Source organism: Vulpes vulpes, chromosome 8 (assembly GCF_048418805.1).
Source record: "Vulpes vulpes isolate BD-2025 chromosome 8, VulVul3, whole genome shotgun sequence".
Taxonomy (NCBI): domain Eukaryota; kingdom Metazoa; phylum Chordata; class Mammalia; order Carnivora; family Canidae; genus Vulpes; species Vulpes vulpes.
Window position 1 is genome coordinate 36,020,439 of NC_132787.1, and position 60,948 is coordinate 36,081,386.

General features: G+C 37.0%; 1 protein-coding gene and 1 non-coding gene across 2 annotated transcripts; both read left to right on the forward strand.

Annotated features, from left to right (window-relative positions):
• The first annotated feature begins 8,350 nt into the window (after window positions 1–8,350).
• Window positions 8,351–56,665, forward strand: LOC112917294 (pregnancy zone protein-like). The gene is made up of 36 exons (XM_025995234.2): window positions 8,351–8,535; window positions 10,943–11,123; window positions 11,838–11,991; window positions 12,148–12,200; window positions 12,748–12,768; window positions 13,221–13,389; window positions 14,620–14,704; window positions 17,038–17,161; window positions 18,513–18,627; window positions 20,673–20,782; window positions 22,941–23,102; window positions 23,705–23,932; window positions 25,736–25,799; window positions 29,755–29,897; window positions 32,337–32,486; window positions 34,872–35,036; window positions 37,179–37,284; window positions 42,746–42,881; window positions 43,269–43,497; window positions 43,998–44,124; window positions 44,342–44,463; window positions 44,683–44,734; window positions 46,893–46,976; window positions 47,911–48,087; window positions 48,380–48,467; window positions 49,341–49,497; window positions 49,882–49,956; window positions 50,227–50,404; window positions 51,013–51,233; window positions 52,119–52,337; window positions 52,509–52,639; window positions 53,015–53,105; window positions 53,854–53,922; window positions 54,277–54,379; window positions 55,426–55,467; window positions 56,129–56,665. Exons 1-36 carry the CDS (start codon window positions 8,453–8,455, stop codon window positions 56,149–56,151), a joined length of 4,437 nt encoding a protein of 1,478 aa, XP_025851019.2. The 5' UTR covers window positions 8,351–8,452; the 3' UTR covers window positions 56,152–56,665.
• A 2,321-nt stretch (window positions 56,666–58,986) lies between these two features.
• Window positions 58,987–59,177, forward strand: LOC112917624 (U2 spliceosomal RNA). Its single transcript, XR_003234490.2, has one exon. It is a non-coding gene; the product is annotated as a U2 spliceosomal RNA (small nuclear RNA).
• The last annotated feature ends 1,771 nt before the right edge of the window (window positions 59,178–60,948 follow it).

Genomic DNA, 60,948 nt, shown 5'->3' on the forward strand with positions numbered 1-60,948 from the left:
CCATAGAAACTAAACCATCTGTCTTTGAGGGACATAATGGAGATTCTTCATTTTCCACTCTCTCATTCAGATAAGGCCAGGAAAATTCCATTGCATGTCCCTTCTCTGTGGGACAAGACATATGAGGATGGTCCCCCTGGCTTCTTGGAAAAGATACCTGAGAACAACCCTTCTCAGCTCCATGCCAACATACAATAAAATCTATAAAGAGCTATGCCCTTGACAAAAATTAGCAACACCTGAAAGACAGAATTGGCCAGCATTGTTTTCTTTGAAAGATGTCGATCAAAGGGGGAAATGTGAAGAAAAGAGGGGCATGTGAAAGAATTTCTAACTAAAAAGGAAAATCTCTGGGGCACCTGGGTGGCTCAGTGGTTGAGCGTTGGCCTTCAGCTCAGGGCATTCTCTAAGAGTACTGGGATCGAGTGTCCCACATCAGGTTCCCCGAGGTGAGCCTGCTTCTCCATCTGTCTGTGTCTTTGTATCTCTCATGAGTAAATGGGTAGAAATTAAAAAGAAGAAAGAGAGAAAGAAGAAGAAAGAGAGAAAGAAGAAAGAAGAAAGAAAGAAAGGAAAGAAAGAAAGAAGAAAGAAAGAAAGAAGAAAGAAAGAAAGAAAGAAAGAAAGAAAGAAAGAAAGAAAGAAAGAAAGAAAGAAAGAAAAGAAAGAAAGAAGAAAGAAAATTGCAGAACAACATCTCTCAGACTCACATTTTTATTTGACAAAATCAAGGTTTAGAGATTGTGCTGTTACTCTTAATCATTGCTATACCCTATCATTTTATCACAGATTCAATCATGAAAGCATAAACCTGTTTACCACTGAAACTGAGCTTTGACTTTTGACTCTGCGGTCATTCACTGGCTATGGAATGAACTCCCTGGACTCAAAATGGAGTTTTATCATTTTGCAAAATCCTTGTTTGTAATACCACCTCAAAATATAATTATGTAGAAATATTCTATCATCAGAAACAATGGTAAGCAAGAAGACTGTGAAAGAGAATGGCATTTCTATCTTCCTTGCATTTACCTATTCTCTTCACTATTTAAAAACATGTTTCCATGTATGAGGTATGTATTTTTACCCATGTCATTAAGAAAAAGGGAAGAAAGTCCTTGTTCTGCTCATAAAAGTATGTAATTGAGTCTCATATATGACTTCTTGCAAAAAGACTAACTCAACAATACATTAGGTAAATCTTTTTATATATACATATATTTTTTTATTGGAGCTCGATTTGCCAACATATAACACCCAGTGCTCATCCAAGTGCCCCCCTCAGTGCCCATCACCCAGTCACCCCAACCCCCCGCCCGCCCACCTCCCCTTCCACTACCCCTTGTTTGTTTCCCAGAGTTAGGAGTCTCTCATGTCACATTAGGTAAATCTTAACCCATTCTTAACCCTTGAAATGTTGTTCTATGTTAAATATATACATGCAATTCAACGTATTCCCTTATAATTGTTATATACTTTATAAGAGAGAAGAAGCAAGTGTCATGTCTCCTGGGCACATGGTTCTTCATTCATTTACTCAGCAATGATTGAACGCTTGCTGGATATAAGTGCATTCACAAGGAACAGTGACCAACAAAACCAAATCAATTTATATTCCAGTGAGAGGTGCCAGGCAATAAACAATAAATATAATAAGTAAGGCATTATATAATATGTCAGAAAATGGTAAGCATTTAAAATTGTAGTCTACCTCCTTATCTTGTGCCACTACTGATCTCCCTTGCTCTGCTAGTAACTGCAAGCTTTAAATAATTATTTGTTGGGGCCCTGGGTGGCTCGGTAGTTGGGCGTCTGCTATCAGCTCAGGCCATGATCTTGGAGTACCAGGATCGAGTCCCACATCCGGCTCCTCTCGTGGTGTCTGCTTCTCCCTCTGCCTATGTCTCTGCCTCTGTGTGTGTGTGTCTCTCATGAACAAATATATAAAATCTTTTTTTAAAAAAAGAAATGTTTAATAATATATAAATAAATATTTGATGAATAAATGAATGAAAAATAATGTACCCATGAGACATGACACTTGCCTCACACTGAGAAGATGCTAGGTGAGCAAAGGTATAAGGTGAAGAAGTTAGCTATGTCTACATCTGAGAGATAGTAGTGGCAAGCAAAAAGCACAAAGTCTTTCAGATAGGAAGACTTCTAGATCCTGGAAGAAAGCAAGTTCAGTACAGCTAAAGCAGACAAAATAGAATCAGCAGGTTGGGGTTGTGGCAACTGAGGATCAGAGGAATGTGGGGGAAGGTTGTGCAGGTATGGAAAACATCATCCTTCTGAACAAAATTTCCACTGAATATTCAGAGGAAGAAAATTGAGCCACATAGAACATTATTTTTCCACTGGGGCAATTTTTAATGAAGAAAATACAATTGCAGTCTAAATAAAGAATCACAGTTCAGTTGACAAGCCCACTGACCCCAATCTCTGAATCAGCATGGTGATATTAAACATGAGTCTTTGTAATAAGACCCCCCAAAAAAGACATTTCTTGTATTCTTTTTATCATTTGTGTTGCTTCTCAAAATCTGTGCCTGAACTGTTATATGTGAGTGATGAATTACCAAATTCTACTCCTGAAACCAATATTACACTACATGTTAATTAACTTGAATTTAAAAAATAAAACCTGTGCCTGGAAATCCTTGATGCATAAAAATGTGTCCTTCAAGCTTCAGAATTTTCCAGCCTACTCTCTACTAGGCCAAGTATTCACAGGGAGAAAAACATATACAGAAAATCAGCAAGTTATCATAAAGGATAAATTACCACAGCCAGGATTCCTCTTTCTTTTATTCATTAAAAATATTTTTATGAATGTCCCATGTGTATTAATATGAGTTTCAATGTTATTCTGGCAATTCTCTTAACTCTACCCCCATTCCATGTACACTAATATGACAAGGACACTCATTCTCACCCACTCACAGTTGCTCAATGCTCTGTAAACACATCTTTCTTTGGAAATAACATTGGTTTAGAAATATGTCCAAAGGTAATGATGTCTTTTGTAGAGTTTCTTTTAAATATCTTTATTTTAATAATAAAAATCATAAAGGAATTATTATTATTAAGCCAATTTTACAGATGAGGAAGGAGAAGTCGTGTAATTTGCCCAACACAGCACAGTAAGTAAGGATTTCACCCCAGGCAGTTTGACAGGTGACTCTATCCTGTTAACCCTTGTGTTGTCCAATCCTAAATCCAGTTAAAATAATCCCACAGGTGCCTGAGTGGCTCAGTCAGTTAAGCATCAACTCTTGATTTCCACTCAGATTATGATCTCAGGGTTGTGAGATCAAACCCCATGTCGAGTTCTGTGCTCACCATAGAGCCTGTTTGACCCTCTTCCTCTGCTCCTTCTCATTGCTCTCTCTCTCTCAAATAAATAAAGTTTTTTAAAAAATATCCCACATTGTATTTAGGATTTCTTCTTTTCCAGATACTTTTCTTGCTTATATGAACTTTCTTGCTTACCTTTCTTTTAGCAGGAAATGATATCAAATGATTTTATTTATTACTTCATTTCACAAATATTTATTGAGTGCCTATTAAACTGATGACTGTAATCTTATCACTGTATTTTCATTTGTGTGACTATAGTGGCTACTTACCATTAAAAATTGGAATGCTGACATTGATCCCTGACTTTGACGTTTGGCTAAAATCTGCCATTCAGATTCAGCTTTGGCCTCAACCTATTTCAACATCATTTCTGGATCCTTGAAACAGTGTATAATCAATAAACCTATGATCTTTGTAGGTAATGATTATATAAAAATCACTATTATAATGCTAATAACATAATCAAGGTATAATTTGCAGATCTATTTTAATATACAAATATTCACTTTTATGTATTTAGATTTATCTTGGAGTGGAAAATTCTTGCTGGTCTCTTTCGAAAAGACAATTCAATTGATATTTGCAAAAATTCCCTTAAGACTCAAAGCCCATTATTGGCCTTATTTATCCATCTGTCCTAAATATACTCCCAGAATTAAAAAATATGACATTATAATCGGTAATTTAGGGCCATTTTTTAATATTCTGTATTCTTCGTAGGGGTGAGTGGCAGAAATGATGACAATTTTCATTTAAAACCCCGCCTCCTTTCCCCAATCCTTTTCAATTCCTATTGCCCAAGAGTTAGTTCCATAAGAATAAAGCAGAAAGCGTGGGAAGAAATACTGAAGCGGAAATGTCTTGCTGCATCTAGATAACAAATAACCAGCAAGATTCTAGCTTATCTTAGAATTTATAAGTCTAACAATTATCACAGAGATGTATATTTACGAGTTTATTGGAATTAAAAGTGAGGCATTATTCGTCCTATCAGAAATGTCTCATTTTTTAAAATAGATTTTATTTATTTATTCATGAGAGACACACACACACACAGAGAGAGGCAGAGACACAAGCAGAGGGAGAAGCAGGCTCCATGCAGGGAGCCGGATGTGGGACTCCATCCTGGGTCTCCAGGATCATACCCTGGGCTGAAGGCGGGGCCAAACCGCTGAGCCACCGGGATGCCCAAAAATGTCTCATTTGACCAGTTATTTTGACAATGAGAACTGGCTTTGCAAAATTAGGTCATTGGAGAACATTTTCTAAAAATTTAATCAGCTAAATGTATATTTTTAAAAAATAAGTTAAATAATTTTATGAGGTTTTATATTTACAAAAGTATAACTGAGTTAATAATATTTAAATTTTCTAAGACTTCTTAAGTGTATTAGGCATCTTTAAGTAAGAAAATAGCAATCAGTAGCCATTTATAAGTGCTGGTAAGTCTTTTTTGCATACTTTCTAGAAACTAAGAATGAGATTGATTCTAATGACTGAGTTCCAAATTCTTTTGCAACTGACCTAGTTTCCAGTGTTTTGCTTTCAACGAAATTAAGAAGGCTATTATTTTCAACTGATAGATAAATAAAATTATATTTAATGATAATTATAATGTGAACTTTGGCTTATAACTTAGATGTATAAATAAATATTGTTCTAATAGAATGTCTCTCATTTCTCTCTTTATGTAAATAAGATATCTTGGTGCTTACACCTATATGATAGGGAATAGAACAGGAATATTCTAGAAGAGAAATAAAATAGAATAGAAAAAAATAGGAGGTAAAGAGATAGTGGAAATTGTCTCAATTGACCAATAAGTAATATTCATCCAAGGATACAAAATCTGATTGGGAAAACCAGATGGATGAAATGTACAATTTATTTCATTAAGAAAGCATTTTCATGTTGGCAAATTGAACTCCAATAAAAAAAATTTTTTAAAGAAAGCATTTTTTAAAAAAAGATTTTATTTATTTATTCATGAGAATACACAGAGAGGAGAGAGAGAGAGAGAGAGAGAGAGAGGCAGAGACACAGGCAGAGGGGAGGGGGAAGCAGGCTCCATGCAGGGGCCCAACGCGGGACCTATCCCCGATCCCCAGGATCACACCCTGGGGGGTAGTCGGCACTAAACCGCTGAGCCACCCGGGCTGCCCAAAACAAAGCATTTTCAAACAAAGTTTTATCTTATGCATTTCATATGTATTAAGATTGTAGTATATGTATGGGGGGAGGTTTGTATATTTTTTTATTGGAGTTTGATTTGCTAACATATAGTATAACACCCAGTGGTCATCCCATCTTCATAAGTAATACATTGACAACACTAGTAATGATAATTCAATCCAGAAAAATTGCATTACTACTCAGAACCTTATAGGTACAAAAACTTTTTTATGATTTTGATTGTCTTTAGCTATAGAAATGAATGACAAAATGTTCATTAAAATATACTGAAGAACAAAACACCGGGATAAAATTATGTGGGAAATTAGAATGGAAATACAAGATCAAGAAGAAACAAGAATGACTTAAAATTTCCAACTGGTTATAAAAGAATTCATGTATGTTTAAAATGAATGATGGTAGGCATTAAATGACTAATGGTATTTAAGTCACATTGGATATGTTTAAAAAGTGATATTACAGTTTTATTTTTCAATATCAGTATTTATAATACACTTTTTATCATCTCGCATATGATGAAAAATTTTAAGTTAAGGAAGTGTGAGGAGTTACATGTTTAATCAAATTCTTGCAAATAAGAGAAAAAGGTTGAAAACCAAAGAGTCTAAAAGCCTTAGTTGAGAATGCTAAGAAAAGTATTATTTATGCCACATAATATATATTTTTAATGTGCCTAATAAAATTTGCAATAAAAAATCAAAATGATTAAATTTTGATGACATTCAATTTATTCTTCCATTCCTGAAGTTCAAGATATGATGATGATTTATGCTTCATCCAAATATGGATTCTTATTTTTAGTCATTAAGCATTTGGACAAAATATAAGTTTGTTGCACATCCAGTAAGTTTTAATTATCCCTGGAAGAGGTAACATAAGGGCCTCTTAAAATCATTTATTATTTATTATAAGTTAATTTATCCCACATTGAGCTGGTGCAGAGTAAGTGTATTATTTATGACAGTGCAGGAGTGGAGGGTGAGAATAGTAGGGAGCTCAGAGAAGAGAAAGGAGCATAAAGATTCTAGTGAGAGAAGGACCCAAAATGACACAGAAGAGTTTTATATTCATTCAGCAAACATCTGCCAACTCCTAAGAGCCAGGACAATATTTTATTAGAGTTTATGCTGTTTGATTTGGCATTATATCTCCCCTAGTTTATTATTCTCCTTGGAATTTAAATATCTTACATATCTGTAGTTTTACATACAGTTCACAAGGGTTGCCATGTACATTATCTTCACTTCTCACTCTCTCAGACCATTTACAAAAATGTACATCAAAGGAGTGCCTGGGTGACTCAGTTGGTTAATCGTGGGACTCTTGATTTTGGCTCAAAACATATCTCTGGGATCTTGAGATTGAGCCCTGCAGAGGGCTCAATGCCCAGCCATGACCAGAGTGGAGCCTACTTGGGATTTTATCTCTCCCTCTCCCTCTGCTTCTCCCCCTGCTCATGTGCTCTCCCTCTTTCTCTCACAAATAAGTAAATAAATCTTTAAAAAACAATGTATGTCAAAACAAAATAGACCTCATCCATAGAAGTGCCTGTTTCTCATCACATCATATTTTAGAGTTTAAACTGGTTCTCTATTCAAAATATGTACACTTCATCTTGTGAGTTCCTAGTTAAATTAACGTAACAGTGTGGATCTTTCTTATTTTTTAAGATTCCATAAAGATAGATTCCTCAATCTCCCTTGGAAAGTAAATAGGATGATGAATCACTATTGATAACATTTTTTTTAAAAGACTGTTTATTGGAGAGAGAGAGAAAAAAAGAGAGAGAGTACAGGCAAGAGGGAGAGGCAGAAGGAGAGGAAGAAGCAGACGCTCCACTGAGCAGGGAGCCCTACGCTTGTGGGGCTCCATCCCAGGACCCTGAGATCATGAGCTGAGCCAAAAGCAGATGCTTAACCAACTGAGCCACCCAGGCACCTTGATAAAATATTTTTATATTGCTCAAAGTAGAATTAAATAAGAATGTTCATCAAGAATCATGAATTAATTGACTTTCTAGGGATCCCTGGGTGGCGCAGCGGTTTGGCGCCTGCCTTTGGCCCGGGGCGCGATCCTGGAGACCCAGGATCGAATCCCACATCGGGCTCCCGGTGCATGGAGCCTGCTTCTTCCTCCGCCTGCGTCTCTGCCTCTCTCTCTCTCTCTCTGTGACTATCATAAATAAATAAAAGTTTAAAAAAAAATAAAAAATAATTGACTTTCTATTCTAAGTGTTCAATGAACTAAGAAATAATATGTATTACATGGGCTGTATCCAAATGAACTATCATTCTCTTTATAAACAAACATAAGGAGAGCTATAAAATGCAAACATTAAGTGGTTAAGCAAGGAAGAGATTGTCTTCAAATTTATCATGTCTAAAACCCTGTGATAAACTTCACTTCTTTGTTTCATTAAAGAACCATAGAGGATGAAGCTCAGAGGAATATGTGATGCTCCCTGGACTACCAAGAACCAATTTGGTATATGTATTTCATTAATAGCTCTTTAAAAAAAGAAAATGCAAGTCAAGAATATTAATTGAAAAAAAAAAGAATATTAATTGATTTCATCAAGTCCATATAATTTATTTTGTTTCTTCTTGAAAATATTTAAGATACTGATTAATAATCAGAGCTAATATAGGCTAACAGCAGTATTTTTAAAAGGCTTTGAAAATTTGAGAAAGTGGATAAAAGAATACTGATGGTCATAGAAATAATCTGGAATTGATTTTTTTATACTGGAAGTAGTTAATATGTTACAAAAATAAATGGTTAGCAGTTTACTTTCACTGCCCATCAGGTAAAATAAAAACAAGTGATTCTGGAACAAGAACAGAGTTCAAGGAATCAAGGACTGAGAATCCTATTATTTCCCCTTTCTCTCCACACCATGAGGAGAAATCCACTGCCCATCCCAGTCTTGATTCTGTTTTTCCTGCTCCTTCCCAGAGATGCTTCCACTACTTCAAAACCGTAAGCAACATTTCTATTAAATTCTACTGTCCTTTTCTTTCTCATTGTGTTATCTGCTTCTAGATATGTCTGTCTTACTTTTCTGATTCCCTGTGAAATTATCTGCTGTTGAAGGGGTTTGGAAAGGTCAGTAAGTTGTTATGGCTCATGTGGAAAAAAGCATACTCCAATTCTAGAAAACACGGAGACATAGGTCAGTTACATTTGTGAAATATTCACCTAATAAGAATACAGAATTATACATTCATTAAATAATAATACAGAATTTCTGCCCAAAAGGGGAAAAAAAGGTGCATTCTTTATTGTCTCATAAAAAAGGCTGCAGTGTCTCATCCACTGTAAAATGACTCAGTGTCTGTATTTTCCCCCAGTCAGGATCACCAAGATGGATTCATGACCTTCAGACAAGCCAACATTTGTGTGTCAGATCATGCAATTCTTCAGCGAACCTGTGTGGGCTGGCATTACACCTTGAGAATATACAGATTTAACAAAATGTGGATACTGCCCTCAATTTCTCACGGTACATAGAGGAACTAGTGTACAGAGAAAGGAATGCAGTGCAAAACCAGAAGCAAGCATTGCAGGATTCTGTGAGAATGCTCACAGAAAAATCTACCTCCTCCGGGAGCCTTTAAGGGATACAAGAGAAAGGGGCATCACCTAAGTCTGCAGAAAGTTGTTTTTGAGATAAATCTTATGATGCAAATAGACTGTATCCAGACAGAAAAAGGCCACTTCAGAAAGAGAGAGAGGCATAGGAAACCAGAGCATTGCAAAGTACAGGGCATTTGAGTGGTTGTAAATGATGGACAAAGAGCAACAAGAAAGTGATATTTTTTTCTGGGTGCCCATGATAATATATTTGGTGATTAGCCTTGCCTGGCTCTCTGATATCAGAGAAATATAAATAGAAAAGAGCCTAAATTACTTCTGAAATAGTACTGAAAAGCACTTCAGCTCCTCCTTTTCTATGATTATTTCTTTAGTGTCCTGGAATAAAGAAATTCATATCATCCACATGAAACTCAAGACCCCATGTAAATAGGTTATTAACACTTTCAATGATAATTAATTGGTTAATTACATTTTGTCATTGCTAAAAAAGTTTTGAGCTTTATAGACATAATTGACAAAAAATTACAAAAGAATGAAAGTATACCACATGATGGTTTCATATACATATATAATGGAAGGATTCCTCCCATTGGGTTAATTTAAATACCTATCTCCACCTTCTTCTCCTTCCTTCTTCTTCTCTTTTCTTCTTCTTCTTCTTCTTCTTCTTCTTCTTCTTCTTCTTCTTCTTCTTCTTCTTTTCTTCTTCTTCTTCTTCTTTTCTTCTTTCTTCTTTCTTCTTTCTTCTTTCTTCTTTCTTCTTTCTTCTTCTTCTCCTCATCCTCCCCCTCCTCCTCCCCCTTCCTCTTTTTTGGTGAGAACATTTAAATTCTATAGTCACCACATTATACATTATGTCCTCATACTTTGCTTACCTTACTTTAATTGAAAGTTTGAAAAAAAAAAAAAAAAGAAAGTTTGTACCCTTTTACCAACCTCTCCCTATTTCCTTCAACACCCTCACCCTGCCCCAGCCCCTGGCAGTCATTTTTCTACTCTCTGTTTCTATGAATTTGACTTTTTTTTTAAAAGATTCTACATATAAGTGATAGCATGCAATATTACCTGTCTCTGACATGTTTCACTTATAGTACCCTGAAATTCCATCCATGTTATTGCAAATGATAAGACTTCTTTATTTAAACTGAACCATATCCCATAATATATAATCTCAGCTTTCTTGATCCATTTCTAAATTTGACAATAATCCTTTTTTACTCCACTCAGCACTGGATGTTATACTATATGTTGGCAAATTGAAATTCGATAAAAAATAATCCTTTTTAAAATGATTTTATTTATTTATTTGAGAGGAAAGGAGAGAGGGAGAGAGAGAGAGCATGAGCAATGGAGCAGGGTAGAGGGAGTGAGAGAGTCAGGCTCCCCTCTGAGTAGGGAGTCCACTGTGGGACTTGATCCCAGGACCCCAAGATCATGACCTGAGCCAAAGCCAGACACTTAACCAGCTGAGCCATGCAGGCACCCTTGAAAACAATTTCTATCCAAAATACATAATGACTCAAGGATTGTTTATCTATAGCTTATGCAAATATTGTGAGGGTGAATATCTCCACAACACAAGAGAAGCATAGCGTTTAACTTGTTGGAGGTTTCTGAGTTTCTAAGATCTTTTGGATTGGGCTTTGAAGAATATACTCCTCTGCCCTCTTGCTGAAACCTGGCTCTGTTCTGTGATTGGTGATTACAGAAAAGATGATCTAGAAAACAGCCACAAAAATGACGTCTTTTTAACTTCTCCGTGGTTGATCCAGACTCCTATTCTCCACAGGCAGTACCTAGTGCTGGTCCCATCACAGCTGTACGCCAAGGTTCCTGAGAAGGCCTGTGTTATGCTTAATGACCTGAATGAGACGGTGACAGTAAACTTAATTCTGGAGTATGCAATGCAAACCAGAACCCTCCTCTCAGACGTGGTGACAAAGAATTCCTTCTACTGCAGGCCCTTCACGGTCAGTATAATTCATTGGGATATGGGTGCACATTAGAGGAAGAGCATATTCGCTGCTACTTTGTGTTCTGACCCCCCAACAATAAAAAAAGCATAAATACAAAGTGAACTTCAAATTCAGTCCTAAAAATGAACGTCCTACTGAATATGCTTTCATGATATCTACAAATTCTAGCACAATAAGCAAAAGGTAGTGGTAGCTATAGGAAAGATAAACTTCTGATGTAAGTAAAGTTCTTGCCATTACCCATAAAAACTCTGAAACTCATAATTTAAGTGACTTATTTAAGATCTCACAAGTGGTTGATGGTTAATATCTTGTCTTTGTGACCTTTTATTATGTAAGGAATTAAATAGGTAATCATACTGGCTTACTACCAGTGATAGTATATAATGTCGATGTTGATTATTGGAAAATAACATTTGGTAATTATTGTACTAGCATTATATTGCTATGGAAATAAGAGCATGTTATTTTCTTCACTGTCATGACTGGAAGAACTAGTTTGTTTTACTGCAATGACATTTTCCCCTTAAATCAACAAAGCATTACTGTCATGTTACATAAGCATAAGAATCTATAAGTCCAGGGACATAATTCTTGACTTATTCCTTACTCATTCTCTGGGACTAAGCAGAGAATAAGAAAGTCATAAAGGCTGAGACATTCAGAAGTAGATCTGGGCAGATTTTTCAACTCGTTTCTGTTTTACAGATTCCAGAGTTGCCATCGTCCCCAGTGCTCATTACCGTGGAGGTGAAGGGGCCAACCCAACTCTTCATAAAGAAGAAGAAAGTACGCATCACAAAAGTAGACAGCCTGATCTTTGTCCAAACAGACAAACCCATCTACAAGCCAGGACAAACAGGTCAGGAACCAAATGAGCAAGGCCAGCTTTAAGGGGTAGGTGGGTGGTTCTCTATAACTTATTCTGCAGTCATGAAAATCCAGCCATGTCATTATCTGTGTTACTGTGGTGGATTCCCATTGGAGGGTTTCATGGGAAAAAATCTTTATGTTTCAGTGAGATTCCGTGTTGTCTCTGTGGATGTCAGTTTTCATCCTTTGAATGAAAACGTAAGTCCCATAACAGTGGATGAGTTGGGAGGAAACAGGCAAAAATGTCAATCCCATCCTTTTGGAGAACCTAAGACCCGTATGATCTCATAAGAGTACCACTGCCGGAAGATGGGGAAATCAGTTCATCAGCTGCACTATTAAAATAAAATATTCAGTTGAAATTATGCATTTCAAGATCCCAGTAATTTTTATGAACACAAGAAAACAAGTGCTCTTGATTTCTCCCTTAGAGAAATGGAGACTTTCTCAGAGATAAATTTCATCTGTAAAATAAACTTATAATTTGGACTTTTTTACCTTAGTATACATTTCCTCAATTGTATAGTACTTCATAAAAGTAAAGTCATGATTTGTCAAGAGATATATGTCCCAAACTAAACATATAAGTTGCTGTGACCCAAAATGGGGCATATTTCCTTGTTTGGACAAGAAATATGCAGACTCACTTCCTCTGATTCAGATATTCTATGTTGATAGATCCTGATGTCATGCCTTTCTTTTTCTAACCTCTATCTCACACTCATACTATTTTTTTTCTTTACAGTTCCCGGTGGTTTATATTGAGGTAGGTAATATCTTATATCTGTTGGGATGAGGCCTTACGACAAGTTCTGTTCCATTGCCACCTCCTTGCTCCTCACCAGCACTTCACCAAGACTAAACAGTTTTTCCTGTCTATTTTAAGTCCTCTGGGCAGTGGGTAAGATGTAAATGAAGGAACAAAATCCCCTGAGCTGGTACAACTTAGTGGCTCTTACGGAAGAGCCAAATTCCTAACCAATTTGGGTATGCATAATCTCAAAAAGAGGTACTACAATCTGTAATATCTCATAGCTGGTAACCCTGCCGCCCTTTCCTCAGTGTAGAATTCCTAGACAACTTTGCTCAGTACCTTTGATGTCAATTTACAAAACATCTACTATCCAAGCCCCAATGTGCCCTCCCTGAAAAGCTGTCCCTCTACTCAAAATACATATTTTAATTTTTTCTATGAACTCATAATGTTCTAACCTATAGAATCCCAAAAGGAACCGAATTTTCCAATGGCAAAATCTCAGATTGCAAGGAGGACTCAGCCAGCTCTCCTTCCCACTCTCAGTGGAGCCCACCCTGGGTGCTTATAAGGTCAAGCTGGAGAAGGAGTCAGGGGAAAAAATAGAGCATCCCTTTGAAGTGAAGGAATACGGTAAGAATTCTACCTGTGTCCAAGACATTTATGACATTATTTAAGAGTGTAAGAGTTTTTACACATAGGTACTAGCAAAAATCTAGCATATGATAGTTGGAAATTGGCAATTTTTTAATTTACCTAAATATTCACTATGCCATTTTCATGCACTATCTCATTTAATCCTCTTATCAACCATCTGAGGCAGATACTATGTTATCTCCATTTTACAAACGAGTACATCAATAACTAGTACAGTTAGTAATTTACCAAAATTACAGAGCCAGCAAGAGGCAAGAGAGATTTTAATAGGTCCATTACTCTATTCAAACAGAAATTGTGAACCAAAACAATAAATATCTGCATGCATCTGTTGAACTATAACTTATAGCTGAAGGCACCTCCTGGTTGTCTATGACCTACACCTATACTACTCTAATCAAAGCAGCCAGGTACTGAAGCCATTTTATGAGTTATCAGTCATGTGGATTTTCTAATATAAATTAAGTATATCATGCCATGGATGAAGAGACTTACCACAAAACATGATTCCCCAAACTCACCTGGATTGTCATGAGGATTATAGGACCAGGATTTGTTATAGGAACAGCTAGTCTTGTACAACTGTGAGAGAGGCTAGAAAAGTAAGGGCCCAGCAGGAGGAGCAGGTGGATTGGAGGCACTCACTAACCAGTTCTCCTGAAGCATTAGTGGCGATGAATAAATTATCACCTGTAAGGGTGCCTTCAGATGCTAAAGTGACCATGAAGGGAAACTGATAGAACAATCGATGGAAAACTGTATGTATATGTACCACTTCAATACTTCCGTAATCAAGTTTCTGGTGATGAGTATGGGGCTTCCATTAGTCAGTAGGACCAGCAGTTGGAAAGAACTGGACACACAGAGGGAAAGAATAAGAACAAACTGGAATCCAGAGGCCTCTCTGCACCTCTCACCACATCTAACCATGACCATCTTCAGAGACTAATGGTGCTGCTTTTTCCTTCCATCTTTGAAAGGAGATCCTAGGAAATGTAGTGCCAGCTTAACCAAGTTAACGTGGTACAAAATACCCATGATCATAAACACATCTCCGTTGTCAGTACAGTTCTGCTGCTTCTTATTGTAATTGTAATCATTTCATGTGATCCTATGTTATAAGGTTCTGTAATAGAGTCATTACTAATACTTGCAAGATATCCTGCCCACCCACCTTCACCTCTTTCTTCCTTCTGCTGACAACAGTTTTGCCCAAATTTGAGGTCCAAGTGAAAATGCCCAAGACGATTAGTTTTCTGGATGAAGAATTTGTAGTATCCGCCTGTGGCCTGTGAGTTATATTTATTCCATCCCATTTCTATCTCCCTACTCTAAGTGCATTGCAAGTAATTGTTACTGGACTTCAAGTATTTGAATTAGAGAATGACTTTTTCTCCGACATGTCTGAGCTCCAGAGAGTGAGCAGGGGTGGTAGCACAGGACACTTACTTCTACCAATAACAGTATTTACTGAACACTTAAAATGTGCCAGATAATGTTTTAAGTGCCTTGTGAGATAGGGATAGTTACCTTTAGTTTGCAAATGAGGAAAATATAACACATAGTGTTCAAGTTGCTACATATAATAAACATCAGATTGGAATTTAAATCCAACAGTCTGACTCCAGACCCTGAACTCTTCACCACTATCCTATATTGGCTCTGCAATTGAAAAAAAAAAAAAAATCTAGCTTCATGAAGCATTCTACATGCCAGACACTGTCCCAAACTGAACACAGGACATTCAGCTCAAGCTCATGCTCATGCTCATAACATCTATGCTATTCTTTGTCCTATTGCCCCCATTTCTTATTGCTCCCAATTTCTTAAGCTATGGAAAATTAGGGGGAAAAAATAAGCAGATCGTCTTAAACTATGGAAAATTAGGGGAAAAAACTAAGCAGATCTTCTTAAATAAATATATAGATACATAATGTAGAATTCACAATACATGTCATAGTTATTTCTTCCCTGATTGCTTTTTAGTTCACTAGAACATACTCCACATGCACTGAGGAGAGACACTTTACCTCTTGCTTTTGAAAACAATATGAGGATCATATTTTCATCTTTGTCACTAGTTTTGGTGCTTTAGATTTTTCCCTCATGAGAGAGAGCCTTTTGAGTCAGATTTAAAGATAAGATTCAACAAAGTGAGATTTAATAAATAATTTATTACTTTATCAGTACTTCTAGAAATTAGGGAGAAAAAAAAAACTATAATGAGGGGATGATTAGAGCCATCAAAGCCAAAGCTCACCTACCTCACAGTTTTGGCCAAAGCAATAGGCTTCAAACTTAGTGAGCATCAGATTCTATGGCGGTGATTCATTAAAATGTAGACTCCTTTGGCCCCAGATCTAAATATTCCAATCATAGGGTGTCTGGGTGGCTCAGTGGCTGAGCATCTGCCTTTGGCTCAAGTCACAATCCCGGGGTTCTGGGATCTAGTCCGGCATCGGGCTCCCCACAAGGAGCCTGCTTCTCCCTCTGCCTATGTCTCTGCCTCTCTCTCTCTCTCTGTGTCTCTCATGAATAAATAAATTTTAAAAATATATATAAAAATTTCAATCAATCATAAACCTAAGGAAAGATTCAGGACTCTGAATCTCAATAAATATCTCAGGTAATTTCAGCATAGGTGTTCCATAAAGCACACTCTGAGAAACAAGACTAAGTTTGGCTTCCCATAATATCTTACTTCACTCAGCCTGCTATGACAAAATACCACAGAGTAGGTAGTTCATAAAAAACAGAAATTTATTGCTCATAGTTCTAGAGGCTAGAAATCCAAATTCAAGTTACCAGCATGGTCACATTCTGGTGAAGCTTCTCTCTCTAGTTCATAGCTGATGCCTTCTTGTCCTGTCCTCATGTGGTGGGAGGGGCAAAGGATCTTGCTGGAGCCTTTTTTATAAAGACTCCAACCACAATTATGAGGGCTCCACTCACATCATCAACATACCTCCCAAAGACCTTACCTCCTAAGACTATCATCTATGGGTTTTAGGATTTCCACATATAAATTTGGAGGGATGCAAACATTCAGACCATACCGTAGCATATCTTTCCATCAGATTTGGCATAATCAGACTAAGTTATTATGATACTGTTCATTTATAACATATCTGTTCTGTGTGGTCAGTGCTTTTGAATATTTAAATTCCCATTCAAGTTCTCGCTTATCCTCTTAAAATAAATATGAATTAGGGAGGACTTAGAAATACACTGTCTACATATCCTTAAATTTTGCCTTAAAACACCTTAGAAGGTGTTATCTAAACTGGAATTATTACCTAGATAATCTGAAGGCAGAGAAAAAGGAAATAAGATAGTCTTAGAGTAAAACCACAGCTAAAAGTAAGGAAAGATCTGAGAAAAACTACATTGTTAAATTTTCATTTAGAGGTATTTTAAAAAGATCCAGTAGGCATTTTCTTAGAGTTGTAGACATGGGTAATAATTGAAATAATTAGATAATTAAGATGTAGTTTCAGAATAATTGCTTCTAAAGTACAACTGCTATGTGAACAAGATGGCTATATGTGTGGATCAAATCATGTGAACAAATATCTGAGTTATTTATATTAAATATCCCATTGTATAACTGCTTTACCATTATAGATACACGTATGGAAAGCCTGTCTCTGGTGTGGTGACAATTAACATATGCAGAAAATACTCACAATATCATTTTGCCTGCCATGGAATGCATTCGCAAGGTGTCTGTGAAGAATTCAGTCAACAGGTATATGGAAACCATTCTTCCCAAGACACCAACACCAGAGCCTGTTTTCTCATGGATTATAATGCAATAAAGAATATCATACAATAGAATACAATACTGTATTGTGAAAACAGTGCAACAGAGAGCAGTGTGGGGTAGGGGAAACACTGTAAGATTGCCAGGCAATGTTAGGAGCCTACTTGAGAATTTGGTTCATTAATTTATAGTGGTATTTATTTGGCCAGTTTTGTAATTTCCTTCTGACAGCAATTAACATGCCAAATATAAAGGCATAAAATAATGTGAAAGTATCCAAAGTCAGCTTTTATCAAACAGATAAAAAGAAAAAGAATGTGGCAGGTGTTAAGAATTTGGTTAGTGGGAGGAGGTGCCTGGCTGGCTTAGGTGGTAAAGCCTGTGACTTTTGAATTCATGGTCATAAATTCTAGCCCCATGCTGGGTGAAGAGCTTACTTTAAAAAAAGCGGGGGGGGGGGGGGGGGGGGAGGAATTCGGTTAGCGGGAGAATTAAATTACTTGCTATGGGATCTAAAGCTCATATGGAAGAATATGAAACCCACATAGAAAGATAACATAAAAGCCCAGAGAATGGCAGTGAGTGTAAGGATATGAAAAAGAAAGTTATCAAAGCTGCAGCGAGGGGTGCCTGGGTGACTTAGTTGGTTGAGCATCCAACTCTTGGTTTCAGCTCAGGTCATGGTCTTGGGGTGGTGGAATTGAGCCTCACTTTGGGCTTTGTGCTGAGTCTGGAGCCTGCTTAAGATTAGTCTCTCTCTCCCTCTGCCCCACATATATGTGCATGAAAACAAATCTTTCTTAAGATGTGGGCCCCAATATTTAATTTGGAAATCTAATTACTATGATGATTCATCTATTCAATGAATATATATCTTTTTATTAATGTCCTAGACATGGAGAAATACAGTTAAAAAATATAATCCTTAGTCAATATGTAGATGAAAGCGGTCACAGAGGAGATGTTATATCTGAGCTGAGTTTAGAAGAGCAGTAACTCTTAACCAAGATAAGAATGGAAGAAAGAATGTTATCACTTGTGAAGCAATGTATGCAGAGAGAGTACACTGGTACATTTAGAAACTAGGAAGTTTAATTTGGCAGAAATGGGATAGGCTTTCAGAAGAGAAGGGGGAAGGCAGAGGTTGGCAATGAGTAACTCAATGATCAATGAAGAAACTGGATGTCATTTTTGGCTTGGGAAAGGGTAAGCACCTAAAGGATGGTCAGAATATTTGTAAAATTTCCTTTGGCCAACAAAAATCTTTCACAAATTGATAACTGACTTTTTTTATATCAAACTGGAGGACCCAGGAACTCTCTTTCTTTCTCTTCAGGCAGATAATAAAGGCTGTTTCACACAACTCGTGAAGACCAAAGTATTTCAGCTGAGACAAAGGGGGTATGACATGACAATACAAGTGGAAGCCAAAATCAAAGAGGAGGGAACAGGTTTGTTTGTATTACTTATAAATATTAATTCATTAAGTCACCAATATATTAAGCATCTATCAAACTTCCATTCCATGTAAAACACTTTGTAGTTTCTGGGGACTATGAAAATAACATGGTCCCTGCTGTTAAGGAACTAGAAATCTAAGAAGAAATTATATATAGGCTTGTATATATGTATATGTATACTTGTGTGTATGTATTTATAACCACAACAGAATTTTCATAAGAAATGTAAAAACTAACAGCCAAATGAGTATGAAAAGAGAGAATTAATTTTTATATAGAAACAAAGAAAGTTGATAAAGTAGCATGTGAGCTGATTTGGATAATATTTTGAAAGCTTGTGATGAACTGGGAAAGCATGATTCTTATAAAACAAATATGTTTAGTCTCAGAAGAAACTGAAAATGTAGGTTGGGGCTAAGGTGTGTAAAAAAAAGTAAATCATATGCTAAAAAGATTATATTTTGGGGATCCCTGGATGGCACAGCGGTTTAGTGCCTGCCTTTGGCCCAGGGCATAGTCCCGGTGTCTCGGGATCAAATCCCATGTTGGGCTCCCTGTATGGAGCCTGCTTCTCTCTCTGCCTGTGTCTCTCATAAGTAAATAAATAAAATCTTTTTTAAAAAGGTTAAATTTTATTATGGAAAGCCTTAGGTATCTACAGATATATTTGAGGAGAATGTTCTAAATATATTGATATTTTGAAAATATAGTTCTAGCAGACATGAAGAGGACAGGGTAGATGAAACAATTTTAAGGTGTTACAATTTGATACATCAGATTATTATTCAAAATTGCCCGAAAGATTACAAACCTGGGACCTGGGAAATGGAAATGCCATTAATCAAAGATAAGAAGTAGATAAAAAGAAATATAATGAAATGGGTCAAAGAAAATTCATTCAACAATGAATCATTACAACAATGAGTTATTGTAATCTGGAACATCAAGATAGAAGTTGATTCATTCAGCTTTAAAAATAATTTTAAAAAAATAAAAATAAAAATAATTTTTTAAAAAAATCAGAGCAAAATCAGGACCAAAATTGATTCCCATTGTATCTATAGCTCCTAAGAGTAAGGGCAATCATTCTAAAAGTGAACTCACTTAGCATTGCTAAATTGAAGCTAGAGACAGACAAGGAGAGCCCAAGGACAGAAACAACTACATTTAGGACATAGTATCAAATAAACCAGCATAATAAAATTAGAAGTCACAGGCATGGGGGAAAATAATAAAGTACAATTTCTTAGAAGACACTGGAAGAGTCTCGGTGGCACTGATTTATAAAGTACTTCTAGGAGTTCATTTTGATCAAGTCTGAGATGAGAATGCTATACTGGGAAGGGTGCCAGGGTGGCTCAGCTGGTTAAATGTCCAATCCTTAACCTCAGCTCAGGTCTTGATCTCAGGATCGTGAGTTCAAGCCCTGCACTGGGCTCCACACTGGGCATGGAACCTAATTTAAAAGAGAGAGAGAGAGAATATTATATTTGGAGCAAATAAGAGATCTTTTAGACTTTGATAGACCAATGCTTTAGATAATGAAGCCAAGGTACAGGTTGCATTTCACTAACTGGAAAGGCACCAGGTGTTGGCTATATTGTAGAAGGGGCATACAGCGAAAAGAAGGGTCTTGCTGGGGAAGTAGTTTGTGATAGACATGTAAACATGTTCTGAGACCGATGTGAAGAATCCTGTTGTATGCAGAAAGTCATGGGGAGAGGAGAGGGATCTGAGAGAGGCTGAAACAAAAATGGAGCAAGATCACAGATCTGAGAAGAGCTTAAGAACACAGATGGAACAAATAAATAAGATACCGGTGAAACCAGAAGAATTGGGAAATTAGGTATAATAATTTTTTATCTTGAAGGTGAAGCTAATGTCAAGTTGCTTGTATTTTCTAAGTGCGAAAAATTCTGGAAAGAGTAAGAAATAGAATAGGGATAGTACTTTGTCATGACAGAGCAAAGCTGGAGTGGAAGTAGGAAGTGAGTTGAATATATAGAACAGTTCGATTTCACTTCTTTCTTTTTCAGAGGTGGAACTAACTGGGCATGGATCATGTGAAATCACAAATATCCTGAGCAAGCTGAAATTTACAAAAGCGGATACATATTATAGACCTGGGCTTCCTTTTTATGGGCAGGTAAAATATCTTTTCAATAAAATTCATATTTCGGGAGAGGTGGCCATTAAGAAAATAAATTTTACTACCACAAGAGTACAATTTATTATAAAAATACAATTTATTATAAAAATAAATATTTATTTCAAATGGGGAAAGAAATGGTAGCCATGACAAACTTAAAAGGCAAATAACATCATATCCAGAAAAACAAAGCACACTTTTATTGACTAACTTCCTAACACATCTCTGAAAGACATTTTTCCTGTGTAGTTTGGCTGCATACTCAGGTTACCCCTTTATAAACAATGATTTTGTAATACAATTCTTTTTTAAAGATACTCTTTCATCTAGACGATTGAGTTTTTTTTTCATATTGATAGTTTTTAAAAGTTTTTTTTTCCAGTTTCAAAGCTCTGTATTGGTAATAATATTGGTAAGTTTTCAGACTGATATCTAACTTAGTAAACTATCAGTTTTCTGTCATATAAGAGATATAAGGTTTCTAGGCATTTTAAATTTCCTTTTTTAGTAACTAATATTTGAATTGACAGCTGATAGGCAATTGACAGTTGATAGGCAATTTCTTCATTAACTGTGAAATTCCTAAGTATTTCATAGTTATGACATTACGAATTTTGTATTTTCTTCATTTATTACAGTATTATGTTGCAAATTGGCAAGAAATTAATACATGTATAGATATGATTGGGCAAAGCCATCTTGGAACAAGTGAAGAATGTGAGAAAACTGAATATTAAAAGGATGAATATGACTTGGCCAGAAATTTAAGAAAGGGGAGAATGGTCAAGGTCCTAAGTGTGAAACAGCTTTTAAAGAGCAACTATGTGACAGGCTGAGGTAGGAGATATAGCTGGAGATGGCTGTAAGTAAGCCAGAACAGATCTTGAGGGCTTTATAGAATATGTTCAGAATTTTGATGGGGTTTTGTTTGTTTGTTTTTCTTTTTTTTTCTTAAGAATTTATTTATTTGAGAGAGACAGAGATGGTGACAGATATAGCGAGAGAGAGCACAAGCAGAGAGGAAAGGGAGAAAAGCATATTATCTGCTGAGCAGGGACCACCCTCCCAAACATAGGGCTCGATCCCAGGACTCCGAGATCATGACCTGAGCCAAAGGCAGATAGATGCTTAACCAATTGAGCCACTCAGGCACCCCTGCTCAGAATTTTGGATTGAGAAGTTATTGAAAGTTTTAAGGAGAATAACATGACCAGTTTAGCTCAGGCCATGGAGAGGGTGATTTGAAGCAAGCATGAAGCAGTAAGAGAATGAACCGTGGAAGATTAAATAAAAAGCTGTTGGAAATCAGATGGGGGAAAAATATTATGTTTTGTCTGTGGAGGAAAGAAATAGAGCTAAAATAAAAACAAGACATCTATTTGGAGCCTCAGATTGCAATTCAAAAAACATGGATTTGGGCAGCAATCCACATAGTGTATCTTCTCCCTGAGAACAGATATCAATGGTTTTAAAGACAAAGGAGGATTCTTGTACATGTTATTCACGAGGAATTTTGATTGGTGTTGGTGGCAGAAATCTAATCTTGACTGAATATAATTGGTTGCTAAGGCTTTCACTGAGCAAAATCTTCTGTAGCAGGTTACAGGCATTTGGGCTGAGTTTGGCCCAATTCAAAAGTTCATGGTTCCTCTCAGCTCCACTGTAAACCCTTTGATAAGTGATCTCATTTTATTTCACCTTAAACAGATTTTAACTGGAATGATAGCAATGGGTCTGAAGAGAAGTAAATAAAATGTGTTGAACAGAGTAAGAGATAGCACTTGGCCTTGGGTTAGATGTAGTCAGCAAAAGAGGGGAAATGATGGGAAAAGGCCTTTGATATTGTTGGATAATCTATGGGAATGGATAGAAGCACTGTATCCTGAGATAGAGCACACAGGGATGAAGAAAATTGAGAAAGGTGATATTTTGAACTCATTTTTGCATATTCTTAATTGTTATATGCTCACGGAACATCTAAATAGAAATGTCAGAAAGAAAAATAGTTTAGAGCCCAGAAAAACAAATCTTATTTTCAGATTCTAAGATCTTTAGTAAATGACAGTGGCCAATAGGTCAAGAGGTGAACACAAGAGAGAGTGGAAGGTGTCATTGCTATGTAACCCTTGACACCAGCTATTACTTCCACTTCTAGGTTCTTCTAGTTGACGAGAAGGATCAGCCAATGGCCCATAAAACTGTAGTCGTCAGTGTGGACGTAACCACATACCAATCCAGCCTTACCACGAATGAACATGGTTTGGTGAACATTTACATTGATACCACCAACTTTACATCTTCTCTCTTTACAGTTATGGTAAGTGGGAAGGGGCATCTGGGACTGAAAAGACATTGCTGAGGCCACATAACTTAAACATATCCGGGAAGCACATAAATTCTAGGAAGGAAAGAAATGGCAATAAAGAGTAAAATAGAAATTAAGCAAATCAGAGACCTAAGTTATAAGAAAAAAATTATCTGCCAGAAAACTTTTACTCTAGCATCGTCTAGTGTCAGGAGACACTTATTAGATCATCTTGATATCCCCATATAAAATTCAATATTTTTACAACATTATTATAGCTTAGATGTTATTTGGTTTCTTTGGTGTTACCACCATTTTTTATTTTTGTAAAAAATTTAAATATCTTTATGCAGTTTAGAGGCTTAAGAGTATTAAGAAAAAGTAATTGATCTCGACTATGAGGGAATATTATCTATTAAATCAGTATAGCACAACCTTAAATAAACTTAAGGAAAAGTCACAGATTATGCTTTATTTGGGACAGCAGACTATGATGGAATCAAACAGGCCTGGTTCACATAAAATCTTCAGTACATGACATTTCAGGGTGACCAAGATATACATAATGTACATTAACAAATAGCCTTTTTAAGACCTTTTATCCTTTACACTAGGTGACTTACAAACAGAATGTCCACTGTTTTGATAATTGGTGGCTTGAAGAACTTCATAACCAAGCACAGCACACTGTAAAGCATATTTTCTCCCCGAGCAAGAGTTATGTTCACCTTGAACTTGTTGCTGGTACCATAACCTGTGGACAAACCCAGGAGATCCGGGCGCACTACATCCTGAATGGACAGATTCTGAAGGATGAAAAAGAATTAACCTTCTATTATTTGGTAAGAATGGAAACCACTATAGCTCTTTCTAATCATGTGGAGATTGAGTTCCTATCTAAGTAATGTGCTGTGCTAGGTATCAGTGTGCACCTTTTTTTTTTTTTTTTTTGAAGAAAAGTTACTTCCTAATAAAATTCCTAATGCTTTAATTTCTTACTTATGCTCTGGTCCCTACTGAAACTTTTTAGTTTTATGAGTTCCAATGGAAAATTATTGAATGAGAGGAAAAAGACTAAGAAAAAAATGCCTTCTTAGTCAAAAGGAATGTTTTTCTTAGAACTTAACAGATAAATTAGCAAACTATAAGAAATCAAGAACTAAGGAAATCAAGAACTATAGGAAATAAAAATTATAAACATTTGGGGACTTATGTGGCTCAGTTGGTAGTTAGGCATCCAAGTCTTGATTGATCTCAGCTCAGGTCATGATCTCAAGGTTGTGAGTTCAAGCCCCATGTTGGGCTCTGGGTTGGGTATGGAGTGACTTAAAAATATATATATTATAAACAATCTTCTAAAAATGTTCAATTTTGACATTAATTGGAGAAGTGAAAATAAAACAGTAAAGCAGTAACTAACATTTTACACCTATAAAGCTTCTGAATAGTTTACAAAGTTCTTAATAGTGCATTTGAAGGAAAAAAGGACATTGACAGGCATATTATAAATTGGTATCATACTTTTGGGGTCAATAAACTTATTTGTGCCCTGAGATTAAAAATATGATCCAAAACTGGTAGTTACTCAAGTAAGTCATTTTAAGAAAAATCAATGTGTAGGAAATACTAGGTAGGATTAACTATAAATAATGTTTTTTAAAAATCTATGAAAAAGCAAAAAAAAATTGACAATAAGAGTCTTAGTTTTATTGCTTCCTAGTTATGTGACTTTGGGCAATTTATATAATCTCATTTGTAAGACAAATATCAGTCATCTTTCTTAAATACTAGGGATAGGATTTATACCTACTTCATGTGAATATTGTGCACATTAAATAAAATCTTAAAACCAAATTATTTAGTTCAACGTCTGGCACATACAGAGTGTCAATACATTTAGGTTTTTAACAATAGAGAAAACTTACATGTACTTTATATCCTCCTGTACTGCATATTGCTTTGTGTATGTTTAAAATATTTATTGAAAGAATATGTAAATTTGAAGTATTAATATTCAAGAAAAGTAGCAAATATTAAGTAAAACACTAAAACATTGCAAAATATATATTTCTTACTTAAAGTGTGTAACTATACATACAGGAAAATGCTGAAAAATATTCAAAACTTCTGGGTTGGGGGATCTCTGGGTGGCTCAGAGGTTTGGCGCCTGCCTTCTGCCCAGGGCGTGATCCTGGAGACCCGGAATCGAGTCCGGCATCGGCTCCCTGCATGGGGCCTGCTTCTCCCTCTGCCTGTGTCCCTGCCTCTCTCTCCTCTCTCTCTCTCTCTCTCTGTGTGTGTCTTTCATTAATAAATAAATAAAATATTTAAAAAAAACTTCTGGGTTGGAGTAGTGAGATTATTTATATATTTTAAATATGTTTATGTAAGTTTACTATGTGGGATCCCTGGGTGGCGCAGCGGTTTGGCGCCTGCCTTTGGCCCAGGGCGCGATCCTGGAGACCCGGGATCGAATCCCACGTCGGGCTCCCGGCGCATGGAGCCTGCTTCTCCCTCTGCCTGTGTCTCTGCCTCTCTCTCTCTCTCTCTCTCTGTGTGACTATCATAAATAAATAAAAATTAAAAAAAAAAAAAAGTTTACTATGTGCTCTTTAAGATGATAATGGATGTATTTCCCTCTTCAGATCAAAGCAAGAGGAATGATCTCCCGATCAGGAACCCATGTGCTGTCCATTGAACAAGGAGACTGTAAGTACTTCCAGGATTTCCTTGTTTTTCTCTCATATACTCAGATCCTAAACATTTTAGCAAGATGGAGTTACTTTTACATCTTACATTTTACATGTACATTTTACAGAGGCAATGGTCACCAATCTTCTTCCATCAACCAGAGATGAGGAAGCTAATATAAAAACATGGCATACTAGATTCATTTTTTAAAAGATTTTATTTATTTATTTATTTATTTATTTATTTATTTATTTGACAGAAAGGGAGTGAGAGAGCACAAGCAGGGGGAGGAGCAAAGGGAGTGGGAGAAGCAGGCTCCCCACTGAGCAGGGAGCCCAACTCGGGGCTTTATCCCAGGCCCCTAGGACCATGACATAAACCAAAGGCTGATGCTTAACTGACTAAGCCACCCAGGCACCCTCATTTTAGTCCATTTAGTATCTTTTCTTCATTTTATAGCATTTCTATATTTTAAATTTTATTCCTCAAGTGAAATATATTCATTTTATAATTAAATGTCTTAAGATGCATAAAATAATTTAAAAGCACAGAAAATCACTAAAGAAAAATCTTACTGTGTAGGTCTTTTTATTCGTTTCCTATTGCTGCTGTAATAGATTGCCACACTCTTTCTGGCTTAAAACCATGCAAATTTATCAGCCTACAGTTTTGTAGGTCAGATGTCACACTGGACTAAATATCAGGGTGTCCAAAGACTGCAGGCTTTCTGGAGCTCTCAGGAATTAATTATCCGTTTCCTTTCCTAAAGACCTCCTACATCCTTCAGTTTCTATCTTCAACACCGGAAATACATCATCTTCAAATCTCTCTCTTTCATTTCTGCCCCCTCTTTAAAGATTACTGTGATTACATTGGGCTCATTTGGATAATGCAGGATAATCTTCTCATCTCAAAGTCCTTGACTTAATCACATTTGCAAAGTCCCTTTTGCTATGTAACATAACAAAGTTTTTGAGATCTATCTTTGGGAGACATTATTCTGCATACCACAAACTGCCTCCTGGCCCCAGAGATTCACATCCATCCCATATGCAAAATGCATTCACCGCATCCCAACAACCCTAAAAGCCTCAATCCTTTATAGCATTAACTCAAGTCCAAAATCTCATGTAAGTCTCATCAGCTTGAAAGGCCCAAATATCATCATCTCAATTATCTAAATTAGATACTGATGGGGCCTTGGGTGTAATCCTTTCTAGGATGACAGAGTCATCAGTCAGAAGAAATTTTTAAAGCAGTTGGACAAACAGCATTAGGTTTCAAGATACTGCTTTGTCTACATCTTACAATTATTTGCATGTGATATTTTCATTTATGTTCAGTACAAAACATTTTCAAATTTCCCTTTTAATATCTTCTTTGGACTATGGGTGATTCATAAAATAAATGTTATTTAATTTCCAAATACCAAGATATTTTTCAGAGATTTTTCTTATTTATTTCTAATTTAATGCTGCTGTGATTATTTCTTTAAAATTTAGTAAGTCATGGGACACCTGGCTGGATGGCTCTGTCGGTTAGGTGTCCAATTCTTCGTTTCAGCTCAGATCATGATCTCAGGATGGTGAGATTAAGCCCCAAATCGGCTCTGCACCCAGCATGAAGTAGGCTTCAGATTCTCTCCCCACAAACCTCATCTCCCTGCTCCTGCATGCTCTATAAATTCATACATACATACATACATACATACAATCTTTTTAAAGAATTTTTTTAAAAATTTAGTGAGACATATTTTATGGCCCCACATATGATCTATCTTGGTAAATGTAAGAATTTCTATTCTTCTGCTCTTAAGCAGAGTGTTTTCTAAATGTCATTTAAGTCAAGTGATTCACAGCATTTCTATATCTTAGATAATACTTTCCTTCTGGATTTTCTTGAATCATTAACATCTCTTAATGAAAGAATAAATAACTTTTTTAAAAAATGATCTGTTACAAAAAGATGAATACATTTGGTCTATTTATTTATTGCATGTCCCCAGTCTAAATCTCATAATTAGCTTCCCTTTTTTCTATTCATTTGAATGATTATAGGCTATCATTTAGCTAAGGCAAAATAAAATTTTTTATTAATAGAGCATATTTAGGGAGATCAAAAAGCTCACCTACCCAAAGTAAGTCAGAATATCTAGGAAAAAATGAAGAATACCTATTACAAAAATTAAAATGTATTTGTCCTTTATCTTCGAAACCCCATTTTTTCTATTAGTCCTTGGCATGCTTGTGGGTACATAATAAATATTTTAAACTAATTCATCAGTGAAGGATATCTCTTTGTTTACAATTTGTGATAGCTAAACTTTATTTGAAGTTTATATATTTGAACTATACTTGAAGAGAACTGAATTTGAAGATAATATATCTTTCTTCATATATCTCTATAATAAGGCTTTGGATAAAAACATTAATAAAATATGGTCCATGCCTTCAAGATGCCCTCAGGATATTATGTTTTTTTATGTGCCCATTATATGGTTTAGTATTATCATTTCAAATTATTTTATGAAGTATAGTTAATATAATGGGATATTAATTTCAGGTGTACAATATATTGGTTTGACAATTCTATACGTTACTCAGTGTTCACCATGATAAGTATAGTCATCATCTGTCACCATACAATGTTATTACAATATTATTGACTACATTCCCTATGCTGTACTTCTCAGCCATAAAAAAATGAATGAGATCTTGCCATTTGCAACAACATGGATGGCCTCTAGAGGGTAATATGCTAAGTGACATAAGTGAGAAGTTTCAAGTTTATTTCAACCCTCCTATTTCTATGTATTTTCATCACAACCTTTCTTCAAATTTCCTATAGATATAGGATGGCTATAATTTTTAAATAATTTCATGCTACAAGGAACATAGAACATTTATGAGAAAATTAAGTGGGCATAACTATAAGCACTGCGTATGCACACAAAAAGGAACCACCAAATGCAGGAAATTCTCTGATAAAAATCAGAAACATGGCATGTTTTGTATATGATTATTTGTACCTATATCTCTGCAGTATTGAAAATGGCCTGAAGGTAGAGATTGTGTTGCGTTCTTTGAATTATCCTCATGCATATGACAGGAATTGTGTTGATTTGGATCATAGATAGAGATAATTAAAGACGTCTAGAGATTCTTCTCTCTTGACTTTTTTTCTTGAGAAATATTTTTTAAGGGCACCTGGCTGGCTCAGTGGGTTAAGCGTCCAACTCTTGAGTTCAACTCAGGTCACGACTCAGGTTTCTGGGATAGAGCCAAGTTGGGTTCTGCACTCAGCGAGGAGTCTGCTTTCCCCCTGCTTGTTCTTTCTCTCAAGTAAATCTTTAAAAACAAAAACAGAAACAAACAAACAAAAAAACCCTCCTTTTTAATTTTTTTTTGGGGGGGGGGAGGAGTACCAGGCGCCCTGCTCCCGCCCCTGAGGCCCGTCCCGCGGGCTCACCGGGGCCCCCCAACCTCCTTTTTTATTTTTTTTATTTTTTAAAGATTTATTTTTATTTATTTATGATAGACATAGAGAGAGAGAGAGAGGCAGAGACACAGGCAGAGGGAGAGGCAGGCTCCATGCAGAGAGCCCGATGTGGGACTCGATCCCTGATCTCCAGGATCATGCCCTGGGCCAAAGGCAGGCGCGAAACCACTGAGCCACCCAGGAATCTCCACCCCCCCACCTCCTTTTTTCAATTGTAAAACAGAAATGTGTATGAAATGTATTTTTTCTACTTAAGCAAAGGAAATAATTTATCCTACATCTTTGAGGAAAACTATTGATGGTTTGGCATGTAGGTGTTGGACACTACTACATGCGCAATGGTATAAATGCAAATCCTCTCTTTAGTGTGCTCCAGATTGTGAATAAGTGAAATAATTGGAGAGCCTCTTCCTTATAAAATTGAGAACTCTTCCTTCTTCCTAATCAGTTATCTTGAACTTTCTTTATTCTCCAGTGAAAGGGGTATTTTCCTTCTCCTTTCAAGTGGAATCAGACATTGCTCCTGCAGCCCAGCTGCTCATTTATGCTATTTTGCCCAATGGAGAAATTGTTGCCGATACTGAGAAACTCGAGATTGAAAACTGTTTTGCCAATAAGGTGGGTCTTTTGTATAAGCAGTTCTTTTATTCATCTCCCCTTTTGAAGTATGGAAAAGAAGGAAATTGTATACATTTTTTAAACTGCCATAGAGTGCTCCTAAAACTACCCTCTGTAAGACCTCCAAAGGCAGAGAATGATGCCATACCCTGCCTGAGAGGGTTAGTGAAGTCTGGAACAGGTGGCCATAAGTCCAATGTTTTCAAAGTTTCTTGTTTTATCTTAAAATTCATATGGAATTCAAAATATGCTCTGCTATAAAGCTTTCATAGTGTTAATTTTGAAATATTTGTTCCCCAATGTTTCATTAAAAATGATGCTTCACAAGGACGTGACAGTTTTATCCCATCATCCCCCCTGACATACCTCCATATACTATTTGATACCAGCAACTTACTGTGAGTTAAGTTCTGATAATACAGAACAGAGGTATATGTGTGTGTGCCCCATTTTGAGAAACATAACCTGAGTACTCTAATGACTATAGCAGAAAAACCAAACTTGCAAATGGAATCTTATATTTCCAAAGAATACATAGCTGTAATAAGAAGCCTACTGAAATATAAAGCTTTATCTCAAGAGAGTTTTGTGCTATAGTCATAACATTACAATCAGATAGCATTCACCAGCTTCACATATCTTTTTAAAAATATAGAGCATGAGTTTTATGGAGATTTAAACTATGCATTATAGCAAATGAGCATTTCTGCAATGAAAACTATATTAGATTATCCCTCTTTAAATATATAAGGTCTAAATAAATAAATAATGATCCAAGAAAAAAACACAATGGATGCTGATTTAATTTTAATTCCATCTTATTAAAGATTAAACCTGGACAGGTATCCAAGAGCATAGTTTCTGTTCTGCTTGAATGTACCGTGTGTTCCTTGTGAACCTAGAGGAGATTCCTGTCTCAAACTTCAATGCCCTTACTGCAAATCATGGGTAGTTACTTATTCGTTAAATTCTGGAATGGCCACGTTATGCTACAGCTTTTGTCACACTTTGTTCATTCCAGCAGTGGTTTCTCTCTGGTACAAAGCATGTGACACCTCCTGAGTAACATCAGAAAACTTTCACGCAGAAGCATAAGTCCCTGGACGTTATTCTCAATCTCTTCATGTTAAATATCTTGTAACTTAGTCATCAGAAGTAGAATTGCTGAGGCACCTGGGTGGCTCAGACTGTCAAGTGACTGATTTCTTGCTTTCGGCTTAGGTCGGGATCTCAGGGTTGTGGGTGCATGCTCTCTCTCTCTCTTTCTCTCTCTCTCAAAAAAAAAAAAAAGAAAAGGATAGTAGAGAAAGCTATTAAAAAAGAAAAGTATTTAGAAGAAAGTTGACTATTTTTATTTACCACTAAAAGTTAGAAAAGAGAGTTATTAAAGTTATAAACTGAGGATATTACTTGATGCTACTAAAGTATCTAAATTCTAAATGACTTATTTTATATTTTACTCAAAATATACTCAAATTTTTACTCAAAATTTACTCAAAATAAAATAAAACTCAGATTCTACTCAAGAAATGTTTACATAAACATAGGGAACTGATAGACTCACTTATCAGTGAGTTTCTACTGGCCAAAACAGAATCAAATCTGAAAAAATTATTGCACAATTTTCCATTATTTTGTAGTTCTTATTCTTTATTCACAGTTCTTTGAATTATCTCAGCCAGTTAACTCTCAGGATGCATGTTAGATGTTCAATTTTTTAAATGACCCAATAAATCCCGGATCCTGATAAATAATAAAGCACCCTTCTAGAATGTCAGATGACTAAGACTGCCCCCTGGAGGAGACTTCAGGTGGCTGGTCTCAGAGGCCGAGCATGATTTTTCAGGGCACCATGCAAACTACACACATTCACCACAAAAACCTGCACAGAGAGAAGTCAACTACAGCAAGGTATGTATCTTTGTTAGTGGATGTGTTCTCATTCCCACTCAGGATTCTATTTCAATGTGACCGAAACCAATTTACATTTCACCAGTTATTTTTTTAAAAAGATTGTATTTATTTATTCATTAGAGACCCAGAAAGAGAGAGAGAGAAAGAGAGAGAGAGAGAGAGAGAGAGATGAAGGCAGAGGGAGAAGCAGGCTCCATGCAGGGAACTCGATGTGGGACTCGATCCCGGGACTCCAGGATCACGCCCTTGGCCGGAGGCAGACGCTCAATCACTGAGCCATCCAGGCGTCCCAATTTCACCAGTTATTAAAGGAGCAGGAAACCTGAGTTAACTGGAACCACATTTCCAGTTCATTCCTGAGATCGTTAACTGGTAGTCCCGCAGTGTACACATCTCTTAAGCCTGGTCTAAAACGGATGAAAAAAAGCCAAGTGAAGAAAGAGCTAGCCCTAGCCTGGGGTAGAAGAGAGTGTTGAGGTTGTAACACTTAGAAAATTTGCTGCCATAATTGTATTCTCTTTACAGGTAAATTTGAGCTTCTCCTCAGACCAGAGCCTGCCGGCCTCACACACCAACCTAGAGGTCAGGGCCTTTCCTAACTCCCTCTGTGCCCTCCGAGCAGTAGACCAGAGTGTTCTGCTGATGAAGCCTGAAACTGAGCTCTCCCCTCAGTCGGTGAGTCTTGCATGTCAGAGCACGCACACAGGAGAAGACCAGTTCAGGAAGCTGGAGGTTATAGCTGAAAGGACATGTGTTCTTCCAAGTGTCAGGCATGGTGTAGTAGGTTATGTATGAAACGGAATATAATTCAGTTCCACAAAAGACGTTTTGCACAAATGCTTTCCATGTCTCACTTCACTTCATTCTCTGTTATAATATATTCTCATTGAGGGAGCAATATGGCTCCCCACCGCATTCCCTGCCTAGCCCAGTACCTTATGTAGGTACAAAGATGCCAGTACATTGTCAATGAATGAATACATGAGTAATAATTCTTTCAGATGGGTATTATTACCTTAATTTTATGAATGAAGAAAACATAGCTAGGATAGATAAAACCACTACAAAAGGAGCAGGCCAAAAATATATTTTAAATGTGGAATTTGGAATCAGATTTCTTATTCAATGCTACCTTTAATGTACCACGTTTCAAGGTAGTTTGTGAAATGCCTGATTTTTAAGCTTGCTCTAAAAATCTAGGCACTTACTCACTGGTTTGAAATATGGACAAAAGAGAGTTTCCATTCAAACTAGTAATGAAGCACTTTCAAAAAGGCCTTGTGGTTTACTTTCATTGTCCCCTAATAAAGGGACAATGTTCACTTTGTGACAAAGCGACAAATGTTAGCTATATCTTGACCAGGGGCTGGATCCTGCTCTAGGAACAGGCATTCTATTGGTGAACAACCAGATGTGGTTTTTGACCATCTTAGACTTACAGTCTTATGAGGTATTAAAATAAACAAACAAGCAACAGGGGACACCTGGGTGGCAGAATAACACCCAGTGCTCATCCCATCAAGTGCCCTCCTCAGTGCCCATCACCCATTCACCCCCACCCCCCTTCTCTCCTTCCACCACCCCTAGTTCATTTCCCAGAGTTAGGAGTCTTTATGTTCTGTCTCCCTTTCTGATATTTCCCACCCATTTCTTCTCCCTTCCCTTATATTCCCTTTCACTATTATTTATATTCCCCAAATGAATGAGGGCATACACTGTCCTTCTCTGATTGACTTACTTCACTCAGCATAATACCCTCCAGTTCCATCCACGTTGAAGCAAATGGTGGGTATTTGTCGTTTCTAATGGCTGAGTAATATTCCATTGTATACATAGACCACATCTTCTTTATCCATTCATCTTTCGATGGACACCGAGGCTCCTTCCACAGTTTGGCTATTGTGGACCTTGCTGCTAGAAACATCGGGGTGCAGGTGTCTCGGCGTTTCATTGCATCTGAATCTTTGGGGTAAATCCTCAACAGTGCAATTGCTGGGTGGTAGGGCAGGTCTATTTTTAACTCTTTGAGGAACCTGAACCTGATGAACCTGGAATCTGAAGAGTTTTAAACAGAAGAATGACAATTCAGATTTCTCTGTTAAGGAGATGCTGTTTGCTGCTGAGAGGATAAGAACTGAATTGAAAGAATGGAAAGGGTTAGTAGGTTGTTGTCATAGCATAGATAAGAGATGAACGCAGCCAGATTAAACTGTCTGCACAGAGGCCAGTATTTGTTTAATGACCTGGATACCATGTGACTAAGCAGGTGCCTGACACTAGGCTCTGGGCAAAGACTGAACTGCAAATGGTTTATTTCTAGGTTGCCTATGCACCTAGTTTTTTCTCAAACTAGACATCGTCCCAAAATAGTAGACTAAAACAAACAAAAAACTTCATTAGAGTTGGAAACAGTTATATAAAGTGGGGAAAGGAATTAATCAAGAATTTACAATGATTATTTCTGAGTGATAGGATTATGAGTGGCTTCTGTTCTTTCATCTCACTTCTCTGTACTGTTCACATTTTTGGCTTCCTTTTATTTTTTTTTTAAGATTTATTTATTTATTTATTTGAAAGACCGCACAGGCAAGTGGCGGAGGGGAACAGATGGAGAGGGAGAGGAAGAATAACAAGCAGATTCCCCATTGAGTGTGGAGCCCAAAAGGGGCTCAATCTCATGACCCTAAGATCATGACCTGAGATGAAATCAAGAATTGGACCCTTAACCAACTAAGCCACTCAGGCACCCCTCTGCTTCATTTTAAAGGAAGGCATTTGGGCTAGGACATAGGAAACTTGAGTTTTATTCTTAACCAAAATGGGCTGTGAGACTTTGATCAATTAATTTGATTTCTCTACGTATTAATTTCCTTTGCATAAGAGGATTAGGATCCATAACTCTTATTATTTCCCCATGATTATCTGTGTTGCTTTTTATAACATCAGCATGGGAGTATTAAACAAACACCATGATCTTCTAAATCCCAGGTTGAACATTATCACACTTAAAATAAAATTTAAAAAAAAAACGAGTTTTCCCTCTTTCTCTCCATTTTGCAGGTCTATAATTTGCTACCAGTAAAGGGTATCTTTAGTGTTGGTTATGGAGATTTCAGAAGAGAAGATGGTGAGCAATGTATCCACGCAGAAGACTTAATTCACAAGGGGATCATTTACACGCCAAAGCAGATCCTGGATAATGATGACATTTACAGTATTTTTGAGGTAATTCATCTTCCTGAAAATATAACCAAACTGAGTTTCAAGTCTTTACTAAAATGGAGAATAAGTGAGCTTCTGAGCTCTAGAATCTGGTCCTGTGCTCCCTAAAACAAAGGTAAGATTAACAGAAAAATACTGAAATATCAGAGGCATGGAGAACTTTGTACACATACTGATATTCTATCACGAATTTATCTGGCTCTTTAAAGAGCAAGGGGTGTACTTTTAGGGTTCACAACCTCAACCAAGTGGATCCCAAAGCTATTCACTACTGTCATATCCCCTCTCAGCCACTGTCAGAGATTCTAGTATGTGAGGATAACAAAACATTTCCCATATGTTGGAAAGGTGAATTCCTTATTGGCAGCCATCATATCGGTCTGATGCACCATAAATACATATTGAATGAATAAATGACTGAACATACAAGTATGATACTTTCATCATCTTCAGCAAGTGCAACAAAATTTCAGGAAAACTTGAAGGTAATCTTTCATGAAGAAAAGATTCACAAAACTTGGGTAGTAATGCTAGTATTACGGGTATGTTAGATAAAATATTTATCTTTGAGATTAACTAGGCAGTGTTGTGAAAGGAGAGTTTATCTAGTTTGTGAGATTAAACCTTATCACACCAGAAGGACTGACAACTCTCTTTACACTTTGAGGAAAATATGTCATTCTGCAGAGTAGCCGACAGCAATTTAAATCTGTCTCTTCTGGAGCCTCCAGAATCATAAATCAGTTGGTGGTAGGGAAAAGGAAGAGGACTTCTTAGGTTTCCTAGCTTATTGTTTAATCTTTAAACATGTATTTCTCACTTCTTTCTATCTCATGTCACTACCACCACTGACAGCTGTGCCTCAGTTCTCACAGTCTCTCACTACACTGAAATAAGACAGCAAATAATATTTACCTGTGGCTAATATTGAAAAAAAAAAAAAGGCAGCTGAGACCAGGTGGGTTGTAGGAACCAGGTGACTGCAGGCATCTGCATGTCTGTTTTGGATACAAAGATTCAAGATACTTAAAAGAAAGGGAGAAAAAGAAATAAGAATAAATTATGAAAGAGCTGAGTTGAGCACAGAGATTCAGGGAAAGGCATATTTTCCAACAAAACATAAAGAAAGCAAAGTTTACTAGGATTGTGAAGAAAAATCTCCACTATGCAACCCTATAATTTCAAATGAAAAGAAACAAAAAAAGTACTCTGTGCCGTAAGACCATGACTTACACACACAGACACACACCAGCACACCCACATTATATTTGTTTGAAGGGAGAAAAGAAAGGAAGCATAAACATCCAAGTGTAAAATATTTAGTTTCTTTGATGCAAAAGATAATTAAAGGGGCATCAGCATATAGCACACAAAATTCAGAAATAGGAATCAGAAGACATGAGTTCGAATCCCAACTTCTCTTCACTAACTGGATGAACTGGACTTTCTGTGACTGTGTTTTCATATTTTAAAAATAGGTCTCTTCCCTATTGTGTGGCATTTTCATGAAGATCTTATGAACTCTGTACATAATAATGATGAAAGTATAATAGTGTCGGGAAGGAAATATTCTTCCTCAGGGTCTTCCAGCTGAACTAAGAATTAAATTTCCATGAGACAGATTAAGTGGAGAAAAAAACAATTTTATGTACTCATGCAAGCCCAATAATGAAATTGAGACCTAGAGAAATGAACAAGCAGGCAGTTCTCACACTTTTTAGACAAAGACAAATACATTTGTGAGAAATTGACAGGATAAGGAAAGCAGATGTTGGGAACTCTAGAATTCTAAATGGAATTTGGGCTGAGGTCATAGATTAGAAAAAAAATAACAGGGTTCGTTTCTATAGCTTTCTTGGCTTTAAAGTTTCTATCTCTGCTGATAAGGAATTTTTTTTTTTCATTCTTACTACAGGGAGGGTACTTCTCACAGGGGGGTGTGTTTCCTGCTCTGAAAGGACAGAGGAGGGACTTAGTGTCCTAGTACCAACTGTTTCTCAAGTAGCTTCAATTCCAAAAAATCAATATGCCATGTGGTTCATTTAGGGGCAGCCTGCTCTTGGCCCCTTACAGTACAAATGTAAGACAATATTCCACTCTTACGATTGGATTGCCAATATGCTTTAATCATTCATTTTCATCCAGTCCGCAGGATTATATATTTTTACCAACTCAAAAATCCACAAGCCGAATTTTTGTCAGCTGCCACAGCCGTATCCGGGAGTGCCTATGGCCCATGCAGGAATTAACGGTGAGATTTATTTGCCAGGTAGGATAATGGGAAAAAATGATGTTTTTCTGTGTATTGAATGTGATGACTCTGGAGTGATTTCTTAGTAAATTTTCCCCCAAATAACATCTCCACCCCCCCCCAAAAAATAGGACCTTTAAAAAGATTATTGTTTCTTTTTTACTGTCTCTGTCTGAAATCAAATTTGACTGCCTTTTTGACTTAGCCTTCAATAGTCGCTATTTCAAGTCCTTCTTATCCAAGGTGGTTTCAACACCTAAATTGGTCAGGATAAGAGAAACTGTACTACAGTAACAAAGAAACCCCGAATCTCAGTGGCTAAGCATATAACAGTTTATTTTTTGCTCACATAAAACTGCTTTTTGAGTCCAGTAGCTGTCCAGAGCAGCTTCTTGCCAAACAGTGAGTCAGGGATATCTATTCTGCTTTCATCTTGTGACTCCATCTCCAATGCAACAATTAAGATCATTACCATGGGAAAGGAGTTGGTTTGCACAGGCCTTTTTTGGCCAGCTGTGCAAGTGGCATATATTACATCTGTCCTTACTGCAAAGGAGGCTGAGAAATGTGAAGGACACGAATTGTCTGTGTCACATTCTTTTATGAAAACCAAAGTGAGGGCAGCCCTGGTGGTGCAGCTGTTTAGTGCTGCCTGCAGCCTGGGGTGTGATCCTGGAGACCCAGGATCGAGTCCCACATCAGGCTTCCTGCATGGAGCCTGCTTGTGTCTCTGCCTCTCTGAGTAAATAAATAAATGTTAAAAAAAAAAAAAAGAGAGAGAGAGAAAACCAAAGTGATTTTGACATATTGGACAAAATAGAATAATCCAACTTTCAGCAGATATACTACTAGTCTCCTTGTGTATTTCAAGTGTATCTGGAAAGGGAAATGAGGGAAAGTTGGAAAGATTCTGAGTATTCTTTTCTGTTTCTGTCAGCCTAGAGAGAAGTCTCTCACTGCATGTTTGTATAACTACTAATCCTACTTCCTAATAAAAAATGTGCTGTAAAAAGTGTTTCTTAAAAATAAACACATATTTTAACACAGTAGAAATTAGTTACCAAAGAAGACAAAGAATAAAGTTCTAGTTGACAACAGAGAAGTAACTAAGAATATTCCCTTAACAGAAAGAAAATTTTGTGTACAGGGGCACCTGAGTGGCTCAGCAGTTGAGCATCTGCCTTTGGCTCGGGGCATGATCCCAGGGTCCCGGGATCGAGTCCTGCATCAGGCTCCCTGCATGGAGGCTGCTTCTCTCTCTGCCTATGTCTCTGCCTTTCTCTTTGTGTCTCAAATAAATAAATAAATAAATAAATAAATAAATATAAGTTTTTCTTTTAAAAAAGAAAAGAAAATTCTGTGTATGGAAAAAGAGCACTGTGCTAAGAGTAAAGGAACATATTCTCATTATACTCTAACATGGTAGGATATATGGAACTTCAAAAATTCACAGACTCATAAGCTATCAAAGGCTCAATTTCTTCTAACCTAAATTAAGAGTGATAAAGTCACTGAGCATATATGTGAGCATAAATGAAGAAAATAGAATCATGATTCCATGAATAGTATGTTTTTTAAAAAAAATTATAAAGCACTATTACTTTATGTTCATATTCCTCTTAATACCAAGTAGGTATTTTCTTGTCAATCCTAAGAGAAAACATGGTCATAGAATGATCAAGAAAACCTGAAAACAGAGTACCTTCATTGCATTCCTTTTTTCTTTTAAAGATTTATTTACTTATTTGTGAGAAAGAGACAGAGAAAAGGAGGAGGCCCATGTGAGCAGGGGGAGGAGTAGAGGGAGAGGGAGAAGCAGACTCCTCACTCCTCAATCCCAACCCTGAGATCACAACCTGAGCAGAGCGATAACCAAGAGTGGGACGTTTAACCAATTGCGCCACCCATGGGCCCCCATCATTACATTCTTATCCCACATAATCTGTAAGGCTCTATGCAAATTTTGCAGTTGTATTTATCACCTATCCATTCTTTCCTTTCTATTCTCAGTAACACCAGCTTAGTCTTGTGCCTCATTATTTCATAAAGAAATGATTTTAAAAACCATCCTAAAAAAAATAAAATATAAATAAAAATCATCCTAACTTACCTTTCTTGCCTCCAGTCCTTTTCCACTTCAATCTGTCCTCAATACTGTGAAAGGTGTCATCACCCTTAAACTTTGCTTTTATCAAGTCACTTATTTTTCATAGACAGTCACTATTTCCAGAATTCATAAAATTACTGTCCTTGAGGTTTGAAAAAAGAATGTCCCATGTTATTATTTTATATATGTATATAAAATATAAATGTATATATTTATCACATTTATATTTATATATTTATACCTGTAATCTTTATATATCTTTTGATCTCTGAAGTATTGTTATTTTTAAATCAAGCTAACTCCTACTTTAAAGGATCTAATTTATTTGTCCTAATCTTCAAGGTGTTTAATTATATTATTACACCTACTATTTCCTCAACACAGCCCTAAAATAGACATCCTACTACATTTTCCCTATGGAGCATCCTTTCTGACCTCAGTGTGTGTATTCGTTAAGCCATTTCCATCAAATACCTATTCCATGTTCCTCTGTTTCTCATTCTTCAATGATCATCTAAAAGTCTACTTTGGTGAAGTCTTCTCTGGCTAATCTAAACTTCACTTTTGGTCCTTCACTGAATCTCTACTCTCTATAACACATACTTAACTGTTTCCCAGGGTTTCCATATCTTATTCATTGTAAAATAAAAAAGCATTTCAGAAATCCTCTTGCTGTAGCTACTCTTCATTCTTCTTGTTTGATTCTCACTGCAAATGGAGATCACGTGCTTTCAGTGTTAAAGCAGCATTTGGTGCATTAAATTACTCTTTATTCTTTCCTTTACCCATTGAATAATCAGCTTATAGAGAGCTACAATTGTTTTCATGTATAGATAAAAATACATTTTTTATAAATTTATTTTTATTGGTGTTCAATTTGTCAACATATAGAATAACACCCAGTGCTCATCCCATCAAGTGACCACCTCAGTGCTCATCACCCAGTCACACCCACCCCCCGCCCACCTCCCCTTCCACCACCCCTAGTTCATTTCCCAGCGTTAAAAGTCTTTCATGTTCTGTCTCCCTTTCTGATATTTCCCACTTATTTTTTCTCCTTTCCCCTTTATTCCCTTTCACTATTTTTTATATTCCCCAAATGAATGAGAACATATAATGTTTGTCCTTCTCTGATTGACTTATTTCACTCAACATAATACCCTCCAGTTCCATCCACGTCAAAGCAAATGGTGGGTATTTGTCGTTTCTAATGGCTGAGTAATATTCCATTGTAACATAAACCACATCTTCTTTATCCATTCATCTTTTGATGGACACCGAGGCTCCTTCCACAGTTTGGCTATTGTGGACATTGCTGCTAGAAACATCGGGGGGCAGGTGTCCCAGTGTTTCACTGCATCTGTATCTTTGGGGTAAATCCCCAGCAGTGCAATTGCTGGGTCGTAGGGCAGGTCTATTTTTCACTCTTTCAGGAACCTCCACACAGTTTTCCAGAGTGGCTGCACTAGTTCATATTCCCACCAACAGTGCAAGAGGGTTCCCTTTTCTCCACATCCTCTCCAACATTTGTTGTTTCCTGCCTTGTTAATTTTCCCCATTCTCACTGGTGTGAGGTGGTATCTCATTGTGGTTTTGATTTGTATTTCCCTGATGGCAAGTGATGCGGAGCATTTTCTCATGTGCTTGTTGGCCATGTCTATGTTCCTCTGTGAGATTTCTCTTTATGTCTTTTGCCCATTTCATGATTGGATTGTTTGTTTCTTTGGTGTTGAGTTTAATAAGTTCTTTATAGATCTTGGAAACTAGCCCTTTATCTGATACGTCATTTACAAATATCTTCTCCCATTCTGTAGGTTGTCTTTTAGTTTTGTTGACTGTATCCTTTGCTGTGCAAAAGCTTCTTATCTTGATGAAGTCCCAATAGTTCATTTTTGCTTTTGTTACTTTTGATTTCATGGATGTATCTTGCAAGAAGTTACTGTGGCCAAGTTCAAAAAGGGTGTTGCCTGTGTTCTCCTCTAGGATTTTGATGGACTCTTGTCTCATATTTAGATCTTTCATCCATTTGGAGTTTATCTTTGTGTATGGTGCAAGAGAGTGGTCTAGTTTCATTCTTCTGCATGTGGATGTCCAATTTTCCCAGCACCATTTATTGAAGAGACTGTCTTTCTTCCAGTGCATAGTCTTTCCTCCTTTATCAAATATTAGTTGACCATAAAGTTGAGGGTCCACTTCTGGATTCTCTATTCTGTTCCATTGATCTATGTGTCTCTTTTTGTGCCAGTACCACACTGTCTTGATGACCACAGCTTTGTAGTACAACCTGAAATCTGGCATTGTGATGCCCCCAGCAATGGTTTTCTTTTTTAAAATTCCCCCTGGCTATTTGGGGTCTTTTCTGATTCCACACAAATCTTAAAATAATTTGTTCCAACTCTCTGAAGAAAGTCCATGGTATTTTGATAGGGATTGCATTGAACGTGTAAATTGCCCTGGGTAACATTGACATTTTCACAATATTAATTCTGCCAATCCATGAGCATCTCTTTGTGTCTTCCTCAATTTCTTTCAGAAGTGTTCTATAGTTTTTAGGGTATAGATCCTTTACCTCTTTGGTTAGGTTTATTCCTAGGTATCTTAGAGTTTGGGTGCCATTGTAAATGGGATTGACTCCTTAATTTCTCTTTCTTCAGTCTCATTGTTAGTGTATAGAAATGCCACTGACTTCTGGGCATTGATTTTGTATCCTGCCACACTGCCAAATTGCTGTATGAGTTCTAGCAATCTTGGGGTGGAGTCTTTTGGGTTTTCTATGTAGAGTATCATGTCATCGGTGAAGAGGGAGAGTTTGACTTCTTCTTTGCCAATTTGAATGCCCTTTATTTCTTTTTGTTGCCTGATTGCTGAGGCGAGGACTTCCAGTACTATGTTGAATAGCAGTGGTGAGAGTGGACATCCCTGTCTTGTTCCTGATCTTAGGGGAAAGGCTCCCAGTGCTTCCCCATTGAGAATGATATTTGCTGTGGGCTTTTCGTAGATGGCTTTTAAGATGTTGAGAAATGTTCCCTCTATCCCTACACTCTGAAGAGTTTTGATCAGGAATGGATGCTGTATTTTGTCAAATGCTTTCTCTGTATCTATTGAAAGGATCATATGGTTCTTGTTGAAAAAAAATACATTTATGTCCAGACTCTTTGAAGAAGCAGCAGGATTAGCTTTCCTAGAGGACAGAATAGATAAATGTACAAAGTAACAAGCTGGTGTGTTAAGTTGTTCCAATAATAAACCTTCCCTGAGCAAATGACCTTATTCTATTTGAGAAATTTGGCAACTCTAAGAAACTCATGATAAAAATGAGGTTTACATTGGGCCCTTTGTACTGTCTTTCCACAGTCCTGCCTCTAGCACGTGGTAGTGCAGGAGCAGTTTATCCAGTTGTCATGAGACACAGTTCTCTAGCCGTGGAAGTGAAAGAGACAGTGCGGAAGTACTTCCCTGAGACCTGGATCTGGGACTTGGTACCAGTCGAGTAAGTTGTGTATTGCCCAGAATTTAGTTCAGGAGAAGATGCGACCCATCCTCTATGATTCTGGTGTTCCTCAGCCTTTTGGTTCTGCTCCACTTCTTCCTGGTAAACATTTAGGTTCGTAGTTCATTGATCTCAGAGCTTAAAATGCAGTTTTTTCCTAATTTGGTCCTGATATGTCTAAAATCATGGAAAGTAGGAGACTACCTTGCCCCTAAAAGGATGGATGAACTTTCAGAGACTTTGCTAGAAGTGCCCAACCTTGTATCAGGTTTAGTGTTGACCACACTGGGTGACTAGGTTACCAAGCTCCATAATCAGCTAGGGTCTATGCTAAAAAAAAAAAAAAAAATGCTGACTCACAAGTCTCCCTCTCTTTCCCTCCTCTAGTTTATCAGGTAGAAGTGAGCTGGCAGTGAAGGTCCCTGACACCATCACAGAGTGGAAGGCCAGTGCCCTCTGCTTGTCGGAAACGACAGGGCTAGGCCTCTCCCCCACCATCTCTCTTCAAGTGTTCCAGCCTTTTTTCCTGGAACTCACTCTTCCCTACTCTGTGGTGCGAGGAGAAGCCTTTACACTCAAAGCAACCGTGTTCAACTATTTGTCCCACTGCATTCGGGTAAGGACACTCCTCTGGGAGCGAGCAAAGTGCAAAGAAGACACATGACCGCCACTTAATATCTGGATCTCCTGGGTCATCTCCCAGGGATGGTAGCTGAAGAATGCTGTAGCCAAACTGGGGAATGGAATAGGTGTTAAGAGCAAAGCTCCCTGATTGATCCAAGGTGATAAGGTCATATTCACTGAGGGCTGTTTCCTAAATTCAGACATTAACAGCCACCTGATTACCTTATTATTTTTTTTCACTCTGACTAAAGCAAACATGTCCTCCTTGTGTTGGCATGAAAGCCTAAGCCCTGGGAATATCTCAATTTCATTGGCTTTTCAGTTTCCTATGGGCAACAGCTATACTACAAAGCGTGGGACAGGATTTACCTCATTTGAACAATTCCTCGAAGCCTCTCAGTTGGTTCACATTGTCCTTTGAAGCTCCTTTCCCCTGTTACTGTCCCTCTGCCTGTGTTCTTTCTCAGATTTGTGGGTGGGTGTGGGGGACAGGTCAGTGTGCAGCTGGAAGCCTCTCCTGACAAATCGGCTGACCTAGTGAGAAAGAACGAAGAAACTCCCTGTATCTGTGGAAATCGCCAGAAAACTATGTTCTGGGCTGTGACCCCAAAGTCACTGGGTAAGTGGTAAAGTTGTTAACAAATCCTACTTCCTATGTTGTAATGATTTTTTTCCACTATGACCCAGATACGTGCTTTTTTTTTTCTCTTCCTTCAACAATGATGAGCTGAAAGAAATTTTATATATACATAACTATATATATATAATATATCTTCAAAAGGCAAGCCATGCAATATGGAATCACTGTTTAACTCCTTAAGAATCTTATTCCCCAGGAAAGATGAATTTCACAGCTACTGTGGAAGCCTTGCAGTCTCAGGAATTGTGTGGCAATGAGGTGCCAAGAGTCCCAGAACTTGGACAGAAGGATACTGTAGTCAAGCCCTTATTAGTTGAGGTATGCAGGTATACTTTCTCTGACTCTCAGGGGCCTTATCATATTATATAGCATTACCCACTATGTCTGGGACAATCACATTTCATTTCCCAAAAATATAGATGTGTCTACAACTCAGTTTCTTACTAACATTTTCTCTTCCACTTTAAAGTGGTTGATGTTTTTCCTATATATTCAGTATTACCTTACTTTTTCACCTTTTTTTTTTTCAATATAAAGCCTGAAGGAATAGAAAAGGAGGAAACTTTCAACACACTCCTCTGTGCAGCAGGTGAGTATCAAAAACAAACAAAATTCTCATGTTAAGCCACTTGCCAAAGTGTATAGTGGCAGAATGCTATTTGGGGGTATATTTTCCTCTGGAAAAAAATTAGCATACTCTCCCATGTGCAAATCTAAAAATCTTTGATTCAGAACAATTTTTTTCCTGATGAAGGCTTAAAGAAGTAAAAAGACTTATCTAAAAGCTCCTAACAATGAGAACTAAAGCTGATGACCATAGAACAGGATTCTTTCCAACACTCAAGCTTCTTTCTAAACAATTTTAAAAGTGTTAAAATATCTGTGTGGCAATAGTACTATTTATTATTCAATTAATAGTTTAAAGATACTCAAGTTTAACTTATGTAAGTTACTTGAAGAAGAACTTCAAGTCAATAACATATATAGGAACCAATGTTTTACTAATACCATTAATATAATCATATAAAAATTATCCTTAAAATGTTTCACTCTGCACCATCTAGAATCATCTTGGGATGATGCTCAGTGTGCAGATCTCTCTTCTCTATCAGCATCCCCTGATAATCTCATTTAGTCACAGAACTTGAACTAATAACTTTGTACTGGAGACAACAAAATGTACTACTTGGGTCCATGCCCTTTTCCTAACTCAAACTCGTTTATTCAGTTGCCCACTAATCATCTGCACTAACAGGCCTAGAGGCTAATAGGAATCTCAAAACCAGCATGTTCAAAACTACACTTCTGCTGGTCTCCACAGGCCCACTCCTCCTATGGTTTTCTCCATCTCAGATTATGGAAATTCCATTTTTTCTACTTACTTGAGATAAAATCTTTGTAGTCACCCTTTATTATGTTCTTTCTCTTAGACTCCACAACCAAACTATTTTCAAATCTAATTAGCTCCACCTTCACATTATATCCAGAATCTTCCCATTTCTTACCAAGTCCACTTCTACTCTAGTTTTTCCGCTCCTGGATCATCTCAACAATCTCCTAACTGATCTCCTGGTCATCTTCCCTTGATCCTGTACAGCAAGAGGGATCATTTAAAGCACATGTCAGATCATGTGGCTCTTCTGTTCAAATCTTCCAAGAGTTTCCCATGACCTGAAAGTTAGAGCCTATATCTTCAATGTCCCATCCAAATCCTTGCTACTGCCATGACTTCATATCCTGTTACTTTCTCCCTCACCCTCCTCTGGCCACAGTGGACTCCTAGTGTGGTCTTGCAACACAACCAGTATGCTCAAATTTCTGGAGTATTTTCACTTTTTGTTCCTTCTTTCTGGAAGTCTTTTCCCCCAGATATCTATAAATCTTACTCCTTGACACATACGAAGTCTTCAATCACCTGTGATTTTGTTTTATCAAAGAGGGGAGCCCGATTCCCACACCCTACACTTCCTGATTTATTTTGTAATACTAGCTCACCCATATTAACTCTCTGCTTTAATTTTCTCTATAGAGCTATATTATTACTATATAGAACTATATATTGCTCTGTAGAACTATATCTTTAACATCTATCATAATAAATATTTATTTGTTATTTTATTACTCCCATTAAAATAAAAATTCTAGGAATTCAGGAAATTTTTTTGAAAATTGTTTTATCATTGCACTTAAAACAGAACCTGGCATATAGTATGCACTTAATACGTATTTATGACATGAGTGGGTTTTTTTTAAGATTTTATTTTTATTTATTTACTTGAGAAAGAGAGATAGTAAAAGAAGTAGGAGCCCACTGAGGAGGGAACCTGATTTGGGGCTCAATCCCAGGATCCTGGGATCATGACCTAAGCCAAAGGCAGACACTTAACAGACTGAGTCAACCAGGCACCCCAGGAACATTATTTTTAAAAAACACTAATAATAAATATTGACATAAACAATGAAGGAAAAGAAATAAGCATAACATAAGGTATATGCTTATTTACTGTAAGGAAATCTATAAAAATTTAGCACAAACATATATTATTATGAACTTAACTGACATGAATCATGACTTTAGGAGAAACTTAGGTTACATCAAATAATGTAACTTGGGTTACATTATTATAGAATAGTCAAGAAAAATGACAGGTTGGAATTTGATCAACAAGGGGGAAAAATTAAAAAAAAATAGAACATTTCTCTCATTCTTTTTCCCTCTCTTATATATCTTTGTCTTCTTTCATTAGAAACTGATGTACCTGAAAAGTTGTCACTAAAAGTTCCTTCAGATGTGGTTGAAGGATCTGCCAGGGCGACATATTCGGTTTTGGGTGAGTCGGCCAGCCTAAGGCAAGCAAGCTGTCCATCTCATTATTCTAGTGCATGTAGCCTCACCATCCACGGTTAATGAAGACTTCGGGTGTAGGCACTGGATTGAGAGAAAGAGCACTAAGCTAAGAATTGCTTTGTATATTAGTCAGAAAGGGGGTTGGATAGATGTTGTGCTATTTATTCTACCTTGACATACTTGAAGGAATAAGAAGGGTCACCCCTCTCTGCCCTCATCTTCAAGAGATTGACTAGGTGATGATGCTTCCTAATAGTTTTGAAAACAGTTAGCTTTTCCCAGACATGCAGTTCATCAGAAAAGATGTGCCCTGCCATTATTTTTCCCATCCTGGAATCATCAACTTTATTTTTCCCACTTTTTTCTATCCTTTCTATTTCCTGTTTCTCTTCACCTCTTACACTCTTGTCCTTCCCTCCATAAGTGATTTGACCTCTCATTTAGCTAGTAATCTATCTTCCTATCCCAACAGAAACCAGCTCTGATTTTTTTAAAGATTAATTTATTATTTTAGAGAGTTCAAACTAGGGAGTGGGGGGAGGGACAAAGACAGAGGGAGAGAATCCTCAAGCAGACTCCCCACTGAGCACAGAGCCCAACTCAGGGCTGGATCCTGCACTCATGAGATCATGACCTGAGTGGAAACCAAGATTTTTTTTTAAGATTTTATTTATTTATTCATGAGAGATACACAGAGAGAGAGAGAGAGAGAGAGAGAGGCAGAGGGAGAAGCAGGCTCCATGCAGGAAGCCTGATATGGGACTCGATCCTGGGACTCTGGGATCACGCCCTGAGCCCAAGGCAGACGCTCAACTGCTGAGCCACCCAGGCATCCCGGAAACCAAGATTTGGACACTTAACTGACTGAGCCACCCAGGTACCCCTCCTCTGATTTTTTAATATCTTTCATTCCCCAGGTGACATTCTAGGCTCTGCAATGCAAAATCTTCAGAATCTTCTCCGGATGCCATATGGTTGTGGAGAGCAAAATATGGTCCTATTCGTCCCTAACATCTATGTTCTGAACTACCTGAATGAAACACGACAACTGACAGAGACTATCAAGTCCAAAGCCATCAACTACCTCATCAGTGGTGAGAGATAACTCCAAAAAGAGAAATCTTAATTGATTCCCTAAATATCTCTTTCAGTGACCTCAAATCAACATCTGTTTGGTTAAGATTTCATAATCACTGTTGCTTCCATAGCCAATAAAATGTCTGACTCTACTGCCAGGAAATTCAATGGCATTATCAAGCCTTGGAGACATCTTAATAAAATAATAGTTTTCCTTCCTATGATTCCTAACCAAGTTTTTAGGGAAAAAACTGATTAATTCTCCAAAGTCTCTGCTATTTCATAAATCTATGAATACTTCCTCTTCAGGGTACCAAAGGCAGTTGAATTATAAGCACAGTGATGGTTCATACAGCACCTTTGGGGACCATGATGGAAGAAGTCAGGGAAACACTTGGTAAGATCATTGTTTCCATATGTTTGCTATGGGTCCATTCTAATCTGGAATTCTGGAAAGGTCTTTCATGGAAATGTGTTATCCTTTAAAAATCCATATGTCTGTCATTCTACTGTGTAATATCACCATTTTGTGTATGAATACACACCAGCTGTGGGATCACAGTAAATAGCAGGAAAATAAAGATTGCTCGAAATGAAAATATAAGGCAGAAAGTGTTATAATGTGAAATGGTAGTAAGAGAAGCTTCTATATTTTGCATTAAGGGAAAGGACAGAAAGAGACTGTGATGATATTAAAATCATTCAGGAGGGCATCTGGGTGGCTCAGTGGTTGAGCATCTGCCTTTGGCTCAGGTCATGATCCCGGAGGTCCTGGGATTGAGGCCCACATCAGGCTCCCCGCTCTAGAGCCTGTTTCTCCCTCTGCCTCTCTCTTAATGTCTCTCACAAATAATAAATAGCATCTTTAAAAAATAAATAAATAAATAAATAAATAAATAAATAAATAAATAATAAAATTAAATTAAATCATTCAGGAGTTGGCATTTTGGGTGATGGAAAGGTTTGGAGGCTCCAAACAAACATTTCATGAGAGAAAAAAAGAGTAAAAAGCATTAATTCTGTAGAAACCAATAAAGTTAAGATTTTTAAAAGACGCTCATATTTGCTGGACAAACAAAAGAATATTTAGGGGGTAAGTGTCATTTCCCCACCAATTCTTCCCAAGAATTTCCTCTACTGGATGGCAAAGACCAATGACTGAGAGAAGAGCACTAAGCTAAGAAGTGCTTTGTATATTAGCTCACTAGTTGTCCAAAGTGAGCTTTAAATGTGAGATGGTCCTCACGTCTGTCTCTTCTGTGCTGGACAGGCTCACTGCATTTGTGCTCAAGTCTTTTGCTCAAGCCCGGTCACACATTTTTGTGGAGATGTCACACATCACGAGTTCCCTCACCTGGCTCTCACAAAGACAGAAGGAAAATGGTTGTTTCCAACGCTCTGGATCACTACTAAACAATGCTATTAAGGTGGTGCCATTAATTTTGTTCTGGTCCCTGAAAATAGTGATGTGTAGGAGCAAAGATACACCTGTTGATTCTTCACGTCTTGGCAACATAGCTTTGAGGAAGGATGGTAATCTCTAAAGCTTCTGAAATCTGACAATAAATTAGTAGTTATTTATTGAATTATAAAACCGCATGCAAAAACCCTAATATATTACTGAAAGTGAGAGAAAATGATGTGAGACAGATTCAAGAATTTTCGGGTGGAGGAGAAAGAGGGAAAAATCAATAATGTTGCACAAGAAAAAATGCTTTCTGGTGAGGAGTGTGCAGGGGGAAAGTACAATTAGCCAACTCCGGCTAATGAATATTGAAGTGTTTGAATATCTCTGCCTCTGATCTTTACAGGGTGGGGTAGATGATGAATTGACGCTCTCTGCCTACATCACCATTGCTCTGCTGGAGATGCCACTGCCTGTCACTGTATGTACCAGCACAGTCCCTCACAAACACAAGGAATACAAATCTTGAAACTATGAGTAAAATGAGGTGCGGTTTTTATGTTATTTAATTTTGGTATATTTCACTGGAACATAAAAGACTAGATCCTTCTGGAAACTCCAGAGGAAATTATTCTCTGGTCAGAACCATGATGTTACATGATACATTGTGCCTTTTAATCTGGTATTAGCCTACCAACAATTCATTAGCCTGGTTCTGCTACCTAAAGATCTCTTTTTATGTTCCTTATAGCACCCTGTTGTCCGCAATGCTCTATTCTGCCTGGAAAGTGCCTGGGGATCCATCTCAGAGGCCCAAGGAAGTCTTGTCTATACGAAGGCATTATTGGCTTATGCCTTTGCCCTAGCAGGAAACCAGGTCAAGCGAAATGAGCTTCTTAAATCACTAGACAAAGATGCTGTGAAAGAAGGTAAGGGCTGCTATTGCAAAATTTACCTCCAAAATCACCAGTGATTGAAAGAAGAAGGAAGATCCATCATGATTATATCATATCATATATCATATCATATTATATTATTATAAGGATAAGAACAATTATCACTGAGGCACCTGGTTGGCTCAGTGCATCTGCCTTTGATTCAAATCATGATTCCAGGGTTCTGGGATTAAGTCCTGCATCAGGCTCCCTACTGGGAGCCTACTTCTCCCTCTGCCTATGTCTCTGCCTCTCTCTCTCTCTGTCTCTCATGAATAAATAAATAAAATCTTTTTTAAAAATTTTTAACAAAAAAAAACAATTATCATTGATCCAACACTTTAATTCTGTTACTAACATGGATCATTTTTTCAGTTCACACATTATAAACTATACAGCCCAACTTCTAATATCACACAAGAATGTAATAGACACAAAGACAAAATGAGATTTGCTAGAAATTTAATTTCCTTTTTTGGCAAAGATTTATGTGATATTTTTACATCAGTTTACCAGGTGAGCTCTGATTGTAATGATCATTCATGAATTAGATTTTTAAGCCATTCTTTAAATTTAAGAGCATATTCTTTTCCATTTCAAAGAGGACTCAATCCACTGGCAGCGTCCTGGGAAAGTTGAAGAAGTTACGACATTCTATCAACCCCGGGCTCCTTCAGTTGAAGTGGAGATGACCTCTTACCTGCTCCTTGCCTATCTTACTGCTTGGCCTGCCCCATCTTCAGAAGACCTGTCTGTGGCTTCACGTATTGTGAAATGGATCACCAAGCAACAAAACGCCAATGGGGGCTTCTCTTCCACTCAGGTCTGTGAAGAGACGCTAGGAAGAAAAATAAATATATTAATACATAAACACAACTATATTCTAGGAATTGAATAATTGGATAATATTTTCTAATTCATACTTTCTCCATTCCTCCACCACCGGAAAGATTCCAGCCTCATTATTTTATATATTCATTGTTGCTCTGTTCTCTGTACCATCGCTAATATCTTTTCTTTTTAATCAACTCTCAAATATAAAATAGATCAATCTTCCTAAAGCAATATTTCATAAACTTAATTTCCTGATAAAGTAAATCTTTTCTTCATACAAAGACTAAAATTATCTAACATGTTATTCAAAATATTTCTTCTCCCCCAGTAAACACGGATACTCCTATCTAATGAGGCTAATCCCACCCCTTTTTCTGGAATTGGCTCTCTCCTTTCTCTGTCTCCACATAATATTTCCCACCCTGGTAGTTCCTGATGCCTCTCTTTCTATCCATATAAACCTTTCTCATGAAACATACATAATTTTATTTCTTCTTCATGGTAGCTTCTTCAGTAAGTCTTCTTATTTACCGTCTCATTAGTAAGTTTTCTCTTACTAATCTAGTTCTGCTTTCTTCTCCTTTCTCTGAATATTTACAACAAATATTGTGTATCGTTACATAAATTTATAAATTATTGAAACAGCCTCTGGTTTATGTCAGCTGTTTGAGTCTAATCTCCATTATGTATAAACTATTTGAATGGAGAGACTTTTTCATGTTCCCCTCAAGTACATAGAGTAGTTTATGGTTAAGAGCAGGGAGGGCTGTGTTTGTCATGAAATAACTCTGAGAGAAAATACCGTTGATCTGATTTACATCTAGTATGATTTTGTTACTTTCTCTCCTGTGATTTCTGCCCCATCTTTTTTCAGGATACAGTGGTAGCTCTCCAAGCCCTGTCCAAATATGGAGCAGCAACTTTCAGTAAAAGGGAGAAAACAACTGTAGTCACTGTCAAGTCTTCAGAGACATTCTCCGAAAAATTTGAAGTACACGATGCCAATCGCCTGTTGCTACAGGAAGTCAGGTTGCCAGAGATTCCAGGGGAGTACAGCACAACAGTGTCGGGGTCAGGATGTGTGTACCTCCAGGTGAGACTTCTGGGATTTAGGGAATGCTGCAAATGAGAGAATAGGTCCTAAGAACTACATATGAATCTCCAAGTTGCAGAAGAAATATGAACTAAGGAGAGATATGAATCATCTAGAAGAGACAGACTATTTGCATCCAAAGATAAAAAAATTTTTTTCAATTTGTTTTAGACATCCCTGAGATACAACATCCTGCCCAAGAAAGAAGGCAAAGTTCCCTTCAATCTGAAGGTTGATACTTTCCCCAAGAATTGTGATGGAGTTGACGCTCACAGGAAATTCCAGATTCGCATCAACATTAGGTAAATCCTAATGTCTCCTAATATGGAGAAATTTATTTCCTTTGCTGGGAAACTGCATTGTCCAAAGGCACACAATATGAATATGAATATGAATATGGATTTCTTGCAAAATTTACTAACAAGAAAATTATCTTCACTCTTACTGAAAAAAAACCTTAACATTGAGTGTGTGATGTTGCCATACTGGCAGTGTGAGTTCAAAATAATGGGTTTTTGTAACAAGCATAGCGGAACAAATAGAATGGATGGGGAAGCTGAGTGGTAGTTAAGGATCAGGAACACCAGAAATAAAAGAGAAGAGGGATGGATTTCTGTCTTTGTTGAACTCCAAAGAATTTTGTTTGAATGCCTTGTCCCTATGCCTTGACTTCATAGTTATACTGGGGAACGATCAAGCTCCAACATGGTCATTGTTGACGTGAAGATGGTATCAGGCTTCATACCTGTGAAATCATCAGTGAGAAAGGTAAACCTTAAATATCTTATGGATAGCAAAGCAATGATAAATGCTGACATTTATGCTTGTCAATTTTATTTCACTGATTGGGTTTTCAAGAGGTTTACTCCCTCAAACTCACTTCTCTAGAGTGTCTTCATTATTTTAATAGTGGATAGCCCTGTTATGCAGTCTCCAGTGTAAGACATAAATCATACACATGGTTAAAAATGCTCCAGCAAGCCCTGAGACATCTAAATATGTGGAGAGGTACTGAATTATCTTCCTATCATATATTTTAAGAAGGGAAAATATATAATATACACATATGTATGATATAAAAATATATCTCATATACTCATATATACACACATATATGATATATGTGATATTCTTCCTTGCTTCTTTATATATATATATATATATATATATATATATATATATATATATAAAGGCTAATGCTCTCTCTTATATGCATGAAAATATATATGTTAGAGATAGATTGGATAGGTAGATGGTAAGTTGACAGATGATAAGCAGCTGGACAGACAGATACAGGTACACATAGATGATACATAGAGATACATAAGTATAAATAGATGATAGAGATGATAGACAATAGAAAAAGGGTTTAATAAATATTGCTATTAACCTTGAAGAAATCACAATTAGCAGTTTGGATGTTTCTGAGCTACCAGTTAGATCATAAGTACATAAAACGGGCTCTCAGCCGGTAATTTCCTCATCCATATGTCTGGCTTATCCTCTTGGCCAACAGCTCCAAGAAAAGCCTCAGATTCAAAGGACTGAAGTGAGCACCAACCATGTTCTGATTTACTTTGAAGAGGTAAGATTCTGTGACTCTGCTGGACCTGAGAAAACTGCTGGAGGTTCCAACACACCAATCCAGATTCCAGATAATGTTTTACACACACATAGGTGAGGGAAGAGAAAATAGCCATAGAGGGAAATGAAGACTGGACCAGTCAACGAGGCTCAATTTACTACAATTTACTGTTCATAAAATCATCTCTTTTGCCCTCCTTGTATGACCTCAGTCTCAAAATGTCCCATCCTTTCCATAGGCTTTGGGGCAGATGGATAGCATAACCATAAGATTTGATAAAACCATAGGAAGACAGGATGGTAACTATTCACGATGTTAATCTTTGATTCCAATCCCATTTTCCTGTCTCTCCAGCTAACCAATCAAACTCTGAGTTTCTCCTTCTCAGTGGAACAAGACATCCAAGTTGACAATTTAAAACCAGCTACTGTAAAAGCTTATGACTATTATGAGACAGGTGAGTGAGATTCCAGGGGAGTACAGCACAACAGTGTTGGGGTCAGGATGTGCTTTGAAAGAAAAAAACTGACTAACCTGGTAAAAGTTCACCTTAACTAAATCAAAATTCCACAATCTTTCACTGGAAGAGAAAGTGAGTTTACAGACACTGGATAATCATGTGCCTCCTAAACTAGTCTTAGAAGCATTCTTCTAGATCAATCATAAAGCAATATTAGTATCAGTTCTTTCTAAATTCTCCTATAAAGTTGTTTGTTCTGGTTTGAGTTATTCCAGAAATATAAGTAGAGTAGTACTAACTAAAAAGCATCTGAATATTGATTTGTGATATGAGACTTAAAATCTGATCAGTTTTTAAAAGATTTTATTTATTATTTATTTATTTATTTGAAAGAGAGTGTGCACTGGCGAGAACATGACCAGAGGGGAGGGGTAGAGGGAGAGGGAGAAGCAGACTCCACGCTGAGCAGGGAGCCCACCATGGGGCTTGACTCCAGGACCCTGAGATCATGACCTAAGCCAAAGGTAGACAGTTAGCCAACTGAGCCACCCGGGAGCTCCAAATTTGATCCATTTTGACTTGTGCCTTGAGTAGTCTCACAAAAGTTGGGAAACTCTGTAATATATCAGTAAATTCTTCCTTTTGCTCACGACTTTGAACTAGAAACCAGTGTCTTAGTAGCTGATCCTATTAAAACTTGACTCCTTCCTGGAGTGTGAAAGAGTTCAGAGAGGAAGTTGTTTAACTCTCCAATAAAGAGAACACAGCTGTGGAGCGGGCCATACATTATCCTATAGATAGATAGTCTTTCACTATAAAAGTGAAACTTGCCCCTGAATTCTTGAATTCCCCAAGCCCAATATTCTCCTCCTGTCCCCTCCACCAGTCCTGCATGGTTTAGTACAGAAGTCATTTGCTTTCAATGACTCCATAATTGTCTTTATACTTTCTTTCCTAGCTTATACAGTATATTTGTAATTACTTGCTCATATGCCTACTACTGAATGTCTTCACCCTTGCTGTCTTATCATTTTGTGTTTCAGAGGAATTCACTATTGAAGAGTACAGGGATCCCTGCAGTGCTGGTAAAGTATAAACAGTAAAGCCCAATGCCAACATAAAGAAAATAAATAAAACATCAGTTGTCTGTATAAGTTTGCTTCTTGACCATATCCTTGTCATATTATAAAAGCCCATGGTGTATCATTTAGGAAATTAAACTATTTAAAATGTATTATAGACTTTCTCAGTAGGAAAAGAATGCATGTGAAGAAAAAAAAAGAATGCATGTGAAGTATAATTACTGGGCCTGGGGTGACTCGTTTGCAGATGAACCCAGAAATTTGCCACGTATAAAAACTAAATCATCTAATATTTAGTTTATAGTCTATCCCTAGTGGTGATATATTTATCACCTATGACCTTTTTAGGATGTTTCTAAACTTATACTAGTTAGGGTAAGGAAAGCTTTCCCTGTAATTTTCCATGTAGCACAGCATGAGAGATGTGATCTACAAGATTTTCCTTTAGGCAAAGGAAAATCAATGTTCATCTTTCACAGTATAGCACTTGCTATGAGACATTCACTTCTCCATTCTAAAATAGGAAACAAAAAACAAGAACATACTTAACGTTTAAAATAAATTCTATTAAGTTCAAATATTCACAACTGAAATATGAAAAAATCATTCCTTTAGTAGATGATAGAATTTTCCTAATTTTCCCACCTTTTATTCTACTGTTTAGAATCTGAACACAGAACTGTTTAAAAATGGAAGCTTGTGGACCTTATCAAATGACCTTCTCCAGTTGCAAAGGACTCATCAGGAGAGAAGATAGTGAGAGAAACAAGGGACAGGAATTGGATATATAAAAAATTTATATGTTGAATAAATTCATGACATATACACTTCTACCATTTCCTTTGTTTTTTTATCAATGTGATATTTCCCTTCTGAAACATGTATCTATTTCCCTCAGTATTTTTAAAAACACTATAAAAGCTATATGAAAAACTGGCTAAAAACACTACAGATTAATCAAAATGGAATTCCAAAATATGTTCAAGTAACCCACAGGAAGATAGGCAAAAGATAACAATGTTTCCAAATACTGGAAACAATCAAAATGTCCCCTAATATGTGAATGGTGACACTAGTGGTACATTCATGCCATGGAATATGACTCAACAATAAAAAGAAACAAGCTGTTGATCTACACAACTATTTGAATGGATCTCAAAAATATTATGCCTGGTGAAAATAAAGCCAATTTCCAAGATCATACTGTATTATTCTTTTTATTTAACAGCCTTGAAATGAAAAAAAATATAGAAATGGGAAAAAATAGTGATTTTCAGGGATTAGGGATGGTAAGGCAAGAGGAGATTGACATGACTATAAAGGGATAACTTTAGAGAGATCTTTGGGGTGATGAAGTCCTGCATATGTTTCTTTGCAAGTAAAATATTTGCTTTTCTTTAGCTTAATAAAATGTTTTAGTAACTACTAAAGGCAGGGCCCCTAGGGGTCTCAGTCAGTTAAGTATCTGCCTTTGACTCAGGTCATAATCCCAGGGTTTTGGGATTGAGCCCCCCATCAGGCTTCCTGCTCAGCAAGGAGTCTACTTATCCCTCTCCCTCTGCCCTCCACCCCCTCATGCTCACTGTCTCTCTCTCAAATAAGTGAATAAAATCTTCTTTGAAAAATTAAAAAAAGAAAATACTATGGCTGGTTCCTCCCAACTCTCTGTTTTTATCTTTTTTTTTTTTCCTGCAATGCTGTTTATTATTTTCTTTGAAAATAAACTTTGAAATCTTTCATCAAGTTAATTATCCCCATAATCATACTGGGTACTGTTTAGTGTTGCATTGAATATAAATCAAGTTATAATGATTATGAATATCAGTAGTTTAAAATATTTAGCCTTCCCTATTCAGATATAGTTTTATTTTCATTCATTCAAGTCACATGAAGTGAATTCTAAATTTGATTTACTTTCTGAATTTGGACTGAACTACAAAGTTGAAGGTTAACTTCATGAATATACATAGTATGCTAAGTTGAAAGCATAAAACAATGTATACACGGAGACAAATTAAAAAATATGTGCAAGAATAAGATTACAAGATAATGAAATACTAGAACAATATTTTTCATTTGTTGATAGAAACCATTGAAAGAGGAATGCCAATGAGGGTGGCTCAGTGGTGGAGCGTCTGCTTTGGCTCAGGATATGATCCAGGGTTCCTGGGATCAAGTCTTGCGTCAAGCTCCCCACAGGGGGCCTGCTTCTCTCTCTCTCTCTCTCTCTCTCTCTCTCTCTCTCTCTCTCTTTCTCTGTGTGTGTGTGTGTCTCTCATGAATAAATAAATAAAATCTTTCAAAAAAAAAAGAAACTATTGAAAGATTTGAAGCAAGAGAATATTTCACCTTAAAAGCCATCTACGAGCCCACAGCAAATATAATTCTCAATGGGGAAGCACTGGGAGCCTTTCCCCTAAGATCAGGAACAAGATAGGGATGTCCACTTTCACCACTGCTGTTCAACATAGTACTGGAAGTCCTCTCCTCAGCAATCAGACAACAAAAAGACATTAAAGGCATTCAAATTGGCAAAGAAGAAGTCAAACTCTCCCTCTTCGCCGATGACATGATACTCTACATAGAAAACCCAAAAGCCTCTACCCCAAGATTGCTAGAACTCATACAGCAATTTGGTAGCGTGGCAGGATACAAAATCAATGCCCAGAAATCAATGGCATTTCTATACACTAACAATGAGACTGAAGAAAGAGAAATTAAGGAGTCAATCCCATTTACAATTGCACCCAAAAGCATAAGATACCTAGGAATAAACCTAACCAAAGGATCTATACCCTAAAAACTATAGAACACTTCTGAAAGAAATTGAGGAAGACACAAAGAGATGGAAAAATATTCCATGCTCATGGATTGGCAGAATTAATATTGTGAAAATGTCAATGTTACCCAGGGCAATTTACACGTTTAATGCAATCCCTATCAAAATACCATGGACTTTCTTCAGAGAGTTGGAGCAAATTATTTTAAGATTTGTGTGGAATCAGAAAAGACCCCAAATAGCCAGGGGGAATTTTAAAAAAGAAAACCATATCTGGGGGCATCACAATGCCCGATTTCAGGTTGTACTACAAAGCTGTGGTCCTCAAGCCAGTGTGGTACTGGCACAAAAAGAGACACATAGATCAATGGAACAGAATAGAGAATCCAGAAGTGGACCCTCAACTTTATGGTCAACTAATATTTGACAAAGAAGGAAAGACTATCCACTGGAAAAAAGACAGTCTCTTCAATAAATGGTGCTGGGAAAATTGGACATCCACATGCAGAAGAATGAAACTGGACCATTCTCTTACACCATACACAAAGATAACTCAAAATGGATGAAAGATCTAAATGTGAGACAAGATTCCATCAAAATCCTAGAGGAGAACACAGGCAACACCCTTTTTGAACTTGGCCACAGCAACTTCTTGCAAGATACATCCATGAAGACAAGAGAAACAAAAGCAAAAATGAACTATTGGGACTTCATCAGATTACATAATAAGATTACATAATTCAATTGCTTCTCAGCCTTTTGGCTAAGATCAAGTGTAGTATCTGTTCTTATCAGTTTAATATCTGATACATCCTCTATCCGAGGACAACATATTAAATGGATTTTTGGAATTAGAAGATGGAATAGGAGCTTGCTCCATCCACTCCAAGCATCGAGCTGGTATTGCAGTACTTCCAGGAACGGTGCACCCACCTCAGGGGAAATAAAGGTTGCTTAAAAATAAAAATAAATAAAAAATAAAAGTTCACCTTCTAGGCAAAGGGAAGAAGGAAATTTTTGCTGATATCCAAATACACAAACCATTTGTTTAGAGCTGGGCTTTCTTCTTTATACATAATTAAATGGTTTAGCACATTATCTCTCTTCCACATTATACAATTCCACACTTTAAAAAATTGTTTTCTGGGGCACCCAGGTGTCTCAGTCAGTTAATTGTCTGCCTTCAGCTCAGGCCATAGTCTCAGGGTCTTGGGATCAAGCCCCATCTAGGGGTCCCCACTCAGCGGGTAGTATGCTTGGCCTTCTCTCTCTCCCCCCAACTCATGCTCTTCTCTCTTTTCTCAAATAAATAACTAAAATCTATTTTAAAAAAGAATAATTAAAAAATTATTTTCCTCTCATCTATAACTGAGACATCTTTGAAAACCAATCCTGTATCTTAATCACATTTGCCGCCTGTTCACTCAGCACAGCACTGTGACTATTGTAGGCACTCAGTGAAACAAAGGAGTGGCTGAATGGGTCACTGGTCAAGTGAATGTATTCCCACAGGTAGCTAGGTAGAGGAGAAATGGATGAACATAAAGTGTTGGAATACACTAATAAAGCGAATGAGCTACAAGGGTTGCTGGAGAGGAAGAGATAGGGGGATGTGCTAAGTGGGTAATGGGCATGAAGGAGGGCACTTGAAGTAATGAGCACCTGGTGTTTGTATGCAACTGATGAATCACTAAATTCTACCTCTGAAACTAAAAAAGAATAAAAATAAAAGAACATAGAAAAAAAAAAGAAAATGAGCTAGAAACACCATTTCAGTCAAATTGTTTAATGCTTCACAAATATTTTATGGGAAAGATATTCATACTTTTCCAAAGTCAAATAAATGAGGAGGAAACAGAATTTTGGTTATTCATTGGCACTTTAAGCAAAACTTGTTTAAAAGTAATTTTATATGTTCACCAAGCTCTAAGAGGAAAATTGTTGCCTCTGTCTTGCAAAACTAGCTGTCAGCAATCATCAAAAGGGTAAATACACATTATATCTGTTGTGAGTTCAACTGTGTCACAGAAAAAGATATGTTGAAGTCCCAAATCCTGGTATCTGTGAATGTGACCTTATCTGGAAGTAGGGTCTTTGCTTCGCTCTCTGCCTATGTCTCTGCCTCTCTCTGTGTGCCTCTCATGAATACATAAATAAAATTTTTAAATAATAATAATAATCTTTTCACTACTGGCCCAGTTTACCTAATTCATTCTTATTTGTCTTTTAAATTAGAACAAATAGGTGCACCTGGGTGGCTGTCAGTTAAGCGTCTAACTTTGGCTCAGGTCATGATCTCCGATCCTGGGGTGGAGCCCTGCGTCAGGCTCCATGCCCACTGTCGGGTCTGCTTGAGGCTCTCTCTTTTCCTCTGCCCCTCCCCTCACTTGTGCTCTCCCTTCTTCTCTCTCTCTCTCTCTCTCTCACACACACACACACACACACACACACATAAATAAATGATAAAAATCTTTTTAAAAAATAAAATAAGAACAAATAAATGAGCATATTCCAAATGATTGAATGGTGGAAGGAGAAGCCAAGAAATTTTCTTTTTGTTTTATATATTCCCACACAGTTTAATAATTAAATATCTTGTTCCATAACTTAAACAAAAATTAAGATGAGATATGGGGTCTAGTTTTCACATCTAGTCTTCTGCCATGTTTATAGCTTATCTCAAAAAAGAAGAATCTCTTCTTGCT

Excerpts from the sequence above, each read along its gene's own strand:
- LOC112917294 (XM_025995234.2), top strand. The coding sequence starts at position 8,453 with ATGAGGAGAAATCCACTGCCCATCCCAGTCTTGATTCTGTTTTTCCTG. Across the intron at positions 48,468-49,340 it reads AGAAGTCAGGGAAACACTTG|GCTCACTGCATTTGTGCTCA; the intron begins GTAAGATCATTG and ends TGTGCTGGACAG. Across the intron at positions 53,923-54,276 it reads TTCTGATTTACTTTGAAGAG|CTAACCAATCAAACTCTGAG; the intron begins GTAAGATTCTGT and ends CTGTCTCTCCAG.